General features: G+C 39.8%; 1 protein-coding gene across 2 annotated transcripts; it reads left to right on the top strand.

The window, feature by feature from the left end:
- The first annotated feature begins 15,256 nt into the window (after positions 1-15,256).
- On the top strand, positions 15,257-61,030 carry LOC142436573 (DNA replication complex GINS protein PSF1). Of its 2 annotated transcripts, none has more exons than XM_075540140.1 (7): positions 15,257-15,366; positions 17,634-17,698; positions 26,971-27,069; positions 28,073-28,163; positions 36,711-36,827; positions 45,218-45,292; positions 60,581-61,030. In XM_075540140.1, the coding sequence occupies exons 2-7, from the start codon at positions 17,664-17,666 to the stop codon at positions 60,647-60,649; spliced, it is 486 nt and encodes a 161-aa protein (XP_075396255.1). In that variant the 5' UTR covers positions 15,257-15,366; positions 17,634-17,663; the 3' UTR covers positions 60,650-61,030. The 2 variants fall into 2 exon arrangements, with proteins under 2 accessions (XP_075396255.1, XP_075396256.1); XM_075540141.1 differs by having other exon boundaries at positions 15,268-15,452.
- Positions 61,031-69,657: the final 8,627 nt, after the last annotated feature.

The raw sequence follows: 69,657 nt of genomic DNA, 5'->3' as shown, positions 1-69,657 counted from the left end.
AGTGACTTCTTTAAGCATTAAAGAGGGCCACATCCTAAGAACGCATAGTTCTTAGATTGGGGCTAGATTTAAATGGGAGCACAAAATCCATTCACATATCTGTGGTTTATATATGTCTCTGGTTCACTTTAGAAACAACATTATCATTTTATGATAACGAAAACTTTTCAAACCATCTTCCTGGGACATAAGGTAACGATAGTGTGATTCATTTAGCTAATGATACAGAATTTAAAACACGGTTGAGAAAAGCATATAGAAGTATAGGCTGGTTTCAGACATCAATTCATGCTCGAATTGTTGACTTATATAGATTAAATTCAAGTTTCTGAACAATTTATTAAAAAATCTTTTCTGGGTGGACTCATACAGCTCTTATTACAATTCATCCATACATACATTGTGTCAAGCACATTTGTACATTTGTTGCCATATAATTTTCAAAACATTTTCTTTCTACTTGAGCCCTTGGTATCAGCTCCTCATTTTCACCCTCCTTCCCCCACCCTCCCTCACGAACCCTTGATTATTTATAAATTATTATTATTTTGGCATATCTCACACTGTCCAACGTCTCCCTTCACCCACTTTTCTGTTGTCTGTCCCCCATGGAGGAGTTTATATGTAGATCTTTATAATCCCTTGCCCCTTTCTACCCTACCTTCCCTCCACCCTCCCGGTATCGCCACTCTCACTACTAGTCCTCAGAGGGTCATCTGTCCTGGATTGCCTCTGTTTCTAGTTCCTGTCTGTACCAGTGTACATCCTCTGGTCTACCCGTATTTGTAAGGTAGAATTGGGATCATGATAGTGGGAGGGAGGAAGCATTAAAGAACTAGAGGAAAGCTGTATGTTTTATCTTTACTATACTATACCCTGACTGGTTTGTCTCCTCCCCAAGGCCCTTCTGTAAGGGTATGTCCAGTTGCCTATAGATGGGTTTTGTGTCCCCATTTCGCACTCCCACTCATCACAGTGAAAGGACTTTTTGTTTTTTGATGCCTGATACCTGATCCCATTGACACCTCGTGATCACACAGGCTGGGCTGGACACTATTTACACAAATAATTAGGGTTGATGTTGGAACAAAACTTTCAACAAAATTCATTCCAAAAGGTAGCAACATGCATACCTGACTAATACATGTCATAACAAAATAAGAAGAGCATTAAAGTAGTAAATATTTGGTATTCCTGGATCACCATTCATTAGGCACCCTGAAGGCCAGAGAGTCAAACCAAAGTCCAATAACTGCCAATTCCATAACTTGGGATAGCAGTCATCATCTTCTCACACTGATGAATTTCAGTCTTAAATCAAAGGGCTCCTGATGAGTTTGAATGAAAGCCCAGTTTACAAACTCCAGTGAATGTAGCTTCCACAAGGATTCTTTCTGGTGTGGCCTATGAAAGATATTGTGTGCCTCCAAAGAACAATATTAAGTCCACGAGTCTGTAGCACACACCCTGGATTACCAAGAGCTGGATAGAAAGTAGGTCCAAAAGGTCCAATTAAGTGGGCCTCTACTCAAGTACTCCCTCAACGCAAGAACACTTTGTTCTAGTCACCTGGCATTCTGTGATAACCTTCCCGCCAGAATTGCTGAAGACAAATGGGTGCATAAGCAAATGTAATGAAGAAAGGTGATGGTGTCCAGCAATGCAAAGATATAGCATCTGGGGTCTTACAGGCTTGAAGATGAACAAGTGACTCTCTCTAAGAAGCAACAAAGCCCACATGGAAGAAGCACACCAGCTTGTGTGATAAAGAGGTGTCGAAGGGATCAGGTATCTGGCATCAAAGACCCAGAACAAAAAGCCTTATTGATGTGATTGAGGGGGAGGGTGGACTGGAGACCCCAAACCCATTTGTAGACAGCTGTGAGAGTAGTGGTACCAAGAGGGGGCACTGATCACAATGTAACCCCTCCTTGGGCATGGGCAGTAGAAAAGAGGGTAAAGAGAGACCTCGGACAGTGTAAGACATGAAAAATTAATAACAATTTATGAATTATTAAGAGTTCGTGAAGAAGGGAAGAGGGAAAAATGAGGAGCCCATGCCAAGGGCTCAAGTAGAATGAAATTGTTTTGAAAATGATGATGGCAACAATGAACAAATGTGCTAGACACAATGGATGGATGCATAGATTGTGATAAGAGCTGTATGAGCCCCCAAGAAAATGATTTTGATCAGAATTGTGTTCTATCTATAGATTTATTGCTTTCAGTAATATTCACATTTTGATTTTTCTGTAGTTTCCTTTGTACAGGTCTTTTGTTTCTTTGGTTAAGTTTATTCCCAGGTATTCATCTTTTGTATGGATATTATAAATGATATTGTTTTCTCTTTTTTATTTTTTTTCTTGATGTTTTTATTTTGGAGCTCTTCAATAGCATATTAAAATTGATTTCTGCTTATTAATCTTGTATGCCATTACTTTAACAGATTCGTTAGTACTTTCCAACAATCTTTCTGTGGAGTCCTTGGGGCTCTCACTATGTAAAATCATACTATCTGCAAATAGTGACAGCTTGACCTATTTTTTGCCCAATTATATTCCTTTTATTTTAAAATTTTTTTGCTGTCTGTCTGGCTAAGATGTTTATTGTAGTACAATGTTGAATAAGAATATTGATGAGGGACACTCTTATCTACTTCCTGTTTTCATTTTTTCTAAATGATCGTGATCAGGTTTTGAGGATTATGCTCATTTCATAGAATGCGTGTGGGAGTTTGCTGTCAGTTTCTATATTTTGGAATAGTCTGCACAGAATTAGTTATGGCTCTTCCCTGAATACTTGCTAGCATTCTCCTGTGAAGGCAACATACATACTTCTTTAGAATCTTTCTTGGTTGGAAGTCTCTTGGTGACCTCTAATTCTTCTTTTGCTCTACATGTATCTTTTTATTTCATTTGGATCTTTTGTGATGGCACCCTTTTCATCTCAAATTCTAGATATTTGCATCTTTCTTTTCCTTTGTTAAGTTTTCTAGCAGTTTGTCGATTTTGTTAATCTTTTCATAACCAACTTTTTGTCTTGTTGATTTCCCCCCCATTTTTCAGTTCATTTATTTCTGCTTCAATTTTTATTAGTTCTTTCCCTTTATTGTTGAAGGACTTATGTGGTTTCCCTCTTTCTACTTCTTGGAAGTGTTTTATTAGTATTGGTTTTGGATTTCTCTCATATTTCGTGTGTGTATTGATTGCTATAAATTGACTTCAGATAACTGCATTTGTTGTATCCGAGTTTTTGGTATGATGTGTTATAGGTTTGCTTGTTTTAAGGAGTTTCTTAATTTCTCGTTTTCGTTTACTCTAGTGTCCAGTCATTTTGAAATGGTATGTTGTTCAGTCTCCATGTGTTTGTCTTTTTGTTCCTTTTCTTTCTGTTGTAGATTTCCAGTTTTATAACATTGTGATCTGAGAAAATGAATTGTTGAATTCAAAATTCCTTTATTTTTTCCTCCTCAGGAAATAACCTTTATTTCTCCCTTGTATTTGAGGGATATTTTTGTTCAGTATAATATTCTTGGCTGGCTTCCTTCCGCCCCACCCCCCCTTCCACCCGTCACAATTGTATATATGTCATTCCATTGTCTTCTTGCCTGCAGGTCTTTTGCTGAGAAGTCTGAATTTATCCTTTTCAACTTTCCTTTGTAGATGACTTTTCCTTTTTCTCTACCTGCCCTCAGATTCTCTCCTTTTCTTTATGTCTTGATGTTTTCTCTTTGGTTGTCCATTCTTCTCAGCTTGTTGAATAGTATGTTGAAATTTTCTTCCATGGTTTCTTGTACTATTCTCTGTAGATTTTTTTTTTGGTGGTGTTCTTTTCCCAGCATTTCTTTTCTTTTTTCTTTTCTTAGATGGGTTCTTATGATAGTGTCCTACAGGATTTATTTGGATGCTTCCGGGTTTTTTTGTTGATTGCTTCTCTTGTCTACTGTCGTGAGGGTAATTGTCTTCAAGCTCATTTATTTTATTATCCTTTTCCATTTTATTCCTCTAGCCTTTTACTATGTTGCCTAATTCAGTTATCTCATTGCTTGTCTTCTAGAATCCTTTGGTTTAAGGATGTTAGTTTCTCAATTTCTTCTGTTTTTCTCATGAACATTCCCCAGATCTCTTGACCTAAGCATCATTCTTCTGAATTCTGTTACTGGTGGTTCACAATCACATCTTCAGACTATTCCATTGGTTTGAGTGCTACTTGGTTGTTCATGTTTGTTTTTCTTGAATTTGGAAGCTTTCTGTGCTTGACTGCTGTTTCTTCAGCATTGTGGTGTGTGAGCTGCTGGTCATACAGAGGTAGAGTTTGTCTAGTGACACAGGTGAGTTCTAATAGGAGCTGGAAAACATACAGTGGTGAAATGAAAAGAAGGGGAAAGGTGCCTAAGTGGGGATAGTGGCTGGGAAAAATAGAATAAAATAAAAGTAATGATAAGAATAAAGTAATGATAGTAATAAGTGACTGTGAATAAGCCAACAGACTTGCAAAAATAATGGGAAAATATTTTCAGAGGGGTAATCACAATAAGGAGCTCTGGTCATATAATGGTTATGTATTGAGTTGTAATCCGAAAGGTCAACATTTTAAAACCACCAGCTGCTCCGCCAAAAAAAGGAGACTTTCTATTCCCATAAACAGTTACAGTCTCAGAAACTCACCGGACAGTTTTACCCTGTCCTATAGGATCACTGTGAGTTGACACTTGCGGGCAGAGAGATAATCTCAATTAATAGGTTTCATGGAAAGATATTTAACGAGAGAACAGCAAGAAAATAGAAAGATAATTGATAGAAGTACAAGGATCAAAAAAAAAGACTTGGGTATGGTTGTGGGTACCAGATTCTGCTATTGTGGCAATGTGAATGAATGTGAGCATATCTGTGCACTTAGGAGGTCCTGGAAAGCCCATGCTAGAGTGGGTATGCTGGGATACACAGACCTGTCTCTTCCTGGGAGGAATGTGGATTCTCAGGAGGGTGGAGTCACTCCAGAAGAGGAAGTAGGAGATCAAAAAAGAGAGAGAGAGAGAGTATTAAAATAGAACAAAAGTACAAAATCCAAAAATATATATAATAAAGCTACCTTGTGGGTGGGGATTCCTGCTCTTTTAGTAGTCTGTGTGTACATGTATGCGGTATCACGGCGCTGGCACACGGGATGGAATGCCTTGTAGAACAAAGCAGGAAAAGAGGAGGAAGATGGGGAAATGGTACAAAGCATACCTTGGGTACTGAGCATGTGTGTACCAAGCTGCCCAAGTGATCTGCTAGCTATCTGTGTCCCTAGAGGCCAGGGAGGTAGAGGGTTGGCTGGCTGACTGTCTTTTCTCAGGGGCCACGAAGAATCACGATGCTTGTAGAAGCAACTCATGTTGCTGCTCATCCGTAAAGGGGAGTCTGTCAGCAGGCCTTGCTGCTTTCCACTTTGAGAAACTTGGGTCAACTTGGCTTTTAAGTTGAATTTCTTGCTACCAGGAAGTGCAGAATCTCTCTCATAGTGGAAACTCTTTGGTAGTTGCTGAGCACATCTTCCCGGGCTTGTTATATGGTGGCCATCTTACCCCATTTTCTGTCTTTTTCTACTTGAGGTATTATAGTAGTATAGATGTATTTTTTTTCTCACAACAACAACCTTACATTATTTATTGTTAAACTTGATTAGGAAGCAAAAAAACAAGGAATAAACCAGATTATTTGCCGATTGAAGTTCAATTCATCAGATGGGGACAAAAATGTTAATTCATGATTTGAGCCTGGGAAAATGCGGCCATGCGTGCCATCCTTCAGGGGGCTCCTTACAGACCCAGCTTGGTTCTTCTCCAATGTCTTCTCTTGGAGTTGTACCTGATTTTATTACCGGTTTTCATTCGAATCCATTGGGAAATGGGCAGATTCTGCTTCTGTTTCTTGGCCAGGAATCTCTTGATCCTGAAAGTCTTATGAGATGACATGGTGAAGTCGGAGCACCACCACACTCGGGGTGGCAGAGAGACGGAGAGGTAGATGTATTTTTTAATATCATTTTACTAGGGGCTCTTACACCTCTTATAGCAATCCATATATCAATTGTATCAAGCACATTTGTACATATGTTGTCACCATTATTTTCAAAACATTTTCTAATTGAGGCCTTGGTATCAGCTCCTGTTTTATTTCCCTCCCTCCCTCCCTCACCCTCATGACTCCTTGTTAAATTATAAATTATTATTATTTTCATATTTTACACTGTCTGCAGTCTCCCTTTACTCTGTTGCTTGTCCCCTGCAGGTGGGGAGTGGCTTATATGTCGATCATTGTGACTGGTTTTCCTTTTCTCCCTTTCCTCTCCCATCTTCCCCTTCCCCTCATGGTATTGCTACTCCCATTACTGTTCCTGAGGGATTTATCTGTCCTGGATTCCGTGTACCAAGAGCTCTGATATGTACTAGGGTACATGTTCCTGTCAAGCCAGATTTGTAAGCTAGAACTGGGGTCAGGATAGTGGGGTGCCAAGGTCAATTAAAGAGCTAGAGTAGTGTGTATTTTGTTGGTGCTAAACTTCACCCTGACTGACTTGACCCTTCTGTGAAGAGATGTCCAATTGTTTACAAATGGGCCCTGGGTCTCCACTCCAAACCCCCCCCCCCAATTCATATCTATATGATGGTTTGTTTTGGGTCATCTGATACCTGATCCTGTTGACACCTTGTGATCACACAGGCTGGGTGCTTCTTTCATGTGGGTTTTATTGCTTCCCTGCTAGATGGCCGCTTGTTTAACTTCAAGCCTTTAAGACCCCAAACACTGTATCTTTTCATAGCTAGGCACCATCAGCTTTCTTCACCGCATTTGCTAATGCACCCATTTGACTTTAGCTATCATGTCAGGAAGGTGAGCATCACAGAATGCCAGGTTATTAGAAGGAAGTGTTCTTGCGTTGCGGGAGGACTTGAATAGAGAACCAATATTCATCTGCAACCTTGATATTAAACATAAATATATGAACATAGACCCATATCCCTATCATTATATAAGTATATTTTTATATATGTGTGTATATTTACACCTCTATAAATGTCTTTTGCCTCCAACAAACGATCCTTGAACTAACTACAAGTTTTCTTTCTTGATGTGTTTTGTTTTGTTCTTTGTCAGTGATTTGTTGTTTTGTTGTCTGGTTGTATACTGTTGCTTTGTTTTCCTCTGTCTTATTTTCGTGCATGTTATTGTCTCCACAGGTCTGTCTAAATAAGACAGGCTGGATGAACTATCTGGAGGAAAAACAATGGACCGACAGTTCCGGGGGGGGCTTGGGATAGGGGAAGTGGGGGGGTAAGGAAGTGGTGTTAACAAACCCAGGGACAAGGGAACAACATGGGACCCAAAATGGTAGTGAGGAGGGAGTGGCAGGCCTGGTAGGGAATGATCAAGGGTAAGGTTACATAAAGAAGAGGTATAGCTGTAACCCAGGTGGGGATGGAGCTTGGTAGTAGGGCAGGAGGAAAGTCAAGGGAGATGGAGGAAAGAGCTAGGAGTCAAAGGGCATTTATAGAGGTCTAGACAAAGACATGTACATGCAAATATATATATGAGGATGGGGAAATAGATCTATGTTTCTGTATTTATAGGTTTAGTTTTAAGGTGGCAGAAGGACCTTGGACCTCTACTCAAGCACTCCCTCAATGCATGAATACTTTCTTTTATTAAGTTGGCACTCTACGATGCTCACCCTCCCTAAACAACTGCTGAAGCCAAAGTGCGTGAACAAGTAAATGTAGTGAAGAAAGCTGATGGTGCCCGGCTATCAAACGAGATAGTGTCTGAGGTCTTAAAGGCTTGAAGGTGAACAAGCGGCCATCTAGCTCAGAAGCAATAAAGCCCACATGGAAGAAGCACACCAGCCTGTGCAATCACGAGGTGCCAAAGGCATCATGCAATATATATATATATATATATATATATATATATATATATATATATATATATATATATATATATATATATATATATATATATATATATATATATATATATATATATATATATATATATATATATACCATAGTGAATGAAGGGGGAACTGCAGAGTGGAGACCCAGAGCCCATTTGTCAACCACTGGAGATCCCCTCATAGAGGGGTTTAGGAGAGGAGATGTGTCAGTCAGGGTGCGATGTGGTACCGATGAAGAACACAGCTTTCCCCCAGATCCTGGATACTTCCTTCTCCCAACTACCATGATCCGAATTCTACCTTGCAGGACTCGATAGGGCAGAGGTTGTATGTACACTGGTACATATGGGAGCTGGAGACACAGGGAATCCAGGGTGGATGATACCTTCAGGACCAGGGGTCTGAGGGGTGATACTAGGAGAGTGAGGGTGAGTGGGTTGGAAAGGGGGAACCGATTACAAGGATCCACATGTGACCTCCTCCCTGGGAGATGGACGGCAGAGAAAGGGAGGAAGGGAGCCTCCGGATAGGGCAAGATATGACAAAATAACAATCTATAAATTATCAAAGGCTCATGAGGGAGGGGGCAACCGGGGAGGGAGGGGGAAAAAAAGAGGACCTGATGCAAAGGGCTTAAGTGGAGGGCAAATGCTTTGAAAATGATTAGGGCAAAGAATGTAGGGGTGTGCTTTATACAATTTATGTATGTATTTGTATGGATTGTGATGAGTTGTATGAGCCCCTAATAAAATGTAAAAAAAAATGTCTTTTGCCTCCTTTCCTCCTCTATTTCCCTTTACTTTCCTCCTGTCCCACTATCATGTTTGACCTTCATTTGGTTCTCAGTAATTCCTCTTTCAGCTACATTGCACTTGATCTAACCCCACCAGGCATTCTACACCTTCCTCTCCATCAATTTTAGATCTCTTGTTGTTCCCTGTCCGTGGGTCTGTTGGCTCCCCTCCCCCTTCCCTAGCTCTCCCTTTCTATTATCCCCTGGAACCGTCGGTCCCATTTTCTTCTCAGGATTGTAGGATTTGAATTTTTCTAATATGGTTATAAAGTTCTTTCCTGTTGTTTTGTTTATATAGTGGATAACATTGATTGTTTTTCTAATATGTAACCATCATTGCACCCTTGTTATGAATTCATGTTGGTCATGATGATTTACTTTACTGAGATATTTATTGTTGGCTTTATTAGGTAGGGTTTTGTTGAGATATTTTTACATTTATGTTCATAAGGGATATTGCTGTATTATTTTCTTTCCTGGCTATGTTTCTGTCTGATTTGGGTATAATGATTTTACAAGTTTCATAAAATGAATTTGGGGACTTTCCATTTTTATTATGTCCTACAATGGTTTGAATAAAATTGGTGTCAACTCTTCTTTGAATGTATTGGGAGTTTTTAATTGCATGACTTGTTTCTCTTTTCAATATCTATGTTTACTTTTCCTGCTTCAGTGTGTTCGTGTATGATAGATGGTGGTGTTGTTGCTGTTATTGGAAGGTGCTGTGGAGTTATTCCAACTCAGTGTTCCTATGGACAATAGAGCAAAACCCTGCCCCATACTGTGCAGTCCTCACTATTATTCTTATCTTTGAGCCCAGTGATGCAGCTACTGTGTCAATCCATCTTGTTGAAGGTTTTCCTCGGTTCTAAAACCCGGTACTTTTATCATGCGTGGGACACGTCTCCAAGGTCTGTCTCCCTGGACAAAATGTCCAAAGTACATTAAACCAAGTCTCGTCATTTTCTGCTACAGAGCCTTCTGGATGCACTTTTTCTAAGACAATTTTTGTTTTCAGTTCCTCTTTTTAAGTAACTTATTTTTCCTCAATTGCTGTCAGGATTCCTGTCATTTGTAACTTTCATCATGATATGTCATGATTATTTTATTTCAGTCAGCCCTGCTTTTGGTTTGTTTAGCTTCATGAGTACATTTGTTACCATGTCATGATATATTAAGGAAGTTTCCTTCTCTCTGCTCTTTTGATTGTTTTGTTTGTTTCTTCCTGTTTTTTTGTCCAATCACACATAATGTACTTGATGTTGTCCCACAGAATTCTGTGATTTTCTCTAGATTTTCTTGTCTATTTTAAAAATTATTCCTTTACCAAATTAGGTTGAGAGATTTTCTTTAATCTCACTGATGAACTCTCTCTGATTCAATTCTAGTCCATTTGCTCTTTTTTAAAATTAAAAGATCATACTACTGGGGACTCAGTTAGTTTATTGTGCCAACCTGGCCGATAAACACATGTGGGGTTAATTGAAGGGCAGAGGGATAAATGGCTCAGTGAGCCTCACCTTTCTAGTTCTCGGGTCTCTTGCTTTGTGGTCACACCAGGGTGCAACTGCTTTCGCAGTTCCCTGCTTCAGCTTGCAAGACAGACTTCCTGCAAGACATCCCCAGGGAGAAGCCACATGAACGTACCCTGATGCAGCCCTGGGTGCTGGAGCACCCACGTGGAGACCCCTGCCAGCGCTGAGATGCTTACATATTCATTGACTCAGCTTTCCTCTGCAGTCGACATCATTGTGTCTGTTTTGTGAGATGGAGCAGGACTTTGTGGACTGTTATTGGACTAATGGGTTAATGTTGGACTTGTGGGCTTGGGCAGCACTGGGTTGGGATATTTTCTTGATGCGCACTTAACCTTTACATACAACTCTCTCTTATACACAAGTTGCTGTAGATTTACTTCTCCAAAGTACCTAGACTAATAAAGGGGCTCTTAGAGCTCTTATAACAATCAATACATCAATTGTATCAAGCATATTTGTACATATGTTGCCAAGATTATTTTCTAAACATTTACTTTCTATTTGAGCCCTTACTATTAGACCCCAGGGACTCTCAAGGGGCAGGATTGTACTAGGAGGCCAAGAGGTGCAGTCCTTATGCCCTTGTGATGATACTGGCCTTGCTGTGCCCCAGGGTCAGTTAGCCCCTAGGGCAAGGCAGGGCATGAAGTGAGACCAGTGTTAAGAGCTCCGCTGGTGTAGGCAGTCCCCAAAGGAGAGAGGGCCACCATTGATCCCAAACCCTAGCAAGGTGATCTCCTGGCTGTCTTTTCAGGCAAGTGGGGGAGATATGTCAGTTACGTGGGCGCTGACAGAAAATGAACCAGCCATGTGATGGACATGGGGCTTAGAGGAGCCAGCAGAGAGCAGGCTGCCACGGTCAGGCCTTATCAGGGGTTTAGAGGCCAGGGTCAAAATATCAGTCCCTCTTTTTCCCCTCCCTCCCCACCCCACCTTGACCCCTTGATAAATTATAAATTATTATTATTTTCATATCTTAACCAACCACTCTCTCCCGTCACCCTTGGTTTCTGTTGATCGTCCCCCTGGGGTGGGGGTGTGGTTATGTGTCAATCATTGGAGTCACCTTTCTCCTGCCCTCCTGGTATCACTACTTCCATTGTTATTCCTTGATTCAGTGTGTGTCTCGAGCTCTTATCTGTATCTGTGTACATGTTCTGGTCTAGCCCGCAGTGAAAGGCAGGACTGGAGTCATGGTAGTGGGGGGTGAGGAACCTCAAGGAACCAGAGGAATATTGTATATTTCATTGGTGTTATACTGCATCCTAGTTGACTCATCCCTTGTGACCCTTTTGCAAGGAGATGTTCCATTATCTACAGATGGATTTGGGGGGGGGGGTGTGGGGTGTGTGTGTGTGTGTTTTGGGTCTTCTGATGCCTGTTACCTGATCCCATCTCATGATCACACAGGCTGGTGTGCTTCTTCCATGTGGGTTTGTTTATCAGCTAGACAGCTGCTTGTTTAACCTCAAGCCTTTTAGATCCCAGATGCTATATCTTTTGCTAGAAGAGGTACCATCAGCTTTCTTTTTTTTTTTTTAATATTAGCATGGTGTGTTTTATTTTTGCAGTACTTTCACATATCCTGCTCCAATTAGTGATACTTATTTTCCCCAGAGATAAAGAAAACAAGGGAATGGGTTATTAAGCTAAACTGAAATAAGGTATGAATAGCAAACTAGTAAATGTACAAGTAATTTTCTCACATAACACTTGATCACTAGAGTATGAATAGCAGCTTCTCCAACTCTGACACCAAGCGATTACATTTAATGCGATGGAAAGTTAATGTCCAAGCCTGGGTGAGCAGCATCTGACACTTGTCAGAGCCAGTCTTAGTTTTCTGTTGTTGTTGTGGTCGGGTGCTGTCGAACCAGCTCCACCTCACAGTGACCCTCTAGACAAGAGAGCACACCCCATCCAGTCCTGAACCATCCCCAGTATCGCTCTATTTTTGCATCATTGTTGCAGGCAATCCATCAGCTTTCTTTACCACATTTGCTTGTGCACCCATTTTGTCTTCACCGATCATGCCAGGAGGGTGAGCATCACAACATGCCAGGTTCTTAGAACAAAGTATTCTTGTATTGAAGGCAGGCCCTGAGCAGAGACCTAACGTCCATCTACTACACCAATGTCTTGCCATATATGATGTACATAGACCAATACCTCTATTTTTATGAATTAATGTATTTACATAGGTACACACTTATGCTTATACCTCTATCTATAGCTTTGCTTCCTAGATCTTTCCTGTTTCTTTTTACCTTTCTTCTACCTCACCATCACACTCACCCTTCTTCCACCTTAGTAGTTCTTCTCAGCTAAATTGCTGTTACCCCAACACCACCAGGATCTCTATGTCCTCCTCATTGTTGATTTTAATTCCTTAGTTATTCCCGTCTTTGGCATTGTTTGCTTACCACTCCCTTCCCCTGCCTCCTTCTACTCGCAAAGTCCTTTGCTCTTCTAATGCGTTATCTGTTTCTCTCATCTTAGTATTAATCTTCTGAATTTCTCTTTGCTGTGGTGTACGGTTTCTAGTTTCAATTGATGTGTTATTTTAGTGCTTTCCTGAATTACTCTAGTGTGTGTGTGTGTGTTCAGTTTTTCTTTAGCTTCGCAATCTTTCCTTTCTCCCGGTTCATTGATAGTATAAAAGTATAATTTTTAATAGTTTATCAGGTAATTTCAATGCCTTTTCTTCCTGAAAAAAGGTCTTCTAGCTCTATATTGGTCATGTGCTTCAGCTGTTCTGTCTTGTTTCTTCATATAAACTTAAATTGTCTTTGCCACTGAGATGTTGTAGTATTAGTGTTTTTGTGTTTAATTGATCTTAGTATCTTGAGACTGCAGACACTCCACCTATCTACTGGTTGTTGTAAAGGATAATTTGAGAATGTGTGTAGTACTGTTTGTTGTTATTATAGCACAGTTAGCAATGGTTTGTTTGGTGGTCTCACTTACGTAAAGATGATCAGGTGGTACAGGAGTATGTAGTGTCTGTCACTGTATAGGTATGACTACAGTCATAGAGGTGGCTAGGCCTGCGATTGCTGTCCACTGTCAGGTAGAACAGGAAGGGACAAAAAAAATTGCCAACGAAGAAATAATTTTTGAAAAAGAAACCAGCAAGAGACAGCGGACAAACAAGAGCAAGTGAAAGGAATTTAATAACTAGAAGTGTGTGTGTGTGTGTGTGTGTGTCAAAAACCAAGGTAGAGAAAAATAAAAGAGAAGCTAATCAAAACATAAAAAAGGAAAGGAAGGGAACTGGAAAAGTAAATTAAAATGGAAAGAATAGAAGTAGAAGCAGAAATAAAGAAGAAAGCAGAGTGCAGACGTGATTAAAATAAATAAAAGGAAGTGAAGGAAAAGGAAAAACAAAGAGAAAACTTGGGGTGAGGACCTTTTTGTATAGGTCACAGCCTCTAGGGGGTTGAATATTGATTCCAGATGGAGCTTGGCAGGCCTATCTGTTTTCTGTGGTCCACGCACCTGATCCAGTAGGGCGTTTTTACAGCTTAGGTGATAGCTGAGGGGATTCTTTCTGGTAGAGAAGCAGCTGGGTCAGAATGGCTAATCATGGGGGAACTTTCCACGTGTCCAAGAGCAGCGAGGGATCCAGCAGTGTATTTTTTGCTAGTGCTTTGAGGAGAATCTCAAGCATTTCTGGGCATGGGGGTGATAATCCATCTCTAGGCATGGGGATGTTAAACCATGAGGGCATAGCTTTGTCTTCAAGCAGAAATGGACTTACAAGGATATCTCTGTCTGGTGTATGGGTGAAGGTAGGGGCTGGCAATTGTGATATCAGGAGGGTGTGGGAAACAAGTGAGGATCCTTTCTTAGTGCCAGCTACCAATGTGCCAGGCTTCTGTCTGGATGGAATGCGTCAGGCTAGCTGACAATTCACCTGTCTGTTCTTGCACCACTTTTGTTTCCCTTCATCTTCTAGTTAGTTTTTAGTCCACTTTTCTATAATTTCTTCTGAAGCTCAAGGTTCCAAGATTACCTAGTTTTACTAGATCTCTTGTATCTTTGTTGTAAGTTGTCTGTATAGTTATTCATTATACCTGATGTCCTTAATTCATAAGGTGAGCATCACGGCATGCCAGTTCAATAGAACAAAGTGTTCTTGCAATTGAGGGAGAAAAGAAGTGGAGGTCCAATGTCCATCTGCTACCTTAATTCTAAACCTATCAATATTAACAAGGGTTTAGGAGGGAGGGGGTAGGGAGGGAGATAGAAAAACGAGGAGCTGATACCAAGGGCTCAATTAGAAAGGAAATGTGTTGAGAATGATGAGGTCAACAAATGCACAAATGTCCTAAACACAATGGAATGATGTATTGATTGTGATAAGGGTTGTACAAGCCCCCAATAAAATGATTTAAAAAAAAGGGGGGCGACTGATTACAAGGATTTACATATAACCCCCTCCATGGAGTTGCACAACAGAAAAGTGGATGAAGGGAGATGTGGGCACTGTAAGACATGACAAAATAATTGATAAATGATCAAGGTTCCATGAAGCAGGGGAAAAAGTGAGGAGCTGATATAAAGGGAGTAAGGAGAAAGCAAATGTTTTGAGAATGATGGCAAAAATGTACAAATGAGCGTGACACAATGTATGTACATATGGATAGTTATATGAGCCCTCAATAGAATGATTTTTATTTTTAAAAAAGGGAAAAGAGGAAGTTTCGGGGGGTGTGGGTGGTACATCTATTCCAAGCTATGCTGCTCCCTAAACTATGTGCTCAGATTAGTATTGGAAAATTCGTCTCACCTCATGGATAAAGTCAAATGGAACCCCAAGGACTCTTTCCAGAGGGCCGCGTTCCACCGGAAGAAGGCACCGGTCACCGCCTCCCCACTTCCGGTCATATTTCTCTACCGCGTATGGAATTGTCCCTTTGCAACCACCGTAGCCACGCAACCTGCGTCCTTGCCTTCCCATTGGTTGGGGATTTTTTCGCCAAAGCGCAGGCGATTTCCTAGACCTGCGCTAATAAGCGCGGCGCGAACTAGGCTGCAGGGAACCCGCAGACTCTTCGGTCAAGTGGGCGGCCGACAAGGAGGTCCCGGTACCAGGTCTACCCGCCATGTTCTGTGAAAAGGCGACGGAGGTGGTCCGCGAACTGCACCACACGCCAGAAGGGCAGCTGCCCGCCTTTAATATGACGGGCTGGACGGCAGAGGGCGGGATGGAGGTCCGGGGAGCTTGGCTGAAAGGGGCTGGAGGGTGAGCGGGATCTCCCCTGGGCTGCTCTTTTCGCGGTTTGCTTCAGATTCCCCTGAGGGTGTGAGCCAAGTTCCGGAAGGGAAAGTAACAGCATAACAAAAGGTTACTGTGGGAGAAAGAAGGAAGTTACTGTACAACTCAGCAATTGCGCTTCCTCAAAGTCTACTTCCTTCCGTTTTGCTTGATTTTTAGCTTTGTTGCTTTTCCTTTGCTTAGCCAATACGAACTAAAGTAAATTTGAATCCACCTCCATTCTGCCGAAGAAAGCTGGAAGCTTTCTGTTCTTTTAAAGATTGACAGCCTCAGAAACCCACAGAACCAGTCGTTTTTATTGGATCTAGCGTTTTATGCGCGTTAGTGTGCGCGCACGCACTCAGTGAGCAAAATGTGATGATGAAGTAGGCCTCTGGTGCCAGACTGAGATTCATACTCTGTTCGATCACTGTGGACTCAGGCTTTCTGTGCGTCCAGTGTTCTCACCAACAAAAATGGGCATGATGATGGTACAGAGCTCTTGGTGTAGTGAGGAACTGTACCTGACACACCCAGGGCTGAGTCCCTGTATGCTGTTTCTACAAGAAATAATAATAGTGCTAACAGTCGTATTGTTACTATTATGATTATTTGTCCACTACAATACCATGGAAGTAGGAATGATGTTCAGCACTTAGCTTGCAATTGTCTCTCCTCATCATTGTGTGAGATCTGAGCTGTCTCCCCCCACCTCAAACATGTGAGTGGAGAATTGAAGTTAGGAGATTTGTCAGTGGTGATATAGCCAGTAAAGAGCAGAGCTAGAGCTTGAACCCTGGAAGTCTGGCTCAAGAGCCTGTACGTTTAAGCATCGTAGTAAACAATCATAGGGCAGCAACTAGATAGATGTCAGTGAGAGGACCAAGAAACACAAGTGAATAGAATGCAATGTGGTAAGTGAAACTGGTGTTGCGTAGATGGGAGCATAAAGAGAAATGCTACTGGGGGGTTGGGAGTGGGTGTTCGAGCCTTGTATGAAGTATTAGCCCTCACACAGGCAGGTGATAAACAATGGCTTAAGACTCATGATCACAACTGGAAAGATTATGTATGGAGATGTCAATGGTGGGTTCTAGGATTAGAAAAACTTCGGCATTATTCCACAGGCATTTGGAATCAGGTAGAGGTTTTCAGGTAGGGGTGTGGCGCGATGTTTTTATATTTTGGAGTACTTATTGGCAGTAAAATGAGGCCTGGAGTTATGCATTGGGCTGCTAGCCTAATGGTCAGCAATTCAAACACACCAGCCATTCTAAGGGAGAAAGATAGCCGCTTCTGTAAAGATTTACAGCTGTGTAAACCATAGGGAGCAATTTTCTCCGTCCTATAGGGTCATTTAATCAAAATGTACTTAATGGAAGTGGTTTTGGTTATTGGCAATATGGAAAATGCATCAGAAGAGAAGAACTAATGGAGGCAGAGAGATGAGCTAGTGGTGAGAAATGTGGATGATTGAAACTCAATTCTACAGATATTGATAAATGAGTTTTTTAAGTGATTGAAGACTAGCAGGACTTGTAACTTTTAGAATTGTGGAGATGAAATGGGTAATAAATGACATCAAGAGTAAACAAGGCTATTCATCATCATCAAATATTTTCAACATATAATTGGCTACAGGGTTGGTTGAACCCAAGACTGTATTTTGGCTGAAAGAATATGTGATGTCACTTCTTTTCAAATGGTCAACTATCTTATTAACATTTATGAATTTTAGAATTAAAACATTTTATTTGTCTAAGTGAAAAATTTCTATCTTAAGGTAGATGGTAGGAAAAATTCCTTTGGCCTTTCTTTTCTTGCAGTACAAACCAAAACTGTGTCTTTGGGGGAAAAAATTGGGAGAAATATTTTAAAACTTGTATTTGTTGTTTTTGCAGTGAAAATGTGTACTTTCATGCTCGATTAAGCCTTTATTTTTGATATAGGTACATAAATAGCCAGAATTTATGCAATGGCTATGGATTTTAAATAAATTATATATATAAATTGAGGATAAATGTAGTACAGATAGACTTAGGGGATTAATTGAATGCATTGGGGAATCCATGGATATATATCAAAAGCAGTTTATATATTCCAGGAGGATGGATTCAGACAAATTCTGGAGGAGATGAAGGCTTTATATGAACAAAACCAATCCGATGTGTAAGTTTTCATAAGATTTTTTTTAAGTTATCAGAGTTAAGAATTAATTAGAAATAATATTAGCTAGTTGATTTTGCATCATATTTGGGTTTTTTTTAATCTCTGTGCACCTGATTATATTCTAACTATATAATTTAGCCCAGCTCTAAAGGACTTAATATTGCTTATTGTTATATCTGCATTTTGGGTGCTTTAATGCATATTTGTTGGTTGATTGATATGACGGAATTAGGATAGACCCAAATTGAGATACAAGTGAATAAAAGCACTAACAAAGTGGAATACATACATTTTACTTTTTAAAAAAATTAATAGATGTTTTAATGCATTGAGTAAAGAGAGTAGACAATATATAGTAGGCAGTATAGACAATAGACAACATGATAGCTACATGTTGGGCTGCTGACTGCAAGATCAGCTGTTTGGAACCATCAGCTACTCTGAGGAGGAAAGATGAAGCTTTCTACTCCTATAAAGTGACAGTCTTAAAAATCCAGAGGGGCAGTTCTACCCTGTCCTATGGGCAGAACTGCTTTGGGTGGAAATCAACTCACTGGCAGAGTTTGGTTTGAGTATCGGCGCAGTAGAGATTATTCATAGTTGGAGTGGAGTTTATACAGAACTAGTGCTGCAGAAAGCTCAAAAGGTTTCTAGATTTACAGATAGTAAAAGTTCAGCCTGGGATTTGGCACAGTGACGAATTTGAGCTGTAAGACAAAGTAATAGTGCCCTGTGATTTGGTCAAAAAACAAACCAAGCTCACTGCCATTGAGTCAATGCCGACTCATAGTGACTCTATGGGACAGGATAGACTGCCTGTGTGGGTTTCTGAGCCTTTTTTAAAACAGTTTTATTGGTACTTAATCCACATATATCACACAATTCAATAGTTCAGTCATATCAAGAAGACTTACATAATCATTAACACAATCAATTCTTTAGAGATAAAATTACAAATAATGAGTAAGAAAGAAAAGACCACCTTGTCTTAGAACAAGCAAGAAATGCTCTCACCTAAACAGCAGTTGTCAACCTGTTGGTTACGACCCGTTGGCGGTCAAACAACCCTTTCACAGGAGTCACCTAAGACCTGAAAACACATTTCCAATGGTCTTAGGAACCAAGACACTGTTCCTCTAGCTGTCTCTAGGCAGGGCTGCCCATATGCAGATATGCCCACATACGAGTAACTGGCGTGAAAACTGTTACCCATGCTACACTATGCTTTACAACAAAATTAATTTCATTTGTAGTTAGAAATTAGTCTTTCACAATAGAAAATGTTTTTGTGATTAATCACTCTGCTTTAATTGTGTTCAAATTGTAACAATGAAAATACTTCCTGCTTATCAGGTTTTACATGACGATTCATAACAGTAGCAAAATTACAGTTATGAAGTAGCAACAAAAATAATTTTATGGTTGGGGGGGTCACCACAATATGAGGGACTGTAGTAAATGTATATTAGGAAGGTTGAAAACCACTGACCAAGAACAAGTTCAGGTTAGAAGGGAGGTCATCTGACCATGTATCCAGTTCATTCCAGCATAATCACACTTACAATGATCTCTATCTGATAGAAAAGCTGTTCGAGACACTTTCCTGTGACTAGAGGGGATCTGCTGGTGGCTTAATCTGACTAGATACTCTGCAGATGGGTTTGGGGCCCCCCTATCTTCTATAGCATTCTATAAATTGGGTCTTCGAAATTTGGGCTCTGATACTTTTCCCTTTGTCATTTTTGAATTTTGTTTTGCGTGCCTTTGGGTCACGCAAGCTGGTGTGCTTCTTCTTTGTGGACATAGTTCACTCCTCGTTTAGATGACTACTTGTTTGAATTTAAGACTCCACACACTATTCCGATTGATAGTGAGCACCATTTGTTTTCTTCACCACACTTAGCTATAGCACCCTTATCTTCAGTGATCATTACATGAGGTGGGCAAGGCCATGTTATCCAAACTAACTGTCTTTGGATTGGGACTAAAGTTAAATTGGGGCCAGAATCCATCTGCTTGTCCCTGGGATATGCATAGCTCGGGTTTACTTTGACAGCCATACTATGACAAATTAATACCCTGTAAGACCAACTACCCCACCAACAGCAGCAAAACAACTAGCAGACAACTAAAGAGAAACACAAACAAAACAAGCAAATGAAAGGCAGGGAAAAAACCCAAAGAAACAGAAAAGTAACACATTGTCAATCATTCCCCCTGGAGTATAAGATGATTGCACTGGCAACACCATCAAGTTTTCCGATGACACATCATTCTGCTGTAGGTTTGAGGAGTCTGCAAGTACAGTTCTAACTTGAGCCGAAACCCATGAGTTGTTGCTCCACACAGTTAGATCTCATATTCAGTTGAATTCTGTTTACCCTAAGCAGGGGGGATCGATGCCAGGGGAAACATCCTGGATCAATTCTTCCAAGTTTAAATCCCTGCCCAACAGATCAAAGCCAGTCATATCACTGAGAGGGGAGCATCAAGGTACTAAATATATGGTGATTCTGAGTCCCTTTTGATGGACTCCAACCAAATGGGGTTCCCCCCAAGGTCCAATGACCATCACTTCCACAGGTCCAGGGCAGCCACTCTGCTTCCTCTTCTATCTAAGCACCCCAGTCCTCAGTCCAAGGGTACAGGCACCTTTGAGGCCAGGCTCAGTTCATTCTGCTGGGCCTCTGTGTTAAGCGCTTGTGTAGCCCGAGTGATGCCATGCTGACCACAAGGTTTACCGTACCACAAGGTCAGCATCCAGTGACATCTTGGTGTTTAGTCCATGGCATGTTTTATTGAGCTTTGGCTAGAGACATATTTGTAGTGTTTACCCAGGAACATAAAATCTGTCCCTATAGGTTCCCTACAATCATTGTTTAGCACACCTTCCCAATGTGAGGATATTTCTCCCCAATCACCTACCATGCTCGCCAACAGAACTATCAGTGATGTTCCTCTCCCCTGGCCTAAACTTGATTTCCTGGCAAGGTTCTTTCATTTCTGTGGGGATTTGCCCCAGCCTTGTCTTGGTGTAGACCCTCAGGTGGATGGTCTTATCCCATATCCCACCTCTTTGTGGAGTGACCCACTTTGCAGGATATTTTTGGTTTAAGGATTATTTTAGGACTTGGGTTTTTCCAGTTTACGTGGCTCTAGAAAGTCTAGAGTTCTTGGTAATTTGAAATTCAATTTTGAATTTTTCCCTTTTGATCAGCATTCGTTTATAGATTCTTTAATCAAAAAGTTCACACTATCAATAGAATTGCCATGTGCCCCTGGGGGTGATTGATAATGTTCTCTAATATAAAATTACAATGATGTCTCTTAAGATTAACCAGAGATGTACGTAAACCATAGATAACATGAATGGGATTTAGACTTGCATTTAATTCTAGCCCAATATGAGAATTAGTTCTTGTGACTTGGCCCTTTTTGATGCTCACTGAAGATATGGATGCTATAGCAAAGTGTAGTAAAGAAATTTAGATGGTATGATTTTTAGAAAGAATGGCGCATGGGGGTCTTATTTTTCAACAAGCAGCCTTCTGAGTGAAATATCACCTAAGTCCACATGGAAGAAGCACATCAGCCTTTGTGACCAGAGGAGTGTGAATAATTAAAACTCAAATATGAAGGAGGGAATAGTATTAGAGCTTAAATTGTGAACACCTGATTTGCAGAAGGATATGGATGACAGTGGAAATCCAAAATCATTTGCAAGTTCCACACAAGTGGTTTAAGATTCCGGTGAATCCTCTCTGACTCAGTTGAAGGATGTCAGTAGTCTTGCTATCAGACAGAGAGTGTTATAGAGATGATTACAATAAAGCATGATATCATTTGACCTCTGTTTTGACCCATTTTACTTCAGTAAAAACAAAGTGCAGGGGAAATATGTATGGATAAAGCTCTGTGAGTCCTCTCTGAGCATAGACAAGTGTTGTGGTTAGCCTTGCTGTTATGCAGAGTGCATTGGAAAGTGGATTATTGCAGATGCAATTCCTTTAAAATTTAGCACCATAGCCATTGATCTCCTTTTTGACCCATTTTAAATTGATTTTAGTTTTTTATATTTTCTATCTTTTCAGTTGGGATACTTTTGTTTTACTTTGTTATTTTTAGTAGGTTTTTTGCTGTTTTTAAATGTTTTAGTGTATATGAAATCTAGGGTAGGTATATCTATTGAGACAATATCTAGATTAATGGTTCCTGAGTTGTGGCCGGGGCGGTTTGAAGGAAGTGAGTACAATAATAACAGTGAGTACAAGAAGGAAGAAAATGTTCTAAATTCGATTGTGGTAATGATTGTACAACTCTTCTTAATATGATTGAACCATTTAATTATATAATTTGCGATGGACTTTTTAACAGTTTATTGGTATATAATTCACATATCGTTGTAGAATCATCACCATAATCAGGTTTAGATATTTTCTTCATTCTTGGACTCATTGTTATTAGCTCCCCATTTCCTCCCCACCTCCCCTGCCCTGCCCCAAGGAACCATGAATCCAGTTACTGCCTCTGATTCACCTATCTTGGATTTTATATACAGAAAAACAGTGAAAACAATAAAAACAACACTAACAAGACTATGAAAGTAAAACAAAAACCTCAGTCAAAAGAAAGCTACAAGTATCTTAAGAACTAGAACACATTTAGATGGCTCATAAGGGAGAGCAAATGGTGGGGTGCTGAGTTTGAACCTAACCGCATCCGCAGGAATCCACTGCGCTCTGCATGCTAGCGAGGCCCTCCACCCCTCGTCCATGGTCACAGTGAGGCTCCAAGGGTTTGCTTCATGAGTGTTTTCCCTTCACTTTTTTTTTTAATTGAAACAGCTTTAAAATGGGTCCAAAGGAAAATCAAATAAGATATACTGCATTTTGATCTATGTCTGACATATTGATTTACAGTGTCTGATAATAGAGCTCTTCACATCCCTCAGCTATAACGAGAGGGAATTCACAAGAGGCTTGATCTCTTTGTGGACCCTCTAAATGGATTTTGGGCTTCCACTGACAACCATAGCCTTCTACAAACCAATTGTTCACAATTTAAGCTTTGATATCATTCCAGCCTTTAGATTTGGATTATGTTCACACAGGCTGATGGGCTCCTTCCATGTGACACCCCACTTAGATGGCTGCTTGTTTGAAAACAAACCTTTAAAATCCCCAATACTATTTTTTCTAATAGCTGGGCACCATCTAGGTTCTTCACCACATTTTGCTGTAGACTCATATCTTCAGTGATTTCTTCATGAGGGCAACCACCAAGCAGGACCATGTCATAAGAACTAGCTGTTCTTAGATTGGGACTAGAATTAAGTACAAGCCTAAAATCCACTCATGGTTTATAAATGACTCTGGTTCACCTAAGAGACATCATTGTCATTTTATGTTACAGAACAATATCAATTATCATCCCCTTGCTGACTCATGACAACTTCATAGGGCAGGGTAGAACTGTCCTGTGAGTCTCCCAGCCTGCACATCATCACAGGAGTAAAAAGCCTCATCCTTCCCCCACAGACTTGGCTGGTGACTTTAAACTGCTGATGTTTCACTTAGGAGTCTAATGTGTAGCCGGTACACTTTGATGGTGTCATTAGTTTAGCCAATGTTACAGAATTTAGAACATTGTCGAGAAAGGGAAATTATACAAGTATGGGCCAGCTGTGAACTGCAATACATGAATTGTTGACTTGTGTAAATTAAACCTTTAAGTGACTGAGCACTATTTACAGAAACAACAGGAGTTGGTGATAGGGCAAACGTTCCAATAATATTTACAACAGCAGAGCCACACCTGCCATAAAAAGCAAAGAAGCATTAAAACAGACTGGTAGTTCTGGGCCACTGTTCTTGGTGGCAAGAGATTGAAACCAAGTCCCGTGCTGTGGTTGACTTCTTTCACTAGTTTAATGACATCGAGTCCCATCCATATTGTAGATTGTGCCAATTCTTCATTTCTACGATTGGCTGAGTAACAACATCAGCAGCAGCAGTAGTGTGTACACGTATATATCACATTTTCCTATTCATGGGCATTAGGTGGTTCTTATCTTCACCCATTGCAAATAGTATAGCAAGGAATGTTGGTGTACAAGTCTGTTTGCATGTCTTTTCAAATCTGGGTGTAGTAGATCAGATTTTTGTTGAGCTGCGACACTACTACCTACATTAGCGATACCATTTTACATTCCTACCAGCAATGGATACAGGAAATTTTTTTTTTTTTTGGTAGTGAGTTTGGTTAGGTTTATTTATTTTATTAAATCATTTTATTGGGGGCTTGTATAACTAACTCTTTGCACAATCCATAAATCCATCTATTATGTCAAGCACATTTGTTGCCATCATCATTCTCAAAACATTTTCTTTCTTCTTGAGTCTTTGGTATCCGCTCATTTTTTACCCTTCTTCTCCCTCCCTCCCTACCTCACAAAACTTTGATAATTTATAAAAATTTTTTTCATGTCTTACACTGTCCAATATCTCCCTTCACCCACTTTTCTGTTTTCCACCCCCAGGGAGGGGGTTATATGTGGATCATTGGTTCCTCTTTTCTCCCCCACCTTCCCCTTACCCTCCTGGTATTGCTGCACTCATTGATCCTGAAGGGTTTATCTGCCCTGGATTCCCTGTGTTTCCGGCTCTTATCTGTATCAGTGTACAGCCTCTGGTCTACCCGGATTTGTAAGGTAGAATTGAGATCATGATAATTGGGGGAGGAAGCATTAAAGAACTAGAGGAAAGTTGCGTGTTTCATCAGTGTTATACTGCACACTGACTGGCTCGTCTCCTCCCTGTGACCCTGCTGTAAAGGGATGTCTACTTGCCTACAGATGGACTTTGAGTCTCCACTCCGCACTCCCCCTCATTCACAATGATGATTTTTTTTGTTCTTTGATGACTGGTACCTGTTCCTATAGATACCTCGTGATCACACAGGTTAGTGTGCTTCATCCATGTGGGTCTCTATCTTCAAGCCTTTAAGATCCCAGAGGCCATATCTTTTGATAGCTGGTACCATCAGCTTTCTTTTTCACATTTGCTTATGCACCTGTTTTGTCTTCAGCAATCATGTAGGGAAGGTGAGCATCATGGAATGCCAATTTAATAGAACAAAGTGTTCTTGCATTGAGGGAGTATTTGAGTAGAGTCCCAATGTCCTTTAATACTAAACCTATAAATACATGCACATTAGATCTACTTCTCCATCATCATATATAAATATTGGCATGTACACACCTGTATTTAGACCTTTAAATACTCTTTGACTCCTAATTCTTTCCTCTATTTCCTTTTGCTTTCTTCTTGTCCCACTATCATGCTCAGTCTTCATTTGGATTTCAGTAATTCCTCTAGGTTATACTGCTCTTGATCAAGCCCTACCAGGCCTCCTGCACCCTCCTGGCCATTGATTTTGAATCACTTATTGTTCCCTTGTCCCTAGGTTTGTTAACACCCACTTCCTTTCCCCCCACCCCCGCCTCCCCTGCTCCCATATCTCCCCAGAACCAGCAGTCCGTTGTTTTCTCCTTCAGATTGTTTATCCCGCCTATTTTTTCTAGATAGAATTGCAGAGATAATAATATGCACAAAAAACAAGACAGAGCAAAACGAAGCAACAAAAGAAAACCAAAAAAAGACAAAAAAAAAAAAAAAAGAAAAGCCTGTAAATAGTTCAAGGTCTGTTTGTTGACCTTTAGGAGTGTTTTCCAGTTGAGTCTGATGGGGTGGCACACTCTGGCCCCAAAGTCTATTTTTTGTACTCCCTCAAGACTTCTTTGCTCTGCTTCCTTTGCTGTTCTGTTGCATGGCTCTTAGTGTTTTGCCTCAGTGTGATGGGGTCAGATTGGGCACAGTTCCCACACTGTGTTTCCAGTGTTGTCCCCTGGTAGCACTATGGGTCAGTGAGGTACATCGTGTCTCATAGTGGACTGGCCATATGGTCCTCTCTGTGCTTTGACTTCTCTGAGTGGAAATATCGTCCTCAGGGCTTGGTGGGCCAGGATGTGTTCCACTTTGAACTACTTTCTTGTATTCATAACACTTGTAAATTCTTGTTTTAAAAATTTGTCCCCCATCTTCCTGATGTCCTTCTGAGAAAACAATCACTGTAAGCAATGTCTGGTTAAATTATATATCAAAAGAAATCTTTTTATTTACCCACCTATAAATGTGATTTTTGTTTAGGACATTTGATGTATGTTTTTAAGTACTTGGTATTAGGTGTATTTGTGCTTAGTTTGTACAATGTAGACCATAATCTGGTACCCATAGAGTGACAGCAGATAGAAAAACCTAACAGCACAGGGTGTGCATTTTTCCTGTTTTCAGGGCCTAGTGCATTATGTGGAACAAAGCATGGTGGACCCTTTTTATATTCATCTAATTGCTTTAAAATGCTAAAGTAGATACTTACTCCTTTTGTTCTTCTGGTTTTAAAATGTGATCCATATCAAGTGTCTAAGAAGATGTGCATTTTATAGGGTGAAACTACTTCCTCTGTATATGAAAAAACCCTAAAGTATAGTAAAAAATATAGATGGGGAAATAGCAAATATTTGTTGAATGAATAAACTGCTGACTCCATGTCCAGCTACAGTAGTGTGGTGAGGATTCGGAAGTGCTCCTAGAAGCGGAGTGCTCATACAATAGAAACATCATGTAAGACCACCTTCTTCGGGCCATGATGTCAGGTTTTCTCTTACCTCAGTGAACAAATAGGACACTTGTCTTTTGAAATAATAGAAAGCAATCAGTGTGCAAAACTGTACAATACCAAATGGTTAAAGGAGATTAAATTAGTATAGTATCATTGCATTGACAAGTTAGTTAACTTGGCTTTTTCTTACTTTAATCTTGTAATGTGTAAATAAAAGTTCTGAAGTAGAAGCAGCACAATTTGCTTAGGTAAACTGTTACGTACAAATAGGTAAAAATGTGTACGTGTATCAGTCCTTTGAAAAATATCATGGAAAAATTAATTTTTTTGGTTCTGTAGTGCCAGGAACTGGATTTAATGGTTTCTTGTGGGGATTGTAGGGGTGGTTGGTGGGAAACAGGAAGCTAATAACAATGAGTACAAGAAATAAGAAAATGTTCTAAAATTGATTGTAGTGGTAATTGTACAGTTTTTTGTACAATTCTTAATAACTATTGAATTGTTTGATGTGAATTGTTACATGTCAATAAAACTTAAAAATTTTTGTTGTTCTGCAGTGTATTTATCCATTTTCTCTTTAATTCTCTTCCTAGTAATGAAGCAAAATCAGACGGAAGAAGCAATTTGATACCAACCATCAAATTTCGGCACTGTTCTTTGTTAAGAAATCGACGCTGCACTATTGCGTACTTGTAAGCTGCTGTGATTTTACTTGTAGTAGCAGGAAACAAAGAAGAGTTTTCCATGGGGTTTCTCAATTAAGTTTCTGGTTGATAGCAACAGATCTCAGATTTATTTATCTCTGTGGTTATGCATGGAGCCCTGGTAGCATGGTTACTTGTTGGGCTGTGATCTACATGGTCCACAGTTCAAAACCACTAGTAGTTCCGAGGGGAAAAGGCCGTGTTTCTATTCCTGTAAATAATTACAATCTTGGAAACCCACAGGGGTTTGCTATGAGTCAGCATTGGCTTGATGGAAGTGAGAGTGTTTTCAGTGTTTATGCGCTGGACTGTTAACCAGAAACAGCATTTCAAAACCACCAGCTGTTCTGCGGGGAAAAGATGAGGCTTTCTACTCTTAAAAAAGAGTTACAATCTCGGAAACTCACTGGTGCGCTTCTATCCTGTCCTTACAGTGTCAGTATGAGTCAAACAACTCCATGTGGCAGTGAGTTATTTCTTTTAAGTTTGATTTAATGTAAGCATTTTAATTTCGTTTTTCCAGTTTAAAATTTGTATTGTAAAAGATTGCACTATTCTTGAAAGCAGAGAGAATAATATAGTGAAGCTCCTGGAGTTGTCTTATAAATTTAACAATACATTTTCCATAATTTATGACATATGTATGTTAGGCTACTTAAAACTAAGTACTAAACATCAGATAACATTTTACCACTATATACTTTAGGATACATCTCTAAGAAATAAGGGCCTTTCTGATCTTTTTCCACATTACTGCTGTGTCACCATCACAGTTACGACAATGAACAGTGCTAGGGGCATCAGCCCAGTTCCTATTCCCGATTTCTGGTAGTCCCAAAGATGTCTTCTTAGAGTAGATCTATTTGCATCAGAATCTTAAAAAAAAAAAATCCACAAATGACAGTTTAGTTGATAAGATCCTTGAGTCCTTACTGATAGAACAGTGTCTGATTTCCTGCTTGTTTCTATGCTAATACTCTCAATGTCCTAGGTATGACCGGTTACTGCGGATTCGTGCACTTAGGTGGGAATATGGCAGTGTGTTGCCTAATCCTTTACGATTTCACATGTCTGCTGAAGAAGTAAGTTAGCACTTTTTCAAGTTAATGATTTTGGGAAAATACTGAGATCCTGGCTTTTTTTTTCTACAATGATGTTTACTAGTATTTCTCTGTTTTATGTAAATTTTCTATATTTTGTTTGTGAGAATGTGTAGAGGTAAATATAAACTACTAACTCAGCAGTTTGTATATATAATTTATTGACACATACTTTTTGAATTAAGCAACCATTCTTACCATACTTTTCTGAGTTATTCCTCACTAGCATAAGCTTACTACTCCAAGATTCCTAGCTAATCTTTTGAGTTGCTATCATTTGATCCATGATTTGATCACCTTTTCAGCAATAAGTTTTCAGCGTTTTTTAAGCAGTTAGTACTTACTGCGATAGGCATGGGAAGTATAAAACCAAACTCATTACTCTCAAGTCGATTGTGACTAAAACTGCCTCAGAGGTTTATAAGGCTATACATTATTTTTGTTTTGAACTGTCTTATTTGGCACATAATCCATATACACTATCAATCTTTATGGAAACCAACTGCCATATTTTTCTCTTACAGAGTAGCTAAGTGGATTCAAATTGCCAACCTTTCCATTAATAGTGACAAATGTAGCAACTGCCACTGGGGTACCCTCCTGGAAGGGAGTAGTAGTAAGTAATTCTAGTGCTACAGGGAAAACTGACAAACAATAAAAAAAGGAGTTTCTTTTATTTATTAGTGATTCATCAGTGGAGTTGAAAAGCCGACATTATTCTTAGGAGATATGTAGTTTTCTAGTCAGCATGAATAAATATTCAGAATAAGATGAGTATTTGTCACTGAAGGTAGGGTGCTAGACCAGTATTTCAAGATAGAACATTAGAGTCAGAACACTTGGTTTCAACTCCTGACACTGCTTTCTAATCTTGGGCAAGTAACCTCATTGCTCTGTGTTCACTCCTTTATTTACAAAATGGGGTCATAGTGTGTCCTACTACAGCCTTGGTTCTCAACCTTCCTAATGCCACGACCCTTGAATAGAGTTCCTCATGTTGTGGTGATCCCCAATCTTAAAATCATTTTTGTTGCTACTTCATAACTGTAATTTTGCTACTGTTGTGAATTATAATGTAAACATCTGATATGTAGGATATATTTTTAGTTTACAAATTGAACATATTTAAAGCATAGTGATTAATCACAAAAATAGGTAATTATATCTTGTGAAATACTGATTTCTAATTATAAATAAATGAAATTTTGTCTTGAAGCATGGTGTAGCATGAGTAACAGTCTTAATATAACAATAGTGAACTACATTGCTACATTTTGCGACAGTGTGCGTAAAAAGCCAGAAGGTTGAGATAGTTTCTTTCTCACTAGATCAGAAATTCTCCAGACAGTCTTTGCAAGAGCACAAGATCATCTTCCACAACAAATCTACTTCTTTATTTAGACTTGATAACAAACAAGCTGGAAAACCCTGTTTCACAAAGATAAGTTGTTGGAAATGGAAGAAAAAGGTACAACACAGTCTCCGACAGAACAGGACCTGACTGCAAACACTTGATCCAGAATTTTGTAACTGGCATTGTAGAGAAATCAGTTCTCGCTGCATCGCTGTTAGTTCAATAAACGTCTCTTGTGCTATCTCAGGAACATCTTCAACTTTGACTGCAAATGGGCTTCTGGCAAGTGCAAATGAGGTGTCGGGTAGATTTGGAAAGTACGATGAAATTTCATCTGCAAGCATATGCAAGTGTTCTTTCACAGAAATTGTAATCCTTTTGTCTGGTTCAGTGTCATGTTCTTCAAAGAAAACAGATAGGGTAGGCATGTAAATTTTATTTTCTTTTTATTATTTTTTTGGTAAATTTTATTTTCATCCAATTTTTTCCCCCAAAGCTGATGTTTCCTTTGGAATGATCAGATATTTTCAGATAAATCAAGGCATGTTGCATTTTGTCCTTGCAGTAATAAATTGTAACTCATTCAAGATGGCAAAGATGGCAATCAAACTATTTTCTGTATCTCACTTTTATCGCTGCAAAATGCTTTGAACTGCGGTCATGTTTTCTGATAAAAAACGTTTTGAGTTCATCACCATGCTCAAAAACACCTTTTAAAACTTTTCCTCTGGACAACCGTCTCACTTCAGTTGCGAAAGCAGTAGACTGTTTAAAGTGCTCGCCTTTACAAAATTGACAGAATTTATGATGCTTCTCATTACTTCTTGTAACTCTTTTGGCCGTGTATTTGTTGCTAATATTTTCTGATGAGTTATACAGTGAGTTCCGGTGACTTTCGGTGACTCAGTACCAAACGTTGAAATTCAGATTGACATCCTAGCATAGTGGAGCATCATCTGCAAACACCACAAACCTTTTCCCAAGAGATCTTATGCTCTTTCAGAATGAACCAACTATCAAATACATCACGTGTAGTAGTTGCCATTTTAAGAGGTTTGCAAAAAAAGAAACTCATATTTAAAGTCGCCATCATTAATATGCCTCAGGTAAACAGTAACTGTGAACAGTTTGCAACGTCTGTAGATTCATCACGCTGGATGCTAAATATTGGAAGTGGAGCAGATTTACTTTCCTGGATTATCTGATCAAGAATATCAGCAGCCTTGTCTGCTATTCTTCTGCAGGCAGTGTCATTTGATAAGAAAATTGCGCTCAATTTTGTAACAAATTCATCTCTGATCATAACTCGAACAATTTACTGGCCCCTGGCAACAGTGAATCCTCAGCAATGGTGTAGGGTTTCATAGCGCTGGTGATTCTGAGTGCCACCAAATATGAAACTTCAATGACTACTACGTTTTGTTTGTGGTACTTGCCACCAGTGTCAAGTCTGGCTTTCTTGAGTTTATCATCAGCTTTGCTTTTAAAATAGTTGGTATCCTTGCCAGCAAAGCTCGGATATTTGCTATCAAAATGGCATATTAGTTTGTTCAGCTTCATAGATTCAACTAATAGAACTTCACAACAAGTAAGACATTGTAGTTTCTCAGTTCCTGCTGTCATTGAAGTAAAACCATACCATAAAAAATCCTCACTATCTTTTCTTAACGTTCTTCTACATGATCCATTGTCATGGGATGGTTGGCTAATGAAAATAATATATAACCATAGCTTTAATAATACAAAAGATGGCTCTCCCTCCTCCACCACTGCCACCTCCTCCTGCTGTTCCTGCAGCTGCCTGTGTGCTCGTTTGGTGCGGACCTGGTACCTCTTTTGAGAAGACTTCAGCATTCACCCTGGCCAACAAAAAACTCAAGGGAGGAGTCAAGACTGAGAACAATGATCAGATTAACTTGAAGGTGGTAGGGCAGGATGGTTCTGTGGTGCAGTTTAAGATTCAGAGGCACACCCACTTAGTAAGCTAATGGAAGCCTATTGTGAACAGGGTTTGTCAATGAGTCAGATCTGATTTGATTCGACAGACAGCCAATCAATGAAACAGACACACCTGCACAGTTGGAAATGGAGGATGAAGATACAATTGATGTGTTCCAGCAGCAGACAGGAGGCATCTTCTAAGGGAGCCTGCTCCTTTCCTCCAGAACTCTCTTCCAGCCGACCAAGAATCCATTCTCGATTAGAAAACCACAGTTTGATTCCACCACCTCCTGACAACTACAGTATAGTTTTCTCTTTATTTCATTTCCCCTTCCTCATTCCTTTATTGTACACAAAGTAACTGGTGCATGTACACAAGCATATTAAATTTTTCCCTTTGTTTATTTATTCGTTTACTAAATCACCAATGGTATGTTTTGATCAACATCAGGTGGAGATGGGATGGGGAAAACACTGGTTCTGTGAAAGCTCCCCTTCTCCATCAGTGGCTTGCTCATTCAGCTTCTCTCTTTGTATTTCAGTAGGTTATTTTGCTCTCACTGTTTAACAAAAACAAAAAAAATGACATGAAAAAAATCCTTGCATGCCTTGTTCGATTGAAGAATTTTTATGTTTTTCATTTATCATTGTAAAACCAAGGACAGTTTTATAACATTTTTGTATGTAGCTATTACATGTAGGGCAATCTGTCTTTAAGTAGGCGTAAATTACACTCAATGAAGCCTAGATAGTTTTCCCTTCAAGTCAAGCGTCTTTTTTAAATTTCTTATTTAAAAAAAAATAGTACTAAAGATGATACATGGCACAATTTAGTCAATACAGTTTATTAAAATTTCCTATGATTTAACATTCTCTATGTTGTGTTTTTACATACCTGTTACTATCACAAGGAGCAGTATTCACATCAACCACAGCTGAATATAAAAAGACCAATCAGCATCCAGATAAAGTTCCCATGGTACAGATATCGATATTTTGCAGTAGTTTATGATTTTACCCAGAAATAATAATTCATGAAGTGTCATTTACCACCAATACTGCTGCTTTTAACACAGCAGCTGCTCTCTACGCATGTGTGACTTGTCCACATAAACACATTGTGGTGCCAACCCTGTCACATCCACCTTTATTTGTACAAGTTGAATGTGATGGGGTTGTCTGATTATGTCATTACACTGCGTACTCGTATGTGGGCAGACCCTCCTGGAGATGGATAGAGGAGCAGTGACTTGGTTCCTAAGACCATTGGAAATACATGTTTTCCAATGGTCTTAAGTGACTCCTGTGAAAGGGTCCTTTGACCCCAAAAGAGGTCGTAACCCACAGGTTGAGAACTGCTGTATTAACAGGGTTGTTACAGGATGATTAAGGCTGCCCATTTGGAACATAGCATAGAACGGAATGTGATCAATGCTGTTATTGTGTGAGTTTGGTATAGTATATCACTTATGAAAGAAAGTGTTAGTCTGGGTTGACTAGAGGAACAGTCATACACTCATGTGTATAAGAACTTTATATAAAAGAGCAATTATATATTGAGAAAACATCTCAGCCCAGTTCAGATCAAGTTCCTAAGTCCGATATTAGCCTATATGTTCGGTACTAGTCGATAAATTCCTCTTTAGATTCACAGTATATGTAATGATGCCAAATGCAGGAATATCGCAGGCCAGTGGGTAGAAGGTCTTGTGGATCCAGTGGCAGTGTATGCATTTCAGTGTTGGCACGGGTCTCCTCCAGCTCTCTGACTGTCTCAGCGCAGAAAAGGAAGGTAGAGAGACTGGGTTTGATCTCCATTGAGCTACTTATTTCTGTCATGCCTCAAAATGAGGTCATCAAGCTGCAATTTTATTGACAGGCTGACAGGATATAATGTAATTGCCACGGCATGTATTCAGTAAATTTGCCATGAGTTTTATAAACAATTTACTTGCTAACTGCATTTAAAAAATTTAACTTGAGTTTAATTGACATAATTCATATACCACACAACCCAGTGGTTTAAATATATTAAAAAGAGCTGTGCAGTTATGATCTCCATCAATTTTAGAACATTTTCTTCAGTCTTAAACTCACCATTTGCCCCAGCCTGCCCTGTCCTAACCCAAAGAAACTTAATCCATTTATAGTCTTCACAGTAACTAAGTCCTATCCTAGATTTTACTTAAAGAAAATCATATGCGTATGGATTGTGATAAGAGTTGTATGAGCCCCTAATAAAATGTAAAACACAAAATTAAAAAAAACACCTAACTATCCTAAGTCATCATGGCAAAATATTGAATGCTCAATAAACCACTGAAAACTCCAAAAAAAAAGAAAGAAAATCATATGCAAAAAAAACAGCCCTCAATCCAAAAGAAAATATAAAAACTAGAACAAATTTAAAAGGGACCAAAAGAGAGAAAAACAATAACGTTAAAAATTATCTGTGTTAACCTACTTTCCAATGCACTCAGTGTATAACAAGACTATTTCCATTCTTTGTTCATGGTCTAAGGAGATTCACTGGAGGCTTAATCTGTGTGGGAACTGTGCAAATGGAGTTTTTGGGCTTCCACTGTCATCCGCAGTCTGCTCAGGTTTTAATCTCTAATACCATTGCCTCCTCTGATCTTGGATTGCTAAGTACATTTCCATGCTTTATTTTTATTCTGTTCATGTTCTGGAGAAAGAAACAAAGTACCTCAGCTTCTTGAGGGAACTACTAAATAATTACGTTACCAGTTAATTTTTCAGGTTCTTTTTCCATGGTCTTTGTGCCGGAATCTTACATTAAGTGGACTTGAGGGGTGCCTCTTTATTATGGTGAAATGAACAGAACATGTTCTTTCTCTAATAACAATAGCTATAGTATTTTTTTAAAAACATAGAGTGTTTAAGAGTAATAGTTCTTGTAGGATTTTATCTTAAAATTTAAGTAACCAATAGATGAGGATTTTATTTTAAACATAAATACATGAACTTGTCGTGCATAAACTTTTTTAGTTTAGTACAAGGTAGTCATGACAAGGCACACAAGTAAGACTTCAAGATGCTGATTTTAGAACCAGAAAATTATAATTAACAATTATAATGTTAGTCTTGAGATTAGATTTCCATACTTTAGACTTCATTTTGACCTTGAGTTCAATGGAAATCCCTTATAGCTGGGCTCCAAATTCTGTGTTAATAGAGTCTCTACAAGGTCTAGTCTATGGAGAGAATCACTGCCTCTGCCTTTTCCTTCTCAGAGCATAAACCGAAATTCAGTTTCTATATGTGAACATTTCACTTTGAACTCACCGATAAGGGATAGGTGATGCCATCTTTAACAAAGATTAGTGTATTATTTTTTTCCATGAAGGTAGACAAATAGTAGTTTACAAGTTAGAGACTCCAAGACACTTTAGAGAGAGATAATCTTATGTCATAATTTCTTTTTTAAAAATCATTTTATTGGGGCTCATACAACTATTATCACAATCCATACATACATACATTAATTGTGTAAAACACCCACTGCCATTGACTTTTAACAATCCTTAAGGATGAGCAAAGTAGAACTGGCTCTTTAGGTTTCTGAAGCTGTATTTCTTTATAGGAGCAGAAATCCCCTTTCTCCCTAGGTGTAACTGGTTGAGTCAAACTGTTGACCTTGGCTTTAGCCAACACATAACCCAATACTAACCAACATAGTAGTGGTGGGTGCCTTCTCGTCAGTTCCGCCTCATAGTGGCCCTGTCTAGATCAGCATGAAGTACTACTGGACTCTGCATCCTCACAATTGTTATGTTTGAACCCATTGTTGAGTTACCGTATCAATTCATCTCCTTGAGTTGTTTTTGATTTTCCCACTGACTTTGCACTGTACCAAGTATTGTGTCGTTTTCTAAGGACTGGTCTCCTGAAAACGTGCCCAAAACTTGTGAGACAAGTCTTGCCATACTCATCTCTAAGGATCAGTCTGGCTGTGATCTTCCGAGACAGATTTGTTTGTTCAGTTAGCAGTCCATGGTACTTTCGGTGTTCTTTGCCAACATGCTAATTCAAAGGCATCTATTCTTTGGTCTTTATTAATTGTTGTCCAACTTTCATATGCTTATGAGGCAATGGAAAATCCCATGGCTAAGGTCAATGGAAAATCCCATGGCATTGCTCAGTCCTCAAAGTGTGACATCCTTGCTCTTCATCACTTTAAAGTAGAATTTCAGAAATCCAAAATATGTTTAGTGAAAGAAATTTGTCACAAAATAATAAATACTGTGTGGATCTATTTAAAGTACAAATAATGAACAGCACTAAACTAGTGTTTTAGGGATGCATTCTTGGGTGATAATGTAAAATTTTCAGAATGGAACAAAATGATAAGTCTCCATTTTGGGGCTGAGGATGTGTTACTCCTTGACCAGGCTGTTTCTTAATAATGTCATTAACCTGTACATCTTTGTTTTGCCTACCTTTCTGTAATTATACATAAATAAGATTCTGAGGAGATTGCAACTAATGTCACAAAACAAAATATATATAAATTATTGTATAAAACATGAGTTTTCTCTGTAAACTTTCACCCTAACCATAATAGACTTTAAAAAATAACAAATGCCTTTTATTATTATTTCCTTCCCCCAGCCCTTTGGCAACTCTTAATCTACTTTTTTACATTTATAGAATTCCGATGACTGACTTTCCTACAAATGCAGTCGTAAAATAATGTGACCTCTTGCGCCACTTTACATGTGATAAAGGTTTACCCTTGTCAGATACAACTTAGAACTGAATTCCAAAGTAAGCCTCACTATCTTCTATTGTGTGCACTCCTCATTTTGCTTGTCCTTCCTTCTCTTTGGGGACATTTGCATTGTCTGCTCAAGCATGTTGTTCCATTCTTATAAAAAGAGTCCGTGCAGTATTTAAAGCGACCATAACTGAATCATGTGTTTTTCGTAGTGTTGTTTCTGGTTGAATGGTTTTTTTAGATCTGTGCTTAGGTCTACTGGTTTGTAAGCTATGTGATAACAAGAATTTTGTCTGTTTTGGTTGAATGCTCCATCCTAAGTGCACAGACAGTTCCTGACTCGTAGAAGACAACCATTAATGTTCGCTATATAAATACAGGAATGCCACACTCATGATCTACATGGGCGTATGTGCTGTTTGAAGTCACGATTACACAATGTTGGCAAGCTTGTTTTCTTTGTCACTTGGTAAAAAGACCATTTTTCTGTTTTCAGATAGAATGGTTCAATTGTTATAAGAAGTCCCTTGCTACTTACATGAGGTCATTGGGAGGAAATGAAGGTTTGGACATAACACAGGATATGAAGCCTCCCCAAAGCTTATATATTGAAGTAAGTTTTACCTCTTGAGAATGGATTTTATTGAATGTGTGGATTATGCTCCTATTATGTAAGAAGGAGATATGAATATAGTTTTGTTAGGTGCCACCAAGTCCTATTCATAGTAACTAGATGTACAACAGAATGAAACACTGCCTTGCCCCGCACCCTCTTCTCAAACATTGCTGTTTGAGCCCATTATTGCAGTCATGGTGTCAATGTGTACCACTGAGAGGCTTCCTCTTTTTGACCATCCAGGGACTTGCCATCCAGATGACATATACACGGAGTCGGCCTCTTTAAGGGGCACTCCCGCTGTAGCTCTTCCAGCATAGCTTTGTTTGCTCTTCTGGCTGTTGATGTTTTGTCAGTGCTTTTCTGCGATATCATAATTCATAGTTATCAATTCACCTCTGTCTTATTCATTGTTCACCTTTCATATACATATTAGGTGATTAAAAAATAGCATGGCTGGGGTCAGATAAACCGAGGACTAGTTTTCATAGTTTTACTGAGATAAAAGGACCCCTGGTGGTACAGTGGTTACACATTGGGTTGCGATCAGCATGGTCCGCAGTTCAAAACCCACAAAAACTCTGTCCCTTGACTCCACCCCTTGAGGGATAAGATGGGGTTCCTGCCAGGTCTAGGGCCAGGTGTGTGGATTTCTCACCCAATGGGGGGGTTAAATTAAACCTCTCAAGTCTACTTTGAGATTGGTGCGGGAAGTGCTAGGCTTCTCTTTCCCCCTTGCCCCCTAATTGTGTTGTTTTGCTAACACATTTCCTGCTTGGGGGTGGCAAGGTGAGGAATGTTGAGCAAGGGCTGGTGGAACTGTAGAACAAAGCAAAAGTTAAGCTTGGCTAGTGACTGTCTGCACCAAGCTGACTCTGCAAAGCTGTTCTTCACCAGAGGACAGCAAGCCAAGAGGCTTGGTCAGCTGGGTTAGCTCAGGGACCAGAAAAAATTGGCTATGCCAGGCAGGAGGGACGCTTCCCCAGCGTGTGGACAGCCTATAACAAAGAGGGGAATCTGTTAGTAGTTGCTACTGCTCTCTCAGTTTAAGAAGCTTGGATGTACTTCATATTGAGATTCTCTTCCATGAAGTTTAGGATATCGCTCCTAGTGGACCTTCTCTATAATTGCTGAGAGTTGTCCGAGTTTGTTGTCTGACAGTCATTTTGCTGACTCTGCTGCTCTTTAACACTTTAAAGAAGTCTTTTGCAGCATTTATCTCATGGCTTGATTTCTTCACTAATTCCATGAATGTTGATTATGCATTGAAATAAATGAAATCCGTGTCAATTTATTTTTTTCTCTTTTTATCATTGTGTTTATTGGCCCGAGCATGAGGCTTTTTTTTTCCATTGAGCCATAATCCCTACAGAAAGCTTTAGTCTCAGTTCTTCATTAATGTGTTGAATCCTCTTAGCTTTCCATAAGCAAAGTTGTATCATATGCATATCACAAGGTCTCTGCTTTTACACTGGACATTTTAATACTTTCATATTGAAAGTTACTACCACTAAGGAAGTACTTACCAAGGAGCTTCAAATGTTTCTGGGACTTTTTTCAGTTTTTAAATTCCATATTTGCACACACTTGAAGTCCCTGTCATATAGTTGTCATTTTGTTACTTGTTAAGTGGGTTATCCTCTCTTTGCTCCTCATTTCTTCCAGTAGTACCACGTACTTTGGCGCTTAGTTAATTTTTGGATTTTGAACCATCTTTATTATCCTCTTTTGTATACTTTTGAATATTGAATAAAGTAGACCAAAGAAAAATGTTTGCATTCAACTTAGGTGTTGGCTAAATATGTTAGGTAGCCAGAATAGGGGCCATAAAGGGGGAGTGTTAGTCTGGGTAGACAAGAGAAACAAATTCATAGAAACTCATGTTTATAAGAAAGAGGTTTATATAGAAGAACAACTGAATATTGCGAAAACGTCCCAGCCCAGTCCAGGTCAAGTCCGTGAGCCCAATATTAGCCCATATGTCTGATACCAATCTGTAAAGGCCTCGTCAGACTCACGAAACATGCAATGACTCCGGTTGCAGGACGATCTTGAACCAGCGAGTAGAAAGTTTTTGGATCCAGTAGCATTGTAAACATCTCAGCGCTGGCAGGGTTCTTCTCTATGTAGCTTCTCTGGCTCCAGAGGTCTGTTGCATCAGGGTAGGTCCGTGTGGCTTTCCCAGCTACCAGGACGTAGTGCCATGTGTCTTGCCAGTAGAGCATCTCCAAGGAAGTGAGCTGAGAGAGAGAAGCGTCTCCTGTTTAAGGAGGAAATACTGGAGTTCCCAGAATTCTCAGGCGAAGGCAATGCCCACACAGAGGCCTCACTGGCTATCCTGATTGACCAACTAGACTCCACCACTTCACTCTTAATCCTCTCAAGTCCCAAATTGACATCAGATTACATAAGCACCACAAGGGGGTTGTCTCCGCAGTAACTGCATAAGGCTAAAGCAAAAGGATTGGAAGAAATCAGGCATCCATTAAATTTTAGAACAATCAAACTGAGCATGCTCAGACAAGAGCTCCCTCCGCCCCGAGGGGAGGTCCACCAGGGCACACAGATTAGGCTCAGTTACATTACCTCACACAGGTGGGCCTAAACTCAAGCCAGTGGAACCAACCAATACCTTCAACCATGCTTCCCCCAGCCGTTGTGGAGAGGAGGGAATAAAGACCCTGCCTTGACTTCCTTCCATTCCAGCATTCTCCACAAGTGGGGGGTGGGAGCCCTTTTGGCCCCTGGGATTTCCTGGTTCCACGTGCTGGGTTATGTGTTCCTGTTCTTTCTATGTGTTTTTTTCCCATTCAGCAGTGAACCCATGTGCAGTTCTGCGGATCCTTGTATGCTTTCTTAAAACAATGTGTATTTTTTGAGGCTGTAATACCTGAAACTTCCCTTTTCCCCATAAAATCACTTGGATTACAAACCTGCTTCTGCTGTGTGAATTCTTTCAGGTACCTGAATCCAGGAACCTAACACCTTTTTCTCTATATTGCTTCATCTTGCAATCTACTCTCCTTGTATTTCAATCTAAAGGAATGTCTCAACATTCCCTCAGGTTTTATTTGTTTTCTTGAATTTTATCCTCATTTATAAAGGAAAGTTTTGCTGGCTATAGGAATCTTGGATGGCTGTTCATTTCTTTCATTATTTTAAATATGTGACTCTATTACCTCCTGGTTTCCAGGGTTTCTATATATGTAAATTGGTACTTCATTTTATTTGATATTGTCAAGATTTTATCTTTTTTTTAAAGAGTTTGATGATAAGATATTTTGGTGTGGATCTCTCAGGCTTTCTTCTGATTTGGAAATTCTTAAGTGTCATTGATATGTACATTCTTGTCCTTTGTCAAGTTTTGGTAATGTTCTGCTGTTGTCTATTAAGTTTTATTTAGTTACCCTTTGCCCTCTTCTGGGACTTCCATAATATTTGCATTGATTTGCTTGATGGTGTTCCTTGGGATCATGTTTCTTTACTTTTGTTCCTCAGACTCAATAAGCTGTTCTGTTCTTCTGCCAACTCAAATATCCTGTTGAGTTATCCAGTAACGTTGTTTCTCTTATTTGTTAGTGCTAGTAATTGGATTGGCTTCTTTAAATGTAGGAAGACATATCAGAGGGCCGTATTTGACTTTCTCTGGCTTCACTGTTTCCATGAGGCAGAGTTCAGACATGCCTCCATCCTTCATCCTTCAATATCTATTCTGACACCACCCACTCCTCCCTCACACACTGCCTTTCTGTCGGGTTCAATTATCGGTCCCAGTTAGCCTCACAGAACTCACAGACAATATTCACAATTTAGTGGGCTTATTAAGGAAGGTAACTAGTTACCACAAGTCAGCATCAGGAAACAGTAAGTGTACCTCTCCTGTCATCCAGCAGTCATGTCAGTCTTTAGTCCTTAGCCTCTCAGTCACATAGTCCCTTTGCCTCTTTGGGCCAGAAAGGCAGCCCACTGCTCTGCCTCAAAGTATCATAGTCTCAGTATTGCTCCTCTGTTTTATGTCATGGACGCCTTGCCTCAGCTCTGGTCTTGGCCTAGTCCCTCTGTTCTGTCCCATGGTCTCTGTGATGCAGCCTTTGATGCCTCCATCTCAGTCTCTACCACTTCAGACAAAGATCTCAAGTATGTCCCACTAGGGCCTCTTACACCTTGATGGTCCAGCATTTCTCTGTGTTCCTGCTTCTGAGATGGCTTTTCCACATAACCATCCCTCCAAAATGGGATTTTAACCATAGCCATATAGGCTAGAATTGATAATACAATGCATAAGAGATGATGGCTAGATGGGCCTTATTCATTGACTACATCTCTTCATCTCTTTCTTAGGATCCCTGCTGGCATTGTAGGATAGGCATTGATTGGACTGCTAACCATAAGGTTCCAGAACCAAACTCTCTGGTATGGAGTCAATGCTGATTCCTAGGGATCCCCTATGGGTTTCTGAGTAGAAAGCCCAGGCTTTCTCCTACTGGTACTGGTAGTTTTGAACTGTCGACCATGCAGATTGCAACCCAGTGATTAACTGCTGTACCACCAGGGTTCTGAAGTTCTTACGGTTCAAATTTACCAACTGTTGCTCAGGGGAAAGATGAGACTCTTAGTTTCTGTAAGGATTTACAGCCTTGGAAAACCAATATAGGGTCATTGTGAGTTAGAATCAACTAGAGGGCGGTGATAGAATCTCTTTATAGATATTTTAATTTATGTATATATATATTGCTAACCCAGTTTTCTTTTGTTCTTTGGGCCTGTTTTTTTTCCTAATTGTTTTATTAGGGGCTCATAGAACTCTTATCACAATCCATATATATACGTACATCAATTGTATAAAGCACATCTGTACATTCTTTGCCCTAATCATTTTTTTTACATTTTATTAGGGGCTCATACAATTATTATCACAATCCACACATATACATACATCAATTGTGTAAAGCACATTCCTACATTCTTTGCCCTAATCATTTTGAAAGCATTTCCTCTCCACTTAAGCCCTTTGCATTAGGTCCTCTTTTTTTCCCCCCTCCCTCCCTTGCCCCCCCTCCCTCATGAGCCCTTGATAATTTATAGATTGTTATTTTGTCATATCTTTCCCTATCCGGAGTCTCCCTTACCCCCCGCCCCCCCACCCTTCTCTGCCGTCCGTCTCCCAGAGAGGAGGTCACATGTCGATCCTTGTAATCAGTTCCCCCTTTCCAACCCACTCACCCTCCACTCTCCCAGCATTGCCCCTCATACCATTGGTCCTGAAGTTATCATCCACCCTGGATTCCCTGTGCTTTCAGCTCCCATATGCACCAGTGTAGAATTAGGATCATGGTAGTTGGGGGGAGGAAGCATCCCGGATCCGGGGGAAAGCTGTGTTCTTTTTTTTTTTCTTTCTTTTTTTACATTTCATTAGTGGCTCATACAACTCTTATCACAATCCACACATATACATACATCAATTGTATAAAGCACATCCCTACATTCTTTGCCCTAATCACTCTCAAAGCATTTGCTCTTCACTTTACCTTTGCATCAGGTCCTCTTTTTTTTCTCCCCTCCCTCATGTGCCCTTGGTAATTTATACATTGTTATTTTGTCATATCTTTCACTATCCGGAGTCTCCTTTACCCCCCCCCCACCCTTCTCTGCCGTCTGTCTCCCAGAGAGGAGGTCACATGTGGATCCTTGTAATCAGTTCCCCCTTTCCAACCCACTCACCCTCCACTCTCCCAGCATTGCCCCTCATACCAATGGTCCTGAAGTTATCATCCACCCTGGATTCCCTGTGCCTCCAGCTCCCATATGCACCAGTGTACAACCTCTGCCCTATCCAGTCCTGCAAGGTAGAATTCGGATCATGGTAGTTGGGGGAGGAAGCATCCAGGATCTGGGGGAAAGCTGTGTTCTTCATCGGTACTGCATCACACCCTGACTGACCCATCTCCTCTCCTAAACCCCTCTATGAGGGGATCTCCAGTGGCCGACAAATGGGCTTTGAGTCTCCACGCTGCACTTACCCCTTCATTCACTATGGTGTGTGTGTGTGTGTGTGTGTGTGTGTGTGTGTGTGTGTGTGTAAAATTAAAAACTTTTATACAATAGCCTATACTCCAGGATAAAGTGTAGCTATCTGCTTTATACTCCTCCTGGATCATTGCAGTATCCCCACTTTGGGAAACACTGCTATAGAGGGACAGGAGTATAGAAATACTTATAGTGCCCTCTCTGCAACAAACTTTGATTCACAGTTTTAAGGTAATAGTGTTGTGTGAGCTGAACTATATTAAGCTTATATTTTATAGGTCAAAAATGATTGGATGTTGGCACTTTAATTTCAAGCATCTTAATGTAATCTAACATTCCATCTTCCATAAATTTTGTTTTATTTTTAAAATACTAAATGAAAATTAATTGATTGCTAAGTTACTGTGTAAGCAAAATGAAAGAGCATGAAACTGAATCTTTTAAATGTATTTTTAAGTATTCCTGAGAAACAAGAGATTGGAAGACTTGATTTCCTTTGAAAAACAGTTTGTTCACTCCCTCAATGCATGAATATCTCCTTTTATTAAATTGGAACTTTGGAACTCTATGATGCTCACTCTCCCGACACAACGTCTGGAGCCAAAGTGGGTGAACAAGTAAATATGGTGAAGAAAGCTGATGGTGCCCGGCTATCAAAAGAGATAGTGACTGGGGTCTTAAAGGCTTGAAGATAAACAAGCGGCCATCTAGCTCAGAAGCAACAAAGTCCACATGGAAGAACACACCAGCCTGTGTGATCGAGTGGTCCCGAAGGGATCAGTTACCAGGCATCAAAGAACAAAATATCATATCATTGACTGCACACCTCCATGATAGGATCGCTGAAGACAAATGGGTGCATAAGCAAATGTGGTGAAGAAAGCTGATGGTGCCTGGCTATCAAAAGAGATAGTGTCTGGGGTCTTAAAGGCTTGAAGGTGAAAAAGCGGCCATCTAGCTCAGAAGCAAAAAAGCCCACATGGAATAAGCACACCGGCCAGTGCGATCGCGAGGTGCCAAGGGACCAGGTATAAGGCATCATGCAAAAAAAAAAAGATATGTGTGTATGTATGTGTACATGTGTGTATATGTATATATGTATATGTATATATGTATATATATACCATATTAAATGAAGGGGGAAGTGCAGAGTGGAGACCCAAGGCCCAAGTGTCGGCCAATGGAGATCCCCTCATAGAGGGGTTTAGGAGAGGAGATGGGTTAATTAGGGTGCGAGGTAGTACCGATGAAGAACACAACTTTCCTCCAGATCCTGGATGCTTCCTCCCCCCAACTACCATGATACGAATTCTACCTTGCAGGGCTGGATAGGGCAGAGGCTGTACACTGGTACATATGAGGGCTGGAGGTACAGGGAATCCAAGGTGGATGATACCTTCAGGACCAAGGGTGTGAGGGATGATGCTGGGAGAGTGGAGGGTGAGTGGGTTGGAAAGGGGGTACTGATTACAAGGATCCACATGTGACCTCTTCCCTGGGAGAGGGACAGCAGCGAAGGGGGGTAAGGGAGACTCCGGATAGGGCAAGATATGACAAAATAACGATGTATAAATTTCCAAGTGCACACGAGGGAGGGGGGAAAGGGGAGGGAGGGGGAAAAAATAAAAAAGAGGACCTGATGCAAGGGGCTTAAGTGGAGAGCAAATGCCTTGAGAATGATTGGGGCAGGGAATGTATGGATGTGCTTTATACAATTGATGTATGTATATGTATGGATTGTGATAAGAGTTGTATGAGTCCCTAATAAAATGTAAAAAAGGAAAAGAGAAAAATATGATTAGGGCAAAGACTGTACAGATGTGCTTTATACAATTGATGTATGTATATGTATGAACTGTGATAAGAATTGTATGAGCCCCAGTAAATTGTTAAAAAGAAAAACAGTTTGTTTTTAGATGTATGTTCTTTTATCCTGATGGATTATGGGAAGGATCTGGTCAATCTAGTTGAGGTAAAATGCTCTTTTCTTTCTTGTTTGCCACTGTTATGTCCCTCATTTTTATTCCTTCTGATTAATATAGTGCATTGTTTGAGAGGAAAACGTCCAACTATGTAGTCTCCTTTTATCTAAATCCCTGGTTTCCTTATTGGTAATACCATCCATGTATACATTTGCAAAGCTTATTTTTCCCTTCCCGGTGACGTAGGAAATTGAGATCTTTAGGTTTAGGACCACAGTAAATATCTGGGAATTGTAAGGGTCCTAAGTACACAGAGGAGGACAGACACATAAAATACAGTACTTTTACTGTTCGGGCATTTATATAATCCCACTTCATGTTATGATCACTGCATATTTTAAAAGGTAATTTGGATAAAATATCTGATTTTCTTTTCAGGTACGGTGTCTAAGAGACTATGGAGAATTTGAAGTTGATGATGGTACCTCTGTGATACTAAGAAAAAACAGCCAGGTATTTATTGTCTTAAGAATGTATACTTTGAACTTCAATAAAAGTATTGAATGAAGAAAATGTTCGAATCAATAGTAAAATAATTACCTTGTGATGACAATTTATAGCACAGGCATTATGTTTAATATAGATCACCTTGTTTTGTACTTTTTGTAAATGTTAAGACTTACAAATATTGAATATACAATGGACTGCAAAAAGTGGGAAAATTCCATTCTGTGATTCCATTTATCTACCATGTGTTCTAAGCAATGTACTAGTAAAATTTTTATCTATTAATTACAAACAGATATAATTTTTATGAGTATATTACTTGGGCTTTGTTTGTTGTTTTTTCATTCTCTTTTGTTTTGTTTTTTCTATAGCACCTATATCTTTAGTGACTTCTTTAAGCATTAAAGAGGGCCACATCCTAAGAACTCATAGTTCTTAGATTGGGGCTAGATTTAAATGGGAGCACAAAATCCATTCACATATCTGTGGTTTATATATGTCTCTGGTTCACTTTAGAAACAACATTATCATTTTATGATAACGAAAACTTTTCAAACCATCTTCCTGGGACATAAGGTAACGATAGTGTGATTCATTTAGCTAATGATACAGAATTTAAAACACGGTTGAGAAAAGCATATAGAAGTATAGGCTGGTTTCAGACATCAATTCATGCTCGAATTGTTGACTTATATAGATTAAATTCAAGTTTCTGAACAATTTATTAAAAAATCTTTTCTGGGGGGACTCATACAGCTCTTATTACAATTCATCCATACATACATTGTGTCAAGCACATTTGTACATTTGTTGCCATATAATTTTCAAAACATTTTCTTTCTACTTGAGCCCTTGGTATCAGCTCCTCATTTTCACCCTCCTTCCCCCACCCTCCCTCACGAACCCTTGATTATTTATAAATTATTATTATTTTGGCATATCTCACACTGTCCAACGTCTCCCTTCACCCACTTTTCTGTTGTCTGTCCCCCATGGAGGAGTTTATATGTAGATCTTTATAATCCCTTGCCCCTTTCTACCCTACCTTCCCTCCACCCTCCCGGTATCGCCACTCTCACTACTAGTCCTCAGAGGGTCATCTGTCCTGGATTGCCTCTGTTTCTAGTTCCTGTCTGTACCAGTGTACATCCTCTGGTCTACCCGTATTTGTAAGGTAGAATTGGGATCATGATAGTGGGAGGGAGGAAGCATTAAAGAACTAGAGGAAAGCTGTATGTTTTATCTTTACTATACTATACCCTGACTGGTTTGTCTCCTCCCCAAGGCCCTTCTGTAAGGGTATGTCCAGTTGCCTATAGATGGGTTTTGTGTCCCCATTTCGCACTCCCACTCATCACAGTGATAGGACTTTTTGTTTTTTGATGCCTGATACCTGATCCCATTGACACCTCGTGATCACACAGGCTGGGCTGGACACTATTTACACAAATAATTAGGGTTGATGTTGGAACAAAACTTTCAACAAAATTCATTCCAAAAGGTAGCAACATGCATACCTGACTAATACATGTCATAACAAAATAAGAAGAGCATTAAAGTAGTAAATATTTGGTATTCCTGGATCACCATTCATTAGGCACCCTGAAGGCCAGAGAGTCAAACCAAAGTCCAATAACTGCCAATTCCATAACTTGGGATAGCAGTCATCATCTTCTCACACTGATGAATTTCAGTCTTAAATCAAAGGGCTCCTGATGAGTTTGAATGAAAGCCCAGTTTACAAACTCCAGTGAATGTAGCTTCCACAAGGATTCTTTCTGGTGTGGCCTATGAAAGATATTGTGTGCCTCCAAAGAACAATATTAAGTCCACGAGTCTGTAGCACACACCCTGGATTACCAAGAGCTGGATAGAAAGTAGGTCCAAAAGGTCCAATTAAGTGGGCCTCTACTCAAGTACTCCCTCAACGCAAGAACACTTTGTTCTAGTCACCTGGCATTCTGTGATAACCTTCCCGCCAGAATTGCTGAAGACAAATGGGTGCATAAGCAAATGTAATGAAGAAAGGTGATGGTGTCCAGCAATGCAAAGATATAGCATCTGGGGTCTTACAGGCTTGAAGATGAACAAGTGACTCTCTCTAAGAAGCAACAAAGCCCACATGGAAGAAGCACACCAGCTTGTGTGATAAAGAGGTGTCGAAGGGATCAGGTATCTGGCATCAAAGACCCAGAACAAAAAGCCTTATTGATGTGATTGAGGGGGAGGGTGGACTGGAGACCCCAAACCCATTTGTAGACAGCTGTGAGAGTAGTGGTAACAAGAGGGGGCACTGATCACAATGTAACCCCTCCTTGGGCATGGGCAGTAGAAAAGAGGGTAAAGAGAGACCTCGGACAGTGTAAGACATGAAAAATTAATAACAATTTATGAATTATTAAGAGTTCGTGAAGAAGGGAAGAGGGAAAAATGAGGAGCCCATGCCAAGGGCTCAAGTAGAATGAAATTGTTTTGAAAATGATGATGGCAACAATGAACAAATGTGCTAGACACAATGGATGGATGCATAGATTGTGATAAGAGCTGTATGAGCCCCCAAGAAAATGATTTTGATCAGAATTGTGTTCTATCTATAGATTTATTGCTTTCAGTAATATTCACATTTTGATTTTTCTGTAGTTTCCTTTGTACAGGTCTTTTGTTTCTTTGGTTAAGTTTATTCCCAGGTATTCATCTTTTGTATGGATATTATAAATGATATTGTTTTCTCTTTTTTATTTTTTTTCTTGATGTTTTTATTTTGGAGCTCTTCAATAGCATATTAAAATTGATTTCTGCTTATTAATCTTGTATGCCATTACTTTAACAGATTCGTTAGTACTTTCCAACAATCTTTCTGTGGAGTCCTTGGGGCTCTCACTATGTAAAATCATACTATCTGCAAATAGTGACACCTTGACCTATTTTTTGCCCAATTATATTCCTTTTATTTTAAAATTTTTTTGCTGTCTGTCTGGCTAAGATGTTTATTGTAGTACAATGTTGAATAAGAATATTGATGAGGGACACTCTTATCTACTTCCTGTTTTCATTTTTTCTAAATGATCGTGATCAGGTTTTGAGGATTATGCTCATTTCATAGAATGCGTGTGGGAGTTTGCTGTCAGTTTCTATATTTTGGAATAGTCTGCACAGAATTAGTTATGGCTCTTCCCTGAATACTTGCTAGCATTCTCCTGTGAAGGCAACATACATACTTCTTTAGAATCTTTCTTGGTTGGAAGTCTCTTGGTGACCTCTAATTCTTCTTTTGCTCTACATGTATCTTTTTATTTCATTTGGATCTTTTGTGATGGCACCCTTTTCATCTCAAATTCTAGATATTTGCATCTTTCTTTTCCTTTGTTAAGTTTTCTAGCAGTTTGTCGATTTTGTTAATCTTTTCATAACCAACTTTTTGTCTTGTTGATTTCCCCCCCATTTTTCAGTTCATTTATTTCTGCTTCAATTTTTATTAGTTCTTTCCCTTTATTGTTGAAGGACTTAGGTGGTTTCCCTCTTTCTACTTCTTGGAAGTGTTTTATTAGTATTGGTTTTGGATTTCTCTCATATTTCGTGTGTGTATTGATTGCTATAAATTGACTTCAGATAACTGCATTTGTTGTATCCGAGTTTTTGGTATGATGTGTTATAGGTTTGCTTGTTTTAAGGAGTTTCTTAATTTCTCGTTTTCGTTTACTCTAGTGTCCAGTCATTTTGAAATGGTATGTTGTTCAGTCTCCATGTGTTTGTCTTTTTGTTCCTTTTCTTTCTGTTGTAGATTTCCAGTTTTATAACATTGTGATCTGAGAAAATGAATTGTTGAATTCAAAATTCCTTTATTTTTTCCTCCTCAGGAAATAACCTTTATTTCTCCCTTGTATTTGAGGGATATTTTTGTTCAGTATAATATTCTTGGCTGGCTTCCTTCCGCCCCACCACCCCTTCCACCCGTCACAATTGTATATATGTCATTCCATTGTCTTCTTGCCTGCAGGTCTTTTGCTGACAAGTCTGAATTTATCCTTTTCAACTTTCCTTTGTAGATGACTTTTCCTTTTTCTCTAGCTGCCCTCAGATTCTCTCCTTTTCTTTATGTCTTGATGTTTTCTCTTTGGTTGTCCATTCTTCTCAGCTTGTTGAATAGTATGTTGAAATTTTCTTCCATGGTTTCTTGTACTATTCTCTGTAGATTTTTTTTTTTTTGGTGGTGTTCTTTTCCCAGCATTTCTTTTCTTTTTTCTTTTCTTAGATGGGTTCTTATGATAGTGTCCTACAGGATTTATTTGGATGCTTCCGGGTTTTTTTGTTGATTGCTTCTCTTGTCTACTGTCGTGAGGGTAATTGTCTTCAAGCTCATTTATTTTATTTTCCTTTTCCATTTTATTCCTCTAGCCTTTTACTATGTTGCCTAATTCAGTTATCTCATTGCTTATCTTCTAGAATCCTTTGGTTTAAGGATGTTAGTTTCTCAATTTCTTCTGTTTTTCTCATGAACATTCCCCAGATCTCTTGACCTAAGCATCATTCTTCTGAATTCTGTTACTGGTGGTTCACAATCACATCTTCAGACTATTCCATTGGTTTGAGTGCTACTTGGTTGTTCATGTTTGTTTTTCTTGAATTTGGAAGCTTTCTGTGCTTGACTGCTGTTTCTTCAGCATTGTGGTGTGTGAGCTGCTGGTCATACAGAGGTAGAGTTTGTCTAGTGACACAGGTGAGTTCTAATAGGAGCTGGAAAACATACAGTGGTGAAATGAAAAGAAGGGGAAAGGTGCCTAAGTGGGGATAGTGGCTGGGAAAAATAGAATAAAATAAAAGTAATGATAAGAATAAAGTAATGATAGTAATAAGTGACTGTGAATAAGCCAACAGACTTGCAAAAATAATGGGAAAATATTTTCAGAGGGGTAATCACAATAAGGAGCTCTGGTCACATAATGGTTATGTATTGAGTTGTAATCCGAAAGGTCAACATTTTAAAACCACCAGCTGCTCCGCCAAAAAAAGGAGACTTTCTATTCCCATAAACAGTTACAGTCTCAGAAACTCACCGGACAGTTTTACCCTGTCCTATAGGATCACTGTGAGTTGACACTTGCGGGCAGAGAGTTAATCTCAATTAATAGGTTTCATGGAAAGATATTTAATGAGAGAACAGCAAGAAAATAGAAAGATAATTGATAGAAGTACAAGGATCAAAAAAAAAAAAAACTTGGGTATGGTTGTGGGTACCAGATTCTGCTATTGTGGCAATGTGAATGAATGTGAGCATATCTGTGCACGTAGGAGGTCCTGGAAAGCCCATGCTAGAGTGGGTATGCTGGGATACACAGACCTGTCTCTTCCTGGGAGGAATGTGGATTCTCAGGAGGGTGGAGTCACTCCAGAAGAGGAAGTAGGAGATCAAAAAAGAGAGAGAGAGTATTAAAATAGAACAAAAGTACAAAATCCAAAATTATATATAATAAAGCTACCTTGTGGGTGGGGATTCCTGCTCTTTTAGTAGTCTGTGTGTACATGTATGCGGTATCACGGCGCTGGCACACGGGATGGAATGCCTTGTAGAACAAAGCAGGAAAAGAGGAGGAAGATGGGGAAATGGTACAAAGCGTACCTTGGGTACTGAGCATGTGTGTACCAAGCTGCCCAAGTGATCTGCTAGCTATCTGTGTCCCTAGAGGCCAGGGAGGTAGAGGGTTGGCTGGCTGACTGTCTTTTCTCAGGGGCCACGAAGAATCACGATGCTTGTAGAAGCAACTCATGTTGCTGCTCATCCGTAAAGGGGAGTCTGTCAGCAGGCCTTGCTGCTTTCCACTTTGAGAAACTTGGGTCAACTTGGCTTTTAAGTTGAATTTCTTGCTACCAGGAAGTGCAGAATCTCTCTCATAGTGGAAACTCTTTGGTAGTTGCTGAGCACATCTTCCCGGGCTTGTTATATGGTGGCCATCTTACCCCATTTTCTGTCTTTTTCTACTTGAGGTATTATAGTAGTATAGATGTATTTTTTTTCTCACAACAACAACCTTACATTATTTATTGTTAAACTTGATTAGGAAGTAAAAAAACAAGGAATAAACCAGATTATTTGCCGATTGAAGTTCAATTCATCAGATGGGGACAAAAATCTTAATTCATGATATGAGCCTGGGAAAATGCGGCCATGCGTGCCATCCTTCAGGGGGCTCCTTACAGACCCAGCTTGGTTCTTCTCCAATGTCTTCTCTTGGAGTTGTACCTGATTTTATTACCGGTTTTCATTCGAATCCATTGGGGAATGGGCAGATTCTGCTTCTGTTTCTTGGCCAGGAATCTCTTGATCCTGAAATTCTTATGAGATGACATGGTGAAGTCGGAGCACCACCACACTCGGGGTGGCAGAGAGACGGAGAGGTAGATGTATTTTTTAATATCATTTTACTAGGGGCTCTTACACCTCTTATAGCAACCCATATATCAATTGTATCAAGCACATTTGTACATATGTTGTCACCATTATTTTCAAAACATTTTCTAATTGAGGCCTTGGTATCAGCTCCTGTTTTATTTCCCTCCTTCCCTCCCTCACCCTCATGACTCCTTGTTAAATTATAAATTATTATTATTTTCATATTTTACACTGTCTGCAGTCTCCCTTTACTCTGTTGCTTGTCCCCTGCAGGTGGGGAGTGGCTTATATGTCGATCATTGTGACTGGTTTTCCTTTTCTCCCTTTCCTCTCCCATCTTCCCCTTCCCCTCATGGTATTGCTACTCCCATTACTGTTCCTGAGGGATTTATCTGTCCTGGATTCCGTGTACCAAGAGCTCTGATATGTACTAGGGTACATGTTCCTGTCAAGCCAGATTTGTAAGCTAGAACTGGGGTCAGGATAGTGGGGTGCCAAGGTCAATTAAAGAGCTAGAGTAGTGTGTATTTTGTTGGTGCTAAACTTCACCCTGACTGACTTGACCCTTCTGTGAAGAGATGTCCAATTGTTTACAAATGGGCCTTGGGTCTCCACTTCAAACCCCCCCCCCCAATTCATATCTATATGATGGTTTGTTTTGGGTCATCTGATACCTGATCCTGTTGACACCTTGTGATCACACAGGCTGTGTGCTTCTTTCATGTGGGTTTTATTGCTTCCCTGCTAGATGGCCGCTTGTTTAACTTCAAGCCTTTAAGACCCCAAACACTGTATCTTTTCATAGCTAGGCACCATCAGCTTTCTTCACCACATTTGCTAATGCACCCATTTGAATTTAGCTATCATGTCAGGAAGGTGAGCATCACAGAATGCCAGGTTATTAGAAGGAAGTGTTCTTGCGTTGCGGGAGGACTTGAATAGAGAACCAATATTCATCTGCAACCTTAATATTAAACATAAATATATGAACATAGACCCATATCCCTATCATTATATAAGTATATTTTTATATATGTGTGTATATTTACACCTCTATAAATGTCTTTTGCCTCCAACAAACGATCCTTGAACTAACTACAAGTTTTCTTTCTTGATGTGTTTTGTTTTGTTCTTTGTCAGTGATTTGTTGTTGTTTTGTTGTCTGGTTGTATACTGTTGCTTTGTTTTCCTCTGTCTTATTTTCGTGCATGTTATTGTCTCCACAGGTCTGTCTAAATAAGACAGGCTGGATGAACTATCTGGAGGAAAAACAATGGACCGACAGTTCCGGGGGGGGCTTGGGATAGGGGAAGTGGGGGGGTAAGGAAGTGGTGTTAACAAACCCAGGGACAAGGGAACAACATGGGACCCAAAATGGTAGTGAGGAGGGAGTGGCAGGCCTGGTAGGGAATGATCAAGGGTAAGGTTACATAAAGAAGAGGTATAGCTGTAACCCAGGTGGGGATGGAGCTTGGTAGTAGGGCAGGAGGAAAGTCAAGGGAGATGGAGGAAAGAGCTAGGAGTCAAAGGGCATTTATAGAGGTCTAGACAAAGACATGTACATGCAAATATATATATGAGGATGGGGAAATAGATCTATGTTTCTGTATTTATAGGTTTAGTTTTAAGGTGGCAGAAGGACCTTGGACCTCTACTCAAGCACTCCCTCAATGCATGAATACTTTCTTTTATTAAGTTGGCACTCTACGATGCTCACCCTCCCTACACAACTGCTGAAGCCAAAGTGCGTGAACAAGTAAATGTAGTGAAGAAAGCTGATGGTGCCCGGCTATCAAACGAGATAGTGTCTGGGGTCTTAAAGGCTTGAAGGTGAACAAGCGGCCATCTAACTCAGAAGGCACAAAGCCCACATGGAAGAACACACCAGCCTGTGTGATCGCGTGGTCCTGAAGGGATCAGTTATCAGGTATCAAAGAACAAAAAAATCATATCATTGGGTGCACACCTCCATGATACGATCACCAATGACAAACGGGTGCATAAGCAAATGTGGCGAAGAAAGCTGATGGTACCCGGCCATCAAAAGAGATAGTGTCTGGGGTCTTAAAGGCTTGAAGGTGAACAAGCGGCCATCTAGCTCAGAAGCAATAAAGCCCACATGGAAGAAGCACACCAGCCTGTGCAATCACGAGGTGCCAAAGGCATCATGCAAAAAAAAAAAAAATATATATATATATATATATACCGTAGTGAATGAAGGGGGAAGTGCAGAGTGGAGACCCAAAGCCCATTTGTCAACCACTGGAGATCCCCTCATAGAGGGGTTTAGGAGAGGAGATGGGTCAGTCAGGGTGCGATGTAGTACCGATGAAGAACACAGCTTTCCCCCAGATCCTGGATACTTCCTTCCCCCAACTACCATGATCCGAATTCTACCTTGCAGGACTGGATAGGGCAGAGGTTGTATGTACACTGGTGCATATGGGAGCTGGAGACACAGGGAATCCAGGGTGGATGATACCTTCAGGACCAGGGGTCTGAGGGGTGATACTAGGAGAGTGAGGGTGAGTGGGTTGGAAAGGGGGAACCGATTACAAGGATCCACATGTGACCTCCTCCCTGGGAGATGGACGGCAGAGAAAGGGAGGAAGGGAGCCTCCGGATAGGGAAAGATATGACAAAATAACAATCTATAAATTATCAAAGGCTCATGAGGGAGGGGGGACCGGGGAGGGAGGGGGAAAAAAAGAGGACCTGATGCAAAGGGCTTAAGTGGAGAGCAAATGCTTTGAAAATGATTAGGGCAAAGAATGTAGGGGTGTGCTTTATACAATTTATGTATGTATTTGTATGGATTGTGATAAGAGTTGTATGAGCCCCTAATAAAATGTAAAAAAAAATGTCTTTTGCCTCCTTTCCTCCTCTATTTCCCTTTACTTTCCTCCTGTCCCACTATCATGTTTGACCTTCATTTGGCTCTCAGTAATTCCTCTTTCAGCTACATTGCACTTGATCTAACCCCACCAGGCATTCTACACCTTCCTCTCCATCAATTTTAGATCTCTTGTTGTTCCCTGTCCGTGGGTCTGTTGGCTCCCCTCCCCCTTCCCTAGCTCTCCCTTTCTATTATCCCCTGGAACCGTCGGTCCCATTTTCTTCTCAGGATTGTAGGATTTGAATTTTTCTAATATGGTTATAAAGTTCTTTCCTGTTGTTTTGTTTATATAGTGGATAACATTGATTGTTTTTCTAATATGTAACCATCATTGCACCCTTGTTATGAATTCATGTTGGTCATGATGATTTACTTTACTGAGATATTTATTGTTGGCTTTATTAGGTAGGGTTTTGTTGAGATATTTTTACATTTATGTTCATAAGGGATATTGCTGTATTATTTTCTTTCCTGGCTATGTTTCTGTCTGATTTGGGTATAATGATTTTACAAGTTTCATAAAATGAATTTGGGGACTTTCCATTTTTATTATGTCCTACAATGGTTTGAATAAAATTGGTGTCAACTCTTCTTTGAATGTATTGGGAGTTTTTAATTGCATGACTTGTTTCTCTTTTCAATATGTATGTTTACTTTTCCTGCTTCAGTGTGTTCGTGTATGATAGATGGTGGTGTTGTTGCTGTTATTGGAAGGTGCTGTGGAGTTATTCCAACTCAGTGTTCCTATGGACAATAGAGCAAAACCCTGCCCCATACTGTGCAGTCCTCACTATTGTTCTTATCTTTGAGCCCAGTGATGCAGCTACTGTGTCAATCCATCTTGTTGAAGGTTTTCCTCGGTTCTAAAACCCGGTACTTTTATCATGCGTGGGACACGTCTCCAAGGTCTGTCTCCCTGGACAACATGTCCAAAGTACATTAAACCAAGTCTCGTCATTTTCTGCTACAGAGCCTTCTGGATGCACTTTTTCTAAGACAATTTTTGTTTTCAGTTCCTCTTTTTAAGTAACTTATTTTTCCTCAATTGCTGTCAGGATTCCTGTCATTTGTAACTTTCATCATGATATGTCATGATTATTTTATTTCAGTCAGCCCTGCTTTTGGTTTGTTTAGCTTCATGAGTACATTTGTTACCATGTCATGATATATTAAGGAAGTTTCCTTCTCTCTGCTCTTTTGATTGTTTTGTTTGTTTCTTCCTGTTTTTTTGTCCAATCACACATAATGTACTTGATGTTGTCCCACAGAATTCTGTGATTTTCTCTAGATTTTCTTGTCTATTTTAAAAATTATTCCTTTACCAAATTAGGTTGAGAGATTTTCTTTAATCTCACTGATGAACTCTCTCTGATTCAATTCTAGTCCATTTGCTCTTTTTTAAAATTAAAAGATCATACTACTGGGGACTCAGTTAGTTTATTGTGCCAACCTGGCCGATAAACACATGTGGGGTTAATTGAAGGGCAGAGGGATAAATGGCTCAGTGAGCCTCACCTTTCTAGTTCTCGGGTCTCTTGCTTTGTGGTCACACCAGGGTGCAACTGCTTTCGCAGTTCCCTGCTTCAGCTTGCAAGACAGACTTCCTGCAAGACATCCCCAGGGAGAAGCCACATGAACGTACCCCGATGCAGCCCTGGGTGCTGGAGCACCCACGTGGAGACCCCTGCCAGCGCTGAGATGCTTACATATTCATTGACTCAGCTTTCCTCTGCAGTCGACATCATTGTGTCTGTTTTGTGAGATGGAGCAGGACTTTGTGGACTGTTATTGGACTAATGGGTTAATGTTGGACTTGTGGGCTTGGGCAGCACTGGGTTGGGATATTTTCTTGATGCGCACTTAACCTTTACATACAACTCTCTCTTATACACAAGTTGCTGTAGATTTACTTCTCCAAAGTACCTAGACTAATAAAGGGGCTCTTAGAGCTCTTATAACAATCAATACATCAATTGTATCAAGCATATTTGTACATATGTTGCCAAGATTATTTTCTAAACATTTACTTTCTATTTGAGCCCTTACTATTAGACGCCAGGGACTCTCAAGGGGCAGGATTGTACTAGGAGGCCAAGAGGTGCAGTCCTTATGCCCTTGTGATGATACTGGCCTTGCTGTGCCCCAGGGTCAGTTAGCCCCTAGGGCAAGGCAGGGCATGAAGTGAGACCAGTGTTAAGAGCTCCGCTGGTGTAGGCAGTCCCCAAAGGAGAGAGGGCCACCGTTGATCCCAAACCCTAGCGAGGTGATCTCCTGGCTGTCTTTTCAGGCAAGTGGGGGAGATATGTCAGTTACGTGGGCGCTGACAGAAAATGAACCAGCCATGTGATGGACATGGGGCTTAGAGGAGCCAGCAGAGAGCAGGCTGCCACGGTCAGGCCTTATCAGGGGTTTAGAGGCCAGGGTCAAAATATCAGTCCCTCTTTTTCCCCTCCCTCCCCACCCCACCTTGACCCCTTGATAAATTATAAATTATTATTATTTTCATATCTTAACCAACCACTCTCTCCCGTCACCCTTGGTTTCTGTTGATCGTCCCCCTGGGGTGGGGGTGTGGTTATGTGTCAATCATTGGAGTCACCTTTCTCCTGCCCTCCTGGTATCACTACTTCCATTGTTATTCCTTGATTCAGTGTGTGTCTCGAGCTCTTATCTGTATCTGTGTACATGTTCTGGTCTAGCCCGCAGTGAAAGGCAGGACTGGAGTCATGGTAGTGGGGGGTGAGGAACCTCAAGGAACCAGAGGAATATTGTATATTTCATTGGTGTTATACTGCATCCTAGTTGACTCATCCCTTGTGACCCTTTTGCAAGGAGATGTTCCATTATCTACAGATGGATTTGGGGGGGGGGTGTGGGGTGTGTGTGTGTGTGTGTTTTGGGTCTTCTGATGCCTGTTACCTGATCCCATCTCATGATCACACAGGCTGGTGTGCTTCTTCCATGTGGGTTTGTTTATCAGCTAGACAGCTGCTTGTTTAACCTCAAGCCTTTTAGATCCCAGATGCTATATCTTTTGATAGAAGAGGTACCATCAGCTTTCATTTTTTTTTTTATTATTAGCATGGTGTGTTTTATTTTTGCAGTACTTTCACATATCCTGCTCCAATTAGTGATACTTATTTTCCCCAGAGATAAAGAAAACAAGGGAATGGGTTATTAAGCTAAACTGAAATAAGGTATGAATAGCAAACTAGTAAATGTACAAGTAATTTTCTCACATAACACTTGATCACTAGAGTATGAATAGCAGCTTCTCCAACTCTGACACCAAGCGATTACATTTAACGCGATGGAAAGTTAATGTCCAAGCCTGGGTGAGCAGCATCTGACACTTGTCAGAGCCAGTCTTAGTTTTCTGTTGTTGTTGTGGTCGGGTGCTGTCGAACCAGCTCCACCTCACAGTGACCCTCTAGACAAGAGAGCACACCCCATCCAGTCCTGAACCATCCCCAGTATCGCTCTATTTTTGCATCATTGTTGCAGGCAATCCATCAGCTTTCTTTACCACATTTGCTTGTGCACCCATTTTGTCTTCACCGATCATGCCAGGAGGGTGAGCATCACAACATGCCAGGTTCTTAGAACAAAGTATTCTTGTATTGAAGGCAGGCCCTGAGCAGAGACCTAACGTCCATCTACTACACCAATGTCTTGCCATATATGATGTACATAGACCAATACCTCTATTTTTATGAATTAATGTATTTACATAGGTACACACTTATGCTTATACCTCTATCTATAGCTTTGCTTCCTAGATCTTTCCTGTTTCTTTTTACCTTTCTTCTACCTCACCATCACACTCACCCTTCTTCCACCTTAGTAGTTCTTCTCAGCTAAATTGCTGTTACCCCAACACCACCAGGATCTCTATGTCCTCCTCATTGTTGATTTTAATTCCTTAGTTATTCCCGTCTTTGGCGTTGTTTGCTTACCACTCCCTTCCCCTGCCTCCTTCTACTCGCAAAGTCCTTTGCTCTTCTAATGCGTTATCTGTTTCTCTCATCTTAGTATTAATCTTCTGAATTTCTCTTTGCTGTGGTGTACGGTTTCTAGTTTCAATTGATGTGTTATTTTAGTGCTTTCCTGAATTACTCTAGTGTGTGTGTGTGTGTTCAGTTTTTCTTTAGCTTCGCAATCTTTCCTTTCTCCCGGTTCATTGATAGTATAAAAGTATAATTTTTAATAGTTTATCAGGTAATTTCAATGCCTTTTCTTCCTGAAAAAAGGTCTTCTAGCTCTATATTGGTCATGTGCTTCAGCTGTTCTGTCTTGTTTCTTCATATAAACTTAAATTGTCTTTGCCACTGAGATGTTGTAGTATTAGTGTTTTTGTGTTTAATTGATCTTAGTATCTTGAGACTGCAGACACTCCACCTATCTACTGGTTGTTGTAAAGGATAATTTGAGAATGTGTGTAGTACTGTTTGTTGTTATTATAGCACAGTTAGCAATGGTTTGTTTGGTGGTCTCACTTACGTAAAGATGATCAGGTGGTACAGGAGTATGTAGTGTCTGTCACTGTATAGGTATGACTACAGTCATAGAGGTGGCTAGGCCTGCGATTGCTGTCCACTGTCAGGTAGAACAGGAAGGGACAAAAAAAATTGCCAACGAAGAAATAATTTTTGAAAAAGAAACCAGCAAGAGACAGCGGACAAACAAGAGCAAGTGAAAGGAATTTAATAACTAGAAGTGTGTGTGTGTGTGTGTGTGTGTGTGTGTGTGTGTGTGTGTCAAAAACCAAGGTAGAGAAAAATAAAAGAGAAGCTAATCAAAACATAAAAAAGGAAAGGAAGGGAACTGGAAAAGTAAATTAAAATGGAAAGAATAGAAGTAGAAGCAGAAATAAAGAAGAAAGCAGAGTGCAGACGTGATTAAAATAAATAAAAGGAAGTGAAGGAAAAGGAAAAACAAAGAGAAAACTTGGGGTGAGGACCTTTTTGTATAGGTCACAGCCTCTAGGGGGTTGAATATTGATTCCAGATGGAGCTTGGCAGGCCTATCTGTTTTCTGTGGTCCACGCACCTGATCCAGTAGGGCGTTTTTACAGCTTAGGTGATAGCTGAGGGGATTCTTTCTGGTAGAGAAGCAGCTGGGTCAGAATGGCTAATCATGGGGGAACTTTCCACGTGTCCAAGAGCAGCGAGGGATCCAGCAGTGTATTTTTTGCTAGTGCTTTGAGGAGAATCTCAAGCATTTCTGGGCATGGGGGTGATAATCCATCTCTAGGCATGGGGATGTTAAACCATGAGGGCATAGCTTTGTCTTCAAGCAGAAATGGACTTACAAGGATATCTCTGTCTGGTGTATGGGTGAAGGTAGGGGCTGGCAATTGTGATATCAGGAGGGTGTGGGAAACAAGTGAGGATCCTTTCTTAGTGCCAGCTACCAATGTGCCAGGCTTCTGTCTGGATGGAATGCGTCAGGCTAGCTGACAATTCACCTGTCTGTTCTTGCACCACTTTTGTTTCCCTTCATCTTCTAGTTAGTTTTCAGTCCACTTTTCTATAATTTCTTCTGAAGCTCAAGGTTCCAAGATTACCTAGTTTTACTAGATCTCTTGTATCTTTGTTGTAAGTTGTCTGTATAGTTATTCATTATACCTGATGTCCTTAATTCATAAGTTCTTCTTTTTTTAAAAAAAATATATACTAGTTACACTCCTGGAAAATTCAGGGTTTATTAAAGTTGGGCAAAAAACCACTTCTGTGTTTACAAGTTTCTTATTGAATTTAATTTAAACTATACAATTCATTTAAGTAATTCTGATTAAAATACCAATAGCTTTAACAAAATTTGAATAAAGCAATAAATATAGTAAAGTTAACTTAATTCCTTATTAACTACTTGTTGCTGTTGAGTTGATTATGATCTATCACCGTTGGAATTTTAAAATAAGCTATTAGTTTGTTTTTTATTGATGTAAAATATAATCCAAGAGGTTATTTTCCAATAATTTCTTTTCTGTGTCCCTTTTTTCCCTCAGCATTTTTTACCTCGTTGGAAGTGTGAACAGTTAATCAGACAAGGAATTCTGGAACATGTGCTGTCATAGCTTCACATTTAGACAGAGTGCAGCTCTTGGAGACATCTGTACATCTTTCCATCTACCTGACACCACTGTTTAATTGTTAAAATTACAGGCATTCTTTATGTAAAACCAGAATTACTTGACTACATAGTTTTAGTGCTCATTTCTAAGAATTTATTAGAATCCTAAGAATTCTCATCCTTGCAGTAATCTCTATCCATATATATAACATTTTATATTAGTGGTTTGTTAATTACCTTTGAGTCTTTTTCCTCTTTTCCCCCCAAACACAGTTGCATTTGGCTGTACAAGAAGAAGGCAGACCCTCATGGGTCTTACATTCGGCAGGGATGCTGTAGCATTCCTGGTGAAGCCAAGAAGCCCAAGATTCTTGAATATTTATTAATGTTTCACACAAGCAAGTTACGATGATGTGTAAGACCTCTTGCTATATTTAATGTGTAACCACAATTGTTTATCATCTGATTTGCGAAGGCAGACAGTAATGGCTAGCCTGGCACATGACTATCAATAAACTTGTGCATCAGCAACAACTAAATGCCATAAGCAAGGTAGCTTAAAACAAAGGGAAGTTTATTCTCGGTTCTGGAGGCCAGAAATCTGAAGGCAAGTGTTGACAGCACCTTGTTCTCTCTCTGAAATAAGGGAGGTCCGTATATCGTTTTTCTCAGCTTTTGGGAACTGCCAGCAATTCTTAGAGTTGCTTAGCTTGTAGTCAATCATTCATTATCTATTTAATTGTGTTTTTGGATTCAAATGCCTTTTAAAGATACCAATCACCATTTTGAAATAACAGTGAAAGCAAATAATAATTTATAAGTGTATGTATATATATAGGTAGATATGAGTTGAACCGGTGGTCTGTGGGAGTATACCTGTGTGGCAGGGACTATTTTGATATACTTATTTGTACTGTAAATATGTCAATATGTCCACGTATGTGATAGAGCATACAGGGTACAAAGTTATGAAAACTTATTCATATCCAAAAACACCTTCAAGTTCTGAGGCACTGGACTGGAAGGGTAAAGACCATAGTTTGGAGACTGTCTAGTGCAATTGGTGTAACAGTCTTTAAACCGAATGTTTTGCATTTTATTTGGATGAGTAGCAGTTATAGGGAGTCTTATAAGCTTGCGTGGTGACCAGTTAAGTTCCAACTGTTAGTCTCTTTCCATTTGGAAAAGAGTTGAAATCAAAGACCCAAACAATTAGGTTAAAGAACTATTGGACCACATGAACTCCTACCTCCTGAGGGGTACCAACTCCCACAATCAAACGGGTCCAGTTGTGTAATTGAGGGGTAAAATTAAAGAGACAACAGACAAAATAAAGTATACAAAATTGCTCACCTTCAGGACGGCCATGATCTCAACAGCCAGGTCCACACACAGAGAGAAAATGTATCATATTTCTAATCATTCTGTATATACATTTTGAGGACATTCAAGCCCCCTAGTGACAGGTAACCATATGCGTAACAGGAAGGGGCTGTACAATAGGTTTATGCGTGACAGGAAGGGGACGAGCTAGGAATGCACACACAATAGGAAGGGGGAAACACTGGGGATACACCTGTGACAAGATACCCTCTAAGCAGCTGACCTCCAAGTGTACAGTCATTTACCATGTGTCATAATAAGGTTGTGACAACCTGGGGAAAACCTTTCTGTATCCCACAACCTCTCTAACCTTAAGACGAGGAGAACTGGAAGGTTCCTGGCTACCACTCTAGTAAAAATCGAAGATCCTGAACAGAGTAGGAGAGAAAAGACCAGCTTCACTGGTCTGATAAAGACAGGTAGAGAATCCCCTCTCCCCCTAAGACTATAACCCTTAAACATCCGTCAAACCTGAAAATGAACCTATTCCCAGAGATCATTTTTATGCCATACTGGACAGACCTGTAAAATAGTAACACTTGTGAGGACTCATGAGAACAAAGTATACTGACAATCATATGAGAAGAAATGTTGCTAAAAGCCAAGTTCAGAAGGCAGGAAGAGGGTGAAATGGGAACCCAAAAAGGATGTTTAAGGGATTACAACTAATGTCACAAAAGAAACAAATTAAGAATTGTTGAATGCGAAACTAATTCTGTAAACAGGTACAATGATGAAGTGTTCTTTAATTAAATAAAAACTTAGTATTAGATTGTTGTTGCTGTGCATGTTGGGTGCTGTTTAAGATTTTCAACTCAGCAACCCCATAAGTGTTTGTTGGGGCTGTAGTTTTGGTTATCTCTACTATATTTTAAATTATGAAATGATGAAATGTTAAGTAAGTGAGTAAAGCTTTTCCAAAAAGTCATGTGGAAATAGAACTAAAAGATAATCAAGAAGGACTTCTGCCTAGATTAAATAGACACCGAGAGATTGAGACAGAGTCACAGAACAGAGGCAGGGTTCAGATAAAAATGAGTGAAAGAGAAAGATTTTATTGAGGGAAAAGAACTCCCAGATGGATTCCACAACCCAACAAGAATAGGTTAAGGAAGTCGCGCATGGTGCTAGGGTGGCAGGATATATACATATTATATGAGCTTAAAGGCCTATGGGCCGGTAAGGGGAAGGGAGGTTCTTTGTACTGCGGCTGCAAGTTTCGGAGCAGGAGATGACCTGTCCATAAATCATCTTGTTCTCAGCAAACTTGCTTCCTGGCACGCTGGGGGGGAGTCTGTGTTCTGCCCGGGGGTAAGCTTTGTGACATGCTGGAGGCAGCTGCTTTGAAGTTCAGCAGGTCATTTGTCTTCTTGAGAGGCTGGTGCAAGGTGCTGCCTGGTCCGGACCTGGCCCAAACAGACACACTACCAAGATCCTGTACAAGAAATATGTGAAAGACCAAATAAAACACGAATGAAAATCCAGGGACCCTCAGTTTTAAAGGAGAGGATAGAGAGATTATTTGAATGCTGACTACAAGAAGCTGAATAAAATCTAAATATGAAGACACGAGACTAGTAAATTCTCAACTGACATTACAGCACATCCATTATGAAATTTGTGTTTAATGTGAAATCATCACTATAATCAACATTGGAAGATTTTCTTCTTGTACCCATTGCTGTTGAACATTATGAAGTTTTGTGAACAGGGTTTGATCAGAACAATGAGCTGACAACTGCCCCATATCAATAGCTGGCAGCCCAGGTGCCCAGCCCTCCCCTCCCCCCACCCATTTACCATAGGAGTTCTACCTACAGGTGGGGGCCACTTTTTGACTAATGATAGTGGCCAACATCTTCTAAATCTGTTCTCAACTGCACTCCGCAGTGAACAGAGAATTATAGTCATTCCCGTTCTGTGTCACACCCATAAGGAGACAGGTGCTTAGCACCTAACAACATATAATCACCAATTAAGTACAAATAGTACCATTACAGTACACTGAAGAATTCAATTTCATTTCACCCAAAGAAACAATTCACCAAAATAAAGATCTAGAAACCCTTTCTAAGGAAGAAATGTCATGGGAACTTCCTAATAGTTAATAATTGGGCATTTTACATAGAGAATATTGCAAGGCAAACAAAACTTTGGGAAAATTCAGGGACGACTACAATAACAAAATAAATGAAACATTAGAAATTATACCAACACAGCAAATTAAAATCCAAAAGATTACAGAAGTAGGTAGCATTGAAGGTAAGTCAATGAAATGTAATCAAGAAGAAACATTCATCAAGAGAAGACCAAGCTCATTAAGCTGATCATTTTTAGGTGCTATTTAGTTGGTTCCTCATAGCAACCCAGTGTACAAAAGAGCAAAATACTACCGTCCTGTGCCTCTTCACAATTAGGTTTGAACTTGTAACCATTTTATCAGTCCATTGTGAGAATCTTTTTTACTACCCTATTTTAACAAGTCTGATGTCCAACATCTTGAGACAATATGCTCAAAGTATGTGAAATGAAATCTTGTCATCTTTACCATTAAGGATCATTCTAGCTGTATTTGTTCTAGAATACTTGTTCTGCCTGTCCCTGGTCTTCTCACTGTTCTTCATCAATACCATGATTCAAATGTATCCATTCTTCTCTGGTCTTAATGCCCAAATGCCACACTCTCTTGGGTCAGACAGGTCTCAGTCTCAAAGTGACTCCCTTGCTCTTCAACACTAAAATGTCTTGTGCAGCAGATTTGTCCAGTGCAATACTGTTTGTTTTCTTGACTGCTCCTTCCATGGGCATTGCTTGTCAATCCAAGCAGAATGACATTTTAGATAATATTAGTCTTTACCATAATGTTGACTACTGATTATAAGGGTTTTGGTTTCCTTTGCATTGAGTTGTATTCCATACTGAAGATTGCAACCCTTGATCTTCATCAGCAAGTGTTTCAGGTCCTCACCTGTAGCAGGTGAGGTGTCATCTGTATATTGTAAGTTGTTAATAAACACTCTCTCCAATCCTGGGCCTGTCTTCATATGTTCTTAGATTATTATTTCACCATATATTTTGATTAAATATGGCGAAAGAAAGCAGCTCTGACATGAATATTAGCTGCTTTTAAACAGCCCCATATTGTTCTATTCCAATGAATGCCTCAAATACCACTTGGTTTGTACAGGGATGATCAAGGGTTGAGGAATTCCCATTTTTCCAAATGTGATCAATAGTTATGATCTATGTACCCTGTTACCTTTACAACGCAAGTAGCAACAGTTGTTATCTTTGTTCATCCAAGATCCATCTCATATAATCAATGATAAATCCTTTGTTCCACATCCTCTCCTGAATCTGACTTGAATTTCTGGCAGCACTCTGTTGATTGTAACCATTGATGAATTTTTTTCAGCAAAAGTTGATTTAACAGATATTAATATAAGAAGTTTGATAACTTCTGCAGTCTGTTGTGTCACCTTTCTTTGACGTAGGCACAGATTTTCAGTTGGCCTTATAACCTTGTGCCAAATTTCTTAGGCATAGACGAGCCTGTATATTCCTTCGCTGAAGAAACATTTCCATTGACCAATTGCAGGAACTTTATTTTTTGCGAATGCCTTTGATAGGGCTTGGACTTCTTCCTTCAATACCGTTGTTTTGTGATCAGAAGTTACCTCTTAAAATAGCTGAATGTACTTTTCAGTACAGTGAGTGTTCTTCCCATCATCTTTGGGTACTTCCTGCTTTGTTCAATATTTTGCCCATAGGAATCCTTAATGTTTAACTCAAGGCTTGGATTTTTTTTTTTTCAGTCCTTCAGCATGAGATATGTTGAGTGTGTTCTTCCTTTTTGGTTTTCTAACTTCAAGTCTGCATATTTGATACTTTGTCTCTTTAATCTGCCCTTTGTGATTTTCTGTGAACTTCATTTCTTAAATTTATTACAGTTGATCTATGATCAACTGCAAGTTTTAGGGTCTCTTCTGATATCTGCTTTGTTTTCTTTTTATTGGCATATTGCTTTCTTATTATATAACCTTGTCATTTATTTCATCCTACAGCATATCAGTTGTCATCAGTGTTGTTAATATTTAATGCTGTTCTTGATGTGTCTATAAAATTGAGGTGGGATATATGCAAGGTCATATTGGGGCTTTTGTGGGCATGTTTTAATTTTCAACATCAACCTGAACTTTTATGTGAGCAATTGATGTTCTGTTTCACAGTCAGCCTTTTGGCTGCTATTACTGAGCTTCTCTGTCATCTCTTCCCATGGAGGTAGTCAGTATGAGACCTATCTATACATTCTGTATGCTGTCTATCCAAGTACACATTATGTTGTTGAAAAAGGTATTGCATTTAAGTCCATCTCAGAAAATTCTATCATGCAATCAGCAACTTTTGTTTCTCTGAAGCCATAGTTTCAAACTATTGTCCCTCTTTGTTCCAGCTCTCATTCCAATTATCAATAATGCATCTTGATTATATTTGTGATCAGTTCAGACTGAAGTTGGTAGAATTCAATTTCTTTATTCTTAAATTAGAATAATAGTCATACTAATTGGGCTTCCTTGTAGGTATATAGATATTTTCATATTACAGAAAGCATTGTACTTTAAGTTTTGAAATTCTCTTTAATCCACATTCACACAATTCAATAGTTCAGTCATATCAAGAAGAATTGTACAATCATTACCACAATTTCAGGATATTTTCTCTATACCCCCCCACTCCCATGGTTAAATCATCTTTAAATTGAGTTGTGTAATCACCTTGAGTCCTAGTACTCACTCCCCCTCCCACCTTCATTGTTTACTCCCGAAATAGCCTCACCCTCCCCAATCCCTGCTCACCCACCCCTATATCTCCTAGAAACCCTTTCATCAGTTAACTATATTTATCCACTCCTGTGCTTCAACTGGTAAATCCAACAGAAATAATAACAAAAAATAAAATGATATGGATAAGACAATAATATATAAAGACAAATAAAAAGCACCACCATCATTTTTTTTTTCCCTAACCCACCACCATCAATATTTTAAAGGCCAGGGAAGAAGTTTTTATCATGGAGTAAGCAAGAGATCCTTACACCTAGAACAAATTCAGGATGGATCTAGAAGGTCAATTGATCAAATCCCAAGTTTGATCCAGCATAATCAGGATGACAATGATTTTTGTTTGGTAGTAAGTATTTCAGACCTTTGCCTGTAACTAGAGATCTGCCAGTGGCTTAATTTGTCTTGATATTCTGCAGATGGATTTTGGGCTCCCACTGTCCTCCATAGCCTTCCACAAATTGGGTGTTCATAATTTTAGGTCTGATATTACTTCTTTCATCATATTTGAGTTTATTGTCATCTTTGACTCATACGAGCTGGTTTTCTTCCATGTTGGCTTAGTGGACTCCTTACTTAGATGGCTTTTTATTTGAATACACACCTTAAAACCACAAACACGATTCCACTTGAGAGCCAGGCACCATCTGCTTTCTCACCACAATGCGTAGGACACTCTTCAGTGATCTTTTCATGTGAGTGAGTATTGAGCAGGGCCATGTTTTCAGAACTGACTATTCTTGGGCTGGAGCTAGAGTTCATTTGGGGCCCATAATCTAGCTGCTTCTCCCGGGGATATTCATGACTCAGGTTTACTGTGGTGGTTGTGTGTGTTAGTCCAGGTAGAGAGATCCAGGGAGACACTCGTGTATAAAAAAGAACTTTATATAAAAGAGCAACTGTATATTGAGAAAACATCCCTGCCCAGTCCAGATCAAGTCCATAAGTCTGATATTAGTCCATATGTCCAATACCAGTCTATAAATTCCTCTTCAGACTCAAGCAACACATGCAATGATGTTGAATGAGGAAAATCACAGGCCAGTGGGTGAAAAATCCGGATCCAGTGGTGGTGAAAGCATCTGAGCGATGTCATGGGTCTCCATATGACTCCTCCATCTCCAGGGCCCTGGCTCCATCAGTGTAGCTCCCAGTGGCTTGTCAACAGGAATGTCTCACAGGGAGGCAAACAGAGTGAATCAGATACAGAAAACCTTAAGAGTAGAAACAACATTGTCAGAGATGGTGCCAGAAGATGAGCCTTCAGTCCAGAAGACACTCAGTATGACTCCAGGAGAACTGCCTTCACAAAGTAGAGTCTATTGTGATGTGGGTGGAATACACCCTACATGAGTAAAGCCTTCAGGACCTTCATTTACTGATGGGACATGACTCAAAAGGAGAAGAGATAGCTGAAAACACCAATTACCATATATGCTTGAGTGTAAGCCACGTTTTTTGTTTTTTAATTTTAACAATTTATTAGGGGCTCATACAATTCTTATCACAGTTCATACATATACATAAATCAATTGTATAAAGCACATCTGTACAGTCTTTGCCCTAATCATTTTTTCTCCTCTTTTCTTTTTTTACATTTTATTAGGGACTCATACAACTCTTATCACCATCCATACATATACATACATCAATTGTATAAAGCACATCCATACATTCCCTGCCCCAATCATTCTCAAGGCATTTGCTCTCCACTTAAGCCCCTTGCATCAGGTCCTCTTTTTTTTCCCCCTCCCTCCCCTTTCTCCCCTCCCTCATGTGCCCTTGCTAATTTATACATCGTTATTTTGTCATATCTTGCCCTATCCGGAGTCTCCCTTCCCCCCTTCTCTGCTGTCCCTCTCCCAGGGAAGAGGTCACATGTGGATCCTTGTAATCAGTTCCCCCTTTCCAACCCACTCACCCTCCACTCTCCCAGCATCGTCCCTCACACCCTTGGTCCTGAAGGTATCATCCACCCTGGATTCCCTGTACCTCCAGCCCTCATATGTACCAGTGTACAGCCTCTGTCCTATCCAGGCCTGCAAGTTAGAATTTGGATCATGGTAGTTGGGGGGGGGGGAAGCATCCAGGATCTGGGGGAAAGCTGTGTTCTTCATCGGTACTACCTCGCACCCTAATTAACCCATCTCCTCTCCTAAACACCTCTATGAGGGGATCTACATTGGCCGACACTTGGGCCTTGGGTCTCCACTCTGCACTTCCCCCTTCATTTAATATGGTATATATATACATATACACATATATACACATACATACACACACTTATATCGTTGTTTGTGTTTTTTTGCATGATGCCTTATACCTGGTCCCTTGGCACCTCGTGATCGCACTGGCCGGTGTGCTTCTTCCATGTGGGTAAGCCACGTTTTTCAGCACATTTTAATGTAATTTTTGTGGTAAAATTAGGTGCTTCGGCAGATATTCAAGTCATATACTTGAGTATATACAGTAATGGAACTTAGAATGTAGGGATTTAGGAAAATTGAGAGTTGTAAAAAATGAAATGGAAGACAGAAATAGATATTCGTGGTGTTAGTGAACCAAAATGGACTAGCATTGGCCATTCTGAATCTAAATGTAGCTTGCTGAGAATGATAGATTCAAGAGGAATAGTGTTTCATGCATTGTCAAAAAGGACATTTCAAGATCTAGAGTATAATGCTGTCTGTGATGCAAAATCTATCCTCATATAAGGAAATCCAAACAATTGTGATTATTCAAATTTACATACCAACCATTCAAGCTAGTGATACAGAAATTGAAAATT

This window comes from Tenrec ecaudatus, unplaced genomic scaffold, assembly GCF_050624435.1.
Source record: "Tenrec ecaudatus isolate mTenEca1 unplaced genomic scaffold, mTenEca1.hap1 Scaffold_421, whole genome shotgun sequence".
Taxonomy (NCBI): domain Eukaryota; kingdom Metazoa; phylum Chordata; class Mammalia; order Afrosoricida; family Tenrecidae; genus Tenrec; species Tenrec ecaudatus.
The sequence above is the reverse complement of the archived record's forward strand: the minus strand, read 5'-3'. Positions and strand labels throughout refer to the sequence as shown.

Excerpts from the sequence above, each read along its gene's own strand:
- LOC142436573 (XM_075540141.1), top strand. The coding sequence starts at position 15,378 with ATGTTCTGTGAAAAGGCGACGGAGGTGGTCCGCGAACTGCACCACACG. Across the intron at positions 28,164-36,710 it reads TTCACATGTCTGCTGAAGAA|ATAGAATGGTTCAATTGTTA; the intron begins GTAAGTTAGCAC and ends TTCTGTTTTCAG. Across the intron at positions 36,828-45,217 it reads CCCAAAGCTTATATATTGAA|GTACGGTGTCTAAGAGACTA; the intron begins GTAAGTTTTACC and ends TTTTCTTTTCAG.